This window comes from Boleophthalmus pectinirostris, unplaced genomic scaffold (assembly GCF_026225935.1).
Source record: "Boleophthalmus pectinirostris isolate CB_2022bp ecotype Guang Dong unplaced genomic scaffold, ASM2622593v1 HiC_scaffold_11, whole genome shotgun sequence".
NCBI lineage: Eukaryota > Metazoa > Chordata > Actinopteri > Gobiiformes > Gobiidae > Boleophthalmus > Boleophthalmus pectinirostris.
This window is the reverse complement of record NW_026570994.1, coordinates 23,626,234-23,683,733: the sequence shown is the minus strand read 5'-3', so window position 1 is coordinate 23,683,733 and position 57,500 is coordinate 23,626,234. Positions and strand designations below refer to the sequence as shown.

The 57,500-nt window shown below is 44.3% G+C and overlaps 3 protein-coding genes across 10 annotated transcripts in view; all 3 read right to left on the bottom strand.

The window, feature by feature from the left end:
* Positions 1–7,249, bottom strand: part of LOC110168987 (mitogen-activated protein kinase kinase kinase kinase 4) — a 56,813-nt gene extending 49,564 nt beyond the window's left edge. For 4 of the 5 annotated variants that reach the window (XM_055166502.1, XM_055166500.1, XM_055166503.1 and 1 more), the window contains exons 1-4: positions 7,086–7,246; positions 2,217–2,327; positions 1,793–1,883; positions 1,355–1,485 (exon numbers count right to left, since the gene is read on the bottom strand). In XM_055166502.1, coding sequence (XP_055022477.1) covers positions 1,355–1,485; positions 1,793–1,883; positions 2,217–2,327; positions 7,086–7,178 — 426 coding nt within the window. In that variant the 5' untranslated portion in view covers positions 7,179–7,246. Of the gene's footprint in view, positions 1–1,354; positions 1,486–1,792; positions 1,884–2,216; positions 2,328–7,085 lie in introns of all 5 variants that reach the window. The other variant, XM_055166504.1, reaches the window with a different exon arrangement.
* Positions 7,250–24,947: 17,698 nt separating this feature from the next.
* On the bottom strand, positions 24,948–35,049 carry chst10 (carbohydrate sulfotransferase 10). 4 transcript variants are annotated; one of them, XR_008633684.1, is made up of 8 exons: positions 34,912–35,049; positions 32,174–32,229; positions 30,691–30,883; positions 29,919–30,028; positions 28,589–28,826; positions 28,026–28,131; positions 25,466–27,041; positions 24,948–25,433 (listed from the first exon to the last, which is right to left on the bottom strand). XR_008633684.1 is itself a non-coding variant. In XM_020938155.2 (8 exons), the coding sequence occupies exons 4-8, from the start codon at positions 30,782–30,784 to the stop codon at positions 26,477–26,479; spliced, it is 1,113 nt and encodes a 370-aa protein (XP_020793814.1). In that variant the 5' UTR covers positions 30,785–30,825; positions 30,862–30,883; positions 32,174–32,229; positions 34,912–35,049; the 3' UTR covers positions 24,948–26,476. The 4 variants fall into 4 exon arrangements, 1 of the variants encoding a protein (XP_020793814.1); XR_008633686.1 differs by having other exon boundaries at positions 24,948–25,425; XR_008633685.1 differs by having other exon boundaries at positions 24,948–25,417.
* A 5,389-nt stretch (positions 35,050–40,438) lies between these two features.
* Positions 40,439–54,676, bottom strand: LOC110172309 (radixin). The gene is given in 14 exon segments (XM_055163049.1): positions 40,439–40,796; positions 40,798–40,935; positions 41,204–41,428; positions 42,397–42,489; positions 43,518–43,678; positions 45,254–45,384; positions 45,960–46,123; positions 46,916–47,012; positions 50,278–50,424; positions 51,659–51,742; positions 51,884–52,035; positions 52,214–52,336; positions 52,460–52,555; positions 54,527–54,676. Coding segments are annotated over 14 exon segments (1,773 nt in total). The 5' UTR covers positions 54,662–54,676; the 3' UTR covers positions 40,439–40,769.
* Between the last annotated feature and the right edge of the window lie 2,824 nt (positions 54,677–57,500).

Sequence of the window (57,500 nt, the reverse complement as noted above, 5' to 3'; positions counted from 1 at the left end):
TGACAGAACCGGGGTTTGGATCATAACCGGGTTATTGATCTGCATGTGACGCACTCAATGTTATAAAACAAATATCCTCCAGTGTCCTGGCTCCTCCTCCTGCTGCTGGGACATGAACACCTCCTGAGGGACACGTCCAGGAGACATCAGGACAGACGTCCTCCCCTCAGACGCTCCTCTCCACGTGGAGGAGCAGCGGCTCTACTCCGAGCTCCGACCTCCGTCTCTGAGGAGGAAACTCATTTGTGTCGCTCGTGTCGTGGATCTGCTCCTTCAGGTCATGACCAGAGGTGAGGAGGAACATCAGCTCCTCTTCACCACAACGATCTGATACAGCGACCGCATCACTGCCCACGCTGCACCTGCCCACCTGTCAATCTGCCCACGCTGCACCTGTCCACCTGTCAATCTGCCCACGCTGCACCTGTCCACCTGTCAATCTGCCCACGCTGCACCTGCACCTGTCCTGACCACGCTGCACCTGTCCACCTGTCAATCTGCCCACGCTGCACCTGCCCACCTGTCAATCTGACCACGCTGCACCTGTCCACCTGTCAATCTGCCCACGCTGCACCTCCACCTGTCAATCTGCCCACGCTGCACCTGCCACCTGTCAATCTGACCACGCTGCACCTGTCCACCTGTCAATCTGCCCACGCTGCACCTGTCCACCTGTCAATCTGCCCACGCTGCACCTGTCCACCTGTCAATCTGACCACGCTGCACCTGTCCACCTGTCAATCTGACCACGCTGCACCTGCCCACCTGTCAATCTGACCACGCTGCACCTGTCCACCTGTCAATCTGCCCACGCTGCACCTGTCCACCTGTCAATCTGCCCACGCTGCACCTGTCCACCTGTCAATCTGCCCACGCTGCACCTGTCCACCTGTCAATCTGACCACGCTGCACCTGTCCACCTGTCAATCTGACCACGCTGCACCTGTCCACCTGTCAGTCTCACACTCTGTCCCTGACTCCAAACCTCGACAGACTTGAACTCGTCCACTTGGGGCAGAATCTCCACCCGCCTGAAGACGACAAGACGACTTTTTCTGGTCCAGAACCTCAACCTCAGGTTTCACCACAGAATATTTCACAGATCATAAAGACGGAGCCAAAATTGTGTCAATAAAATAATTTTTAAAAATGAGAAGATCGTATCGGGAATTGTAAATACACACACATTTTATATTGGGATCCAAAAACCTGAATCTGGACCAGAGCAGGACTTAAATCTGGCCCAGACCAGGCCCAGACCAGGCCCAGACCAGGCCCAGACCAGGTCCAGACCAGGTCCAGACCAGGCCCAGACCAGGTCCAGACCAGGTCCAGACCAGGTCCTCAGACTCACCCTGTAGTCGTAGGTGGCGTCCGGGTTTTCGTCGCAGGCGATCACCTCCGGCGCCATCCAGTACGGCGTCCCGATGAACGTGTTCCTCCGACCCACGGTCCGATCCAACTGAGCCGAGACCCCGAAGTCCACTGAGAACAAGAACCAGGACTGAACCGGGACTAAACCGGGACTGAACCGGGACTGAACCGGGACTAAAAAAGGGACTAAACCAGGACTAAAACCAGGACTGAACACAGAGAGATTAAACAAGGACTAAACCAGGTTTAACCCAAGATTAAACCAGAATTGAACCAGGTCTAAACCGGGTCTAAACCAGGTCTAAACCGGGTCTAAACCGGGTCTAAACCAGGTCTAAACCGGGTCTAAACCGGGTCTAAACCGGGTCTAAACCGGGTCTAAACCGGGTCTAAACCGGGTCTAGTGAAAGTTCCGTACCCAGTTTGACTTCTGCGTTCTCCGTCAGTAGAACGTTCTGTCCTTTTATGTCTCGGTGGATGACGTGGTGAGCGTGAAGATGAGCCAGACCCTGAAACACACACACATGTAAACAACACACACACACACACACACACACGTAAACACACACACAACTGAGACAGGAGCAGACAGGAGCTGAAGAGGAGCAGACAGGAGCAGGCAGGAGCAGGCAGGAGCAGACAGGAGCAGACAGGAGCAGACAGGAGCAGGCAGGAGCAGACAGGAGCAGACAGGAGCAGACAGGAGCAGACAGGAGCAGAGGAGCAGGCAGGAGCAGACAGGAGCAGACAGGAGCAGACAGGAGCAGACAGGAGCAGACAGGAGCAGACAGGAGCAGACAGGAGCAGACAGGAGCAGACAGGAGCAGACAGGAGCGTCTCACCCGGAGGATTTCTCGGGAGATGTAGGCGATCCAATCTTCCTTCAGTTGGTTTCCTTTGGTGTTTTTGACCAGATCCGTGATGGAACCAGCGCCACAGAACTCCATCACCAACTGAAACACACACACACACACACACACGTCAACGACTGAAACACACACACACACACACACACACGTCAACAACTGAAACACACACACGTCAACAACTGAAAACACACACACACGTCAACAACTGAACACACACACACACACACACACACACACACGTCAACAACTGAAACACACACACACACACACACACACGTCAACGACTGAAACACACACACACACACACACACGTCAACAACTGAAACACACACACACACACACACACGTCAACAACTGAAACACACACACACACGTCAACAACTGAAACACACACACACACATCGTCAATAGAAAACAAACCCATTTTATTTCTACAGCTGATTTTATAAACCAAAGAGCTGCACAAATCAACAAAAGGTGTTAAAAAAAACTACAGAGGAAATAGAAATTAGAGCCCGACCGATATGGATTTTGTTGTGGCCGATATGAAACCGATATAATGGGAGTTGGCGCTGCCGATATAATCGCCGATATATTTAGTGATGTAAAAATTCACTGTAAATCTTGAATTGATTAAAAAACTTAGGTTTGGCTCTAGTGGATTCTAAATTGGGTTTATTTAGGCAACATTTATTGTTATTTTGACTCTTTAAATCATATTTACAGACAGTAGTTTGGCCTAATGGCATTTTTGCATCACATTCTAGCTACTAGTGATGGGTATTCCAGTTTTGTTTTTTTGTTTTTTTGGAGAACCGGCTCTTTTGGCTCGGCTCACTAAAGCAACTGGCTCTTTCGGCTCCCAAGCGACTCTTGAGATTGTTTTGTTGCAAGCAGGACTAAACCAGAACTGAACCAGGACTGAAAAAGGACTAAACCAGGACTAAAACAGATTTAAACCATGTGTGAAACAGGACTAAACCAGAACTGAACCAGGACTGAGTGTCTGGACTCGGTTTCTATCTCTCTCCTTCACTCGAGCCCAAGTTTAGTCCTGGTTTATTCATTTTATGCTGAACTGCAGCCAAATATGCACTTTTATTTTTTTTATCCTATGCACACGCAGATTTCTGAAAGTTTCGTTTTCAGCCGCTGCTGCTGTTAAACTACAGGTCGACATGCGACATGAAGAGAAAAAGTGAGAAAAAGAGAAAACACGGCTCCCAATAAGAAACATGCTCCTGTTGTTCGCTTCAAAGAGCCGAATCTAAGAGCCGCTTCGATCGCGACCGAAACATAACTCCTGCTAGTAAATAAACTACCGCTATTAGCCTTTAGCCGTAAAAACGTGCGCGCCGCGGTAATTAATTATATGCATAAATGTGGATCATTCACACGTCTATTCACAGCTCATTTACATCAATACTGGTCCAGTAACAAATATACGGACAATATAATCACTTTACAATAGACCAATAGAAAACAGTCTGTTTATGTGCGGAGCTACAGCAGCTAACCGCTAACAAAACCTAAACTAGCTTCAAAGTCGATGTATTTCCAACACTCACCGCTCACACAGGCTCCTCCCACATCACACAGGCTCCTCCCACATCACAAATCTGCACTAATAAATGTCCTTTTAATCCAGACTCAAACCGATTGTCCGTAAAAAGAAAATAATCTCAGTGTTGCGCACGGCTGCAGGTGTAAACAAACACACGTGAGTGAAGTGACGTGACTCTGTGGTGTGTTCAGGGACAGTACGGACACAGACAAATTACACCGCAGATAAATACTGATGTGGAGCCACATATTAGGACATTTATCTGTCTGTAAATTGGATTAAATGAACAGAATGTAGAGAGTCTAAGCTTTATAACGAGGTATAACATGTCCACGTGAAATATCGGCCCATATCAGCGAGCATATCGGCCGATAGCCGATATGTCTCCAGGTGCCCATATTGGCTGATAATATCGGCCAGCCGATATATCGGTCGGGCTCTAGCGTGTATAGTGTGTATAGTGTGTGTGTGTGTATAGTGTGTGTGTGTGTGTGTATAGTGTGTGTGTGTGTATGTGTATAGTGTGTGTGTGTATGTATAGTGTGTGTGTGTGTGTGTGTATAGTGTGTGTGTGTATAGTGTGTGTATAGTGTGTGTGTGTATAGTGTGTGTATAGTGTGTGTGTGTGTGTATAGTGTGTATAGTGTGTGTATAGTGTGTATAGTGTGTGTATAGTGTGTGTGTGTGTATAGTGTGTGTGTGTGTATAGTGTGTGTGTGTGTATAGTGTGTGTGTGTGTATAGTGTGTGTATAGTGTGTGTATAGTGTGTATAGTGTGTGTATAGTGTGTATAGTGTGTGTGTGTGTGTAGTGTGTGTGTGTGTGTATAGTGTGTGTGTGTATAGTGTGTGTATAGTGTGTGTGTGTGTGTATAGTGTGTGTATAGTGTGTGTGTGTATAGTGTGTGTGTGTGTGTGTATAGTGTGTGTATAGTGTGTGTATAGTGTGTGTGTGTGTATAGTGTGTGTGTGTGTGTGTGTATAGTGTGTGTGTGTGTGTGTGTGTATAGTGTGTGTGTATAGTGTGTGTGTGTGTGTGTGTGTGTGTGTGTATAGTGTGTGTGTGTGTGTGTGTGTGTGTGTGTGTATAGTGTGTGTGTGTGTGTATAGTGTGTGTGTGTGTATAGTGTGTGTGTATAGTGTGTGTGTATAGTGTGTGTTGTACATGTGTGTGTGTGTGTGTATAGTGTGTGTGTGTGTGTATAGTGTGTATAGTGTGTATAGTGTGTATAGTGTGTGTGTGTGTGTATAGTGTGTGTATAGTGTGTGTGTGTGTGTATAGTGTGTGTGTACAGTGTGTGTGTGTGTGTGTATAGTGTGTGTGTGTGTATAGTGTGTGTGTATAGTGTGTGTGTATATAGTGTGTGTGTATAGTGTGTGTATAGTGTGTGTGTGTATAGTGTGTGTGTGTGTGTGTGTATAGTGTGTGTGTGTATAGTGTGTGTGTGTGTGTGTGTGTGTGTGTGTATAGTGTGTATAGTGTGTGTGTGATAGTGTGTGTGTGTGTGTGTATAGTGTGTGTGTGTGTGTATAGTGTGTGTGTGTGTGTGTATAGTGTGTGTGTGTATAGTGTGTGTGTGTGTGTATAGTGTGTGTGTGTGTGTGTGTGTGTGTGTATAGTGTGTGTGTGTGATAGTGTGTATAGTGTGTGTGTGTGTGTGTGTGTGTGTATAGTGTGTATAGTGTGTGTGTGTGTGTGTATAGTGTGTGTGTATGTGTGTATAGTGTGTGTATAGTGTGTATAGTGTGTATAGTGTGTATAGTGTGTGTGTGTATAGTGTGTATAGTGTGTGTGTATAGTGTGTGTGTGTGTGTGTATAGTGTGTATAGTGTGTATAGTGTGTGTGTGTGTATAGTGTGTGTGTGTGTGTGTGTGTGTGTGTATAGTGTGTGTATAGTGTGTATAGTGTGTATAGTGTGTGTGTGTATAGTGTGTGTGTGATATAGTGTGTGTGTATAGTGTGTGTGTGTGTGTGTGTGTGTGTATAGTGTGTGTGTATAGTGTGTGTGTGTGTGTGTGTGTGTATAGTGTGTGTGTGTGTGTATAGTGTGTGTGTGTATAGTGTGTGTGTGTATAGTGTGTGTGTGTGTGTATAGTGTGTGTATAGTGTGTGTGTGTGTGTATAGTGTGTGTGTGTATAGTGTGTGTGTATAGTGTGTGTGTATAGTGTGTGTGATAGTGTGTGTGTATAGTGTGTGTGTGTGTGTGTGTATAGTGTGTGTGTGTGTGTATAGTGTGTGTGTGTGTATAGTGTGTATAGTGTGTGTGTGTATAGTGTGTGTGTGTATAGTGTGTGTGTATAGTGTGTGTATAGTGTGTGTGTGTGTGTGTGTGTGTGTGTATAGTGTGTGTGTGTATAGTGTGTGTATAGTGTGTGTGTGTATAGTGTGTGTGTGTATAGTGTGTGTGTGTGTATAGTGTGTATAGTGTGTGTGTATAGTGTGTATAGTGTGTGTGTGTATAGTGTATAGTGTGTGTGTGTGTGTGTGTGTGTGTATAGTGTGTGTGTGTGTGTGTGTGTGTATAGTGTGTATAGTGTGTATAGTGTGTATAGTGTGTATAGTGTGTATAGTGTGTGTGTGTGTGTATAGTGTGTATAGTGTGTGTGTATAGTGTGTATAGTGTGTATAGTGTGTATAGTGTGTGTGTGTGTGTATGTGTGTGTATAGTGTGTGTGTGTGTGTGTGTGTATAGTGCGTGTGTGTGTGTATAGTGCGTGTGTGTGTGTGTATAGTGTGTGTATAGTGTGTATAGTGTGTATAGTGTGTGTGTGTATAGTGTGTCTGTGTGTGTGTATAGTGTGTGTGTGTGTGTGTATAGTGTGTCTGTGTGTGTGTATAGTGTGTCTGTGTGTGTGTATAGTGTGTATAGTGTGTGTGTGTGTGTGTGATAGTGTGTGTGTGTGTGTATAGTGTGTGTGTGTGTACAGTGTGTCTGTGTGTGTGTGTATAGTGTGTGTATAGTGTGTATAGTGTGTGTATAGTGTGTGTGTGTGTATGTGTGTGTGTGTATAGTGTGTGTGTATAGTGTGTATAGTGTGTGTGTATAGTGTGTGTGTGTATAGTGTGTGTGTGTGTGTGTGTGTATAGTGTGTGTAGTGTGTGTGTGTGTATAGTGTGTGTGTGTGTGTGTGTGTGTGTGTGTGTGTATAGTGTTGTGTGTGTGTGTGTGTGTGTATAGTGTGTGTGTGTACAGTGTGTGTGTGTGTGTGTGTGTGTGTGTGTGTGTGTGTGTGTGTGTGTGTATAGTGTGTGTGTGTGTGTGTGTGTGTGTTGTACCCAGAGTTGGTCGTCGTGTCCTGGGGGACTCTTCTTGATAAAAGCTCCGTAGTAGGTGGCGATGTTTCTGTGGTGAGAATATTTCTTCAACATGTTGATCTCCAACTTGATCTCCTCCTCCTCGTCCTGAAACGACAACAGACAGAGACACAGACACAGACAGAGACACAGACAGAGAGAGACAGAGACACAGACAGAGACACAGACACAGACAGAGACACAGACACAGACACAGACAGAGAGAGAGACACAGACACAGACAGAGACAGAGACACAGACACAGACACAGACACAGACAGAGAGAGAGACAGAGACACAGACAGAGACACAGAGACAGAGACACAGACAGAGACACAGAGACAGAGACACACAGACAGAGACACAGACAGAGACACAGACAGAGACACAGACAGAGAGAGAGACAGAGACAGAGACACAGACACAGACAGAGACACAGACAGAGAGAGAGACAGAGACACAGACACAGACACAGACAGAGACACAGACAGAGAGAGACAGAGACACAGACACAGACAGAGACACAGACAGAGACACAGACAGAGACACAGACAGAGACACAGACACAGACAGAGACACAGACAGAGACACAGACACAGACACAGACAGACACAGAGACAGACACAGAGACAGAGACACAGACAGAGACACAGACACAGACAGAGACACAGACAGAGACACAGAGACAGACACAGAGACAGACACAGACAGAGACACAGACAGAGACACAGACAGAGACACAGACAGAGACACAGACACAGACAGAGACACAGACAGAGACACAGACAGAGACACAGACACAACAGAGACACAGACAGAGACACAGACAGAGACACAGACAGAGACACAGACACAGACAGAGACACAGACAGAGACAGACAGACAGAGACAGAGACAGAGACAGAGACAGAGACACAGACAGAGACACAGAGACAGAGACAGACAGAGACACAGACAGAGACACAGACAGAAACACAGACAGACACAGACAGAAACACAGACAGAGACACAGACAGAGACACAGACAGAGACAGAGAGACAGAGACACAGACAGAGACACAGACAGAGACACAGACAGAGACACAGACAGAGACAGACACAGACAGAGACAGAGACAGACAGAGACACAGACAGAGACACAGACAGAGACACAGACAGAGACACAGACAGAGACACAGACAGAAACACAGACAGAGACACAGAGACAGACACAGAGACACAGACAGAGACACAGACAGAGACACAGACAGAGACACAGACAGAGACACAGACACAGAGACACAGACAGAGACACAGACAGAGACACAGACAGACAGACACAGAGACAGAGACAGACAGAGACACAGACACAGACAGAGACAGACAGACAGAGACACAGACAGAGACACAGAGACAGAGACACAGACACAGACAGACACAGACACAGAGACAGAGACAGAGACAGACACAGACAGACAGAGACACAGACAGAGAGAGAGAGAGACAGAGTTACACCAGACGACAGGATCATCTGCTCCATCTGTGCTTCTTCTCCTCCTCCTCAGCTTTTTGTTTTAATCATGTGATCATCAGTTCATTTGTATCATTTCAATATAAAACCTGTATTTTTTTTATCCATGATTTAAACTTTTTGTTGTGAGGCGTTTAGGTTCCTGTAAATCTGAGCTCTAGTCCAGCCGAGCTCCGGTCCGACCCGAGACCCGAGCTCTAATCTGACCCGAGACCCGAGCTCCGGTCTGACCTGAGTCTGACCCGAGTCTGAACCAAACACAAACTCACGAGTCACAAACGTTGACTCAGAAAAACATGAATCACACACGACACAAAAACCTGACTCAGAACCATGACGTAAGAGACGGGCGAGTCCAGACCGAAACCAGGACTAAACCAGGACTAAACCAGGACTGAACCAGGACTGAACCAGAGACTAAACCAGGACTAAACCAGGACTGAAACCAGGACTAAACCAGGACTAAACCAGGACTGAACCAGGACTGAACCAGAGACTGAACCAGGACTGAACCAGGACTAAACCAGGACTGAACCTGAGACTAAACCAGGACTGAACCAGGACTGAACCAGGACTGAACCAGGACTAAAACCAGACTAAACTAAACCAGGACTAAACCAGGACTAAACCAGAGACTAAACCAGAGACTAAACCAGAGACTAAACCAGAGACTAAACCAGGACTGAACCAGGACTGAACCAGGACTGAACCAGGACTAAACCAGGACTGAACCAGGACTGAACCAGAGACTAAACCAGAGACTAAACCAGGAGACTAAACCAGAGACTAAACCAGGACTAAACCAGAGACTAAACCAGAGACTAAACCAGGACTAAACCAGAGACTAAACCAGAGACTAAACCAGAGGACTAAACCAGAGACTAAACCAGGACTAAACCAGGACTAAACCAGAGACTAAACCAGGACTAAACCAGAGACTAAACCAGAGACTAAACCAGGACTAAACCAGAGACTAAACCAGGACTAAACCAGAGACTAAACCAGAGACTAAACCAGGACTAAACCAAGACTAAACCAGGACTAAACCAGGACTAAACCAGAGACTAAACCAGGACTAAACCAGGACTAAACCAGGACTAAACCAGGACTAAACCAGGACTAAACCAGAGACTAAACCAGAGACTAAACCAGGACTAAACCAGGACTGAACAAGAGACTAAACCAGACTAAACCAGACTGAAACCAGAGACTAAACCAGGACTAAACCAGAGACTAAACCAGGACTAAACCAGAGACTAAACCAGGACTAAACCAGAGACTAAACCAGGACTGAACAACAGACTAAACCAGGACTAAACCAGAGACTAAAACGGGTTTAAACTAGGACTAAACAAAGAACTAAACCAAGACTAAACCAGGACTAAACAAAATCCTCCTCTGTCTGTTTTATGAATAAAATGTGAGGCTTTTTTTTCTATTTTCATCCATAATTTTTCATTTAAACAAGACAAATCTTCACATTTTCTTCTTCATCTCAGTAAATCAACTCCAGAGAGACACTGGTGCACTTCATGTTTGTGCCTGATGCCCTCCCACTCCCCCCCGACCCCCCGAGTCCACACAAAGACCCGCAGCCCCGCAGCCCCGCAGCCACAGGGCCAGGCTCTGTCCTCCAGTCTGAGGCTCTTCTGTCTCCGGCTGCAGTTCGATCTGAATAATCACCGACCCACAGCTGCTTCTGCTCCACTAAACCACTGTGAATGTACTCGAGTAAAAGTACTGAGATTTCTACATATCAACAAAAGTCTAAAGTCCAAAAGTAGAAAAGTGTTTAGGGAAAATACGACTGAAATAAATCCCCAAATTTGGAGTTTTTAGTGTTTCAAAGAGACAAAAAAATGATTGAGAGAAACTAAAAATATTTGAAAAATCTACTAAGACATAAAAGAAAGACTAAACCAGGACTAAACCAGGACTAAACCAGGACTAAACCAGGATTAAACCAGGACTAAACCAGGACTAAACCAGGACTAAACCAGGACTAAACAGGACTAAACCAGGACTAAAACCAGACTAAACCAGGATAAACCAGGATTAAACCAGGATTAAACCAGGACTAAACCAGGACTAAACCAGGACCAGGACTTAAACCAGGACTAAACCAGGATTAAACCAGGACTAAACCAGGACTAAACCAGGACTAAACCAGGACTTAAACCAGGACTAAAACCAGGATTAAACCAGGACTAAACCAGGACTAAACCAGGACTAAACCAGGATTAAACCAGGACTAAACCAGAACTAAACCAGGACTAAACCAGGACTAAACCAGGACTAAACCAGGAACTAAACCAGGACTAAACCAGGACTAAACCAGGACTAAACCAGGATTAAAACAGGGACTAAACTAGGACTAAAACCAGGACTGAAACAGGACTAAACCAGGACTAAACCGGGTCTAAACCGGGTCTAAACCAGGACTAAGTCAGGACTAAAACAGAACTAAACAAGGGATTAAACCAGGACTGAATCAGGGACTAAACTCCTCCTAAATGTGCTCAAGTTAAACTAAATTATATCTCAAAAATCTGCAAGAAACACAAATGTTGTACAGAGTTGACAGCTTTTACACACGGGGAGGGCACCTGACACACGGGGAGGGCACCTGACGGACGGGGAGGGCATCTGACGCACGGGGAGGGCATCTGACGCACGGGGAGGGGCACACTGACACACGGGGAGGGCACCTGACACACGGGAGGGCACCTGACACACGGGGAGGGCATCTGGCACCTGACACACTGACACACGGGGGAGGGCACCTGACGACACGGGGAGGGCACCTGACACGGGGAGGGCACCTGACACACGGGGAGGGCATCTGACACACGGAGGGCATCTGACACGCACACGGGGGGGCACCTGACACACGGGCCAGGGCACCTGACACACGGGGAGGGCACCTGACGCACGGGGAGGGCAAGACCACGGGGAAGGGCAAACGTGATAAAAACACAAAAACAAACCCGAGGATCAAACCGGTCGAACTGTTGGACACAGACTTTATCTTTTTCGACTATTTTGAAATGAAACGTATTTTATTTTTCCAAGACATTTTTCCAGACTTTAAAAGAGCTGGAGTTTAAAAGTGTGTGTGTTTTATTTGATGAAGTCGTCCACTAAAATTCATTCACGTAAAATAAATGTTGCTTTTGGGGTGAATATTGTTACAAGATTCATTGAGGTTAATTAACTACAAAGTCTGTCATTAATTGGATTTTTTATTTTATTTTTTTTATCAAAAGGCCCTGGAGAAAGATCTGAGAAGAACAGCTCTGATTAAAAGTCTAAAATATGTTCTGGTTTTGCAGATGTCAGAAAGTGGAGTGTAACTCGAGTAAACACAATGTCGAGTCTCAGGTTTAACGATCGGCACAAACTGAAACATGATCCACTTTTTTATGATGTGACGAGCTGAAGTTACAGATCTGAACCCAACCGGATCTGAACCAGGAAACACGGCCACAAACGTGTGAAAAACCCGACGCTGATCGAGACTAAAACTCATATCGAAACTGACTCCTGTTCAAAGTGTTTTTCTGTGACGTGTCGTGGATCGTTTTTATTTATTTACCCTCTGATAATCAAAGAGAAAACAGACAAAACTCTCCACACGTCTTCAGATTCTTCTTCTTTTTGTCTGGAACAGTGATGTAACAATAACTCAACATTTCTGATGCAGCAAAAGCTAAAAGAACAAACAGAAAACTACATAGACCATGATGCTTTGCTCCGTTTCAGCGCAGACATGAAGAAAAACTGTTCTAAACACTTTTTAATCTTAGTGTCTTGTATGAAGCTGAGATTTTAAATTTTATTACTTTTTTTTTTTTTTATTTTGACGACGCTGATGTTACAGTGAAATGTGACATAAAAAATTAGTTTTGACATAAAAAATATAAAACATAAAATTAATTTAAAGAGGGAATGTGCAAACATGTTTAAGTTTTATCCAATTTTGAAGAGTTTTAATCTTTTTATGAAAAAAAATAAAATAAAAAAATAAAATTAGGCACCAGAGTTGAAAGTTTATGCCGTATTTTGGCAAATTGCAAAATTCTTAAAAAAATAAAATAAAATAAATGATGGCCTACAGTTTATTTGTTGATTTTGTAGATCTCAGTTTCAGTTTGTGTTTTTATCATTTTAAATAATACAAGTTATTTTAAATATAATTCAAATTTTAACAATATGTATGTCGCACCCAATGACATTTTTAAGATGTTTTGGGCTTTAAATGTAGACAAATGTTTTTGTTTTTTATCAAAGTTTTTGTCAAGAAGCATTTACGAAATCATAAAATAGAAAATCTACACATTTTGCTGTTGTTATATTTTCATTTTTTGAGCGTTTGAAAACTGAAAAACATCACTGACCCACATTTACTTTTATATAATCATGTCTTATTTTATTTGTCTGTTGCTCGTTTTTTTGTTTTTTTTGCTTCTTATTTATAATTTATTATCACCGTTTGTATCTTTTTCTCTTTGTTATTATATTTTATTGTGATTTGTGACTCATGTGTCCAAAACATTTCCCTGTGGATCGATAAAGTTTAAATCTGAGGTGTTTTAAGAGAAAAAAGAAAAGTATTGACAGTTTTTGAGCGTCCACAAAATATCAAAATAAATATAAAAACCAAGAGAATTACATCGTGAAAATATCGTATCGAGACGTTTGGAGATCGTTAATTATATTATAATAATTAGTTTAAACGTAAATCAGCAGAATCAGGAATATAATCATAATTTTCTTGTTTTATTAAGGAGTTTAAATGATATTAAAGCTCCAGAACAAAGTAAAAAACAACAAAACTGAAGCTAAACTCTGAAGCTCCAGGAGAAAATATCACGTTTATTTTTGTATTTATTTTGTATTATTTATTTAGAATTATATATTTTTTATACTGCAACAAACCTCTAGAGTGTTTTTATTCTTATATTTACTTGTTTTCTGTGAGTTTTTATAAGTTTATGTTGAAATAAAAATGAAAAAAAAAAAAAAAAAAAAAAAGCTGCTTCTTGATGCTAACGCTAATGCTAATGCTAGCGCAGCACACTGACCCACTTCTCACACGGACCGGAAACTGACGAGCAGCGGCGCCCGGACTTTCAAAATAAAACGTGGACATTGTTTTTTTTTTTTTTTTTTTTTTCCCCCTCGTCACGACTGAAAACAACGAGTCACTCCTCTGTCCTTCATCTGCCTCCACTCATCCCTCTCTCCTCCCTCACTCCTCCCTCACTCATCCCTCTCTCCTGCCGCTCTTCCTCATCTCCTCCTTCTCTTCTTTCTCCTCCTCTTCTCTACTTCTCATGTTCCTCCTCCTCCTCTTCTTCTCCTCCGTCTCTCACCTCCTCTGCTTCATTCTTTTCCTCCTTCCCCTCTTCCTCATCTTCCCTTCTTTACAGTTCCTGTTCTCTCTTCTCTACCTCCGCCCCTCCTCCTCCTTCTCTCCTCCTTTCCTCTAGCTCTTCCGTCCATCTTTTCTCTTCTCTACCTCCGCCCCTCCTCCTCTTCTTTCTCCCGCTATCCCCTCTTTCTCCTCTCTTCTCTCTACCTCCACCTTTCCTCCTTCTCCCTCTCCTCTCTCTACATCCACCTTTCCTCCTTCTCTTCTCCTCTTCTCTCTCTTCCTCTGCCCCTCCTCCTCCTTTCTCTTCTTCTCTAACTCTTCCGTCCATCTTTTCTCTCTTTACCTCCACCCCTCCTCCTATCCCCTCTTTCTCCTGTTCTTCTCCTTCATTATCCTTCTCTTCTCTTTTCCTCCTCCTCTCCTCTAGTTCCTCCATCCATTTCTCTTCTCTCTTTACCTCCACCCCTCCTCCTCTTTCTCCTTTTCTCACCTCTTTCTTTCTCCTCTTCTCCTCCTCTCCTCTAGCTCCTCCATCCTTCCCTTCTCTTCTCTTTACCTCCACCCCTCCTCCAGTCTTCATCTCCTCTGTCCATCTCTTCTCTACCTCCGCCCCTCCTTCCTGTTCTCCTTCTATTCCCTCTTTCTTTCTCTCCTCTCCTCCTCTTCTTCTTCTTCATCCCTCCGTTCTGACTCTTGCGTCGCTTTAACCGGAGTTTTTCAAAATAAAACGTTTATGGAGGAAAACGTCAGAATAAAAGCGTTTCCTGTTTTAAAGCTGCACTCGGGCACTTTTCTGCTCGTCTCCACGGAGATGTTGATGTCGTTGCTTCGTCTGGAATGTTTCAGAGTGCAGCATTAAAGTCATCGGCTCTGTGGAGAGGCGAGCCTCACACACAAATATTCAGGATTTTTGAGTTGTTGTTTTTTTTTTTTCAGCCATAAAAAAATAAATAAATAAAATAAAAAATCTGCAGGTGAATAAAAAAAAAACTCTCATGTTTAAAGTCAAACTGTGGAACATTTCAAAGCAACGACGTCTCCATGGAAACAAGCAGAAGAAAGACACGACTCCTCAACACAAACAGGACTAAACCAGGACTAAACCAGGACTAAACCAAAACCAGGACTAAACCAGGTCTAAACCAGGACTAAACCAGGACTAAACCAGGACTAAACCAGGACTAAACCAGGTCTAAACCAGGTCTAAAACAGGACTAAAACCAGGACTAAACCAGGACTAAAACCAGGACTAAACCAGGACTAAACCAGGTCTAAAACCAGGTCTAAACCAGGACTAAACCAGGTCTAAACCAGGACTAAACAGGACTAAACCAGGACTAAACCAGGACTAAACCAGGACTAAACCAGGTAAACCAAAACCAGGTCTAAAACCAGGACTAAACCAGGACTAAACCAGGTCTAAACCAGGTCTAAACCAGGACTAAACCAGGACTAAACCAGGTCTAAACCAGGTCTAAACCAGGACTAAACCAGGTCTAAAACCAGGACTAAACCAGGTCTAAAACCAGGTCTAAACCAGGTCTAAACCAGGACTAAACCAGGACTAAACCAGGTCTAAACCAGGTCTAAACCAGGTCTAAACCAGGACTAAACCAGGTCTAAACCAGGTCTAAACCGGTCTAAACCAGGACTAAACCAGGTCTAAAACCAGGACTAAACCGGGTCTAAACCAGGACTAAAACCAGGACTAAACTGAGACTAAAACAGGACCAAGTCAGGACTAAAACATCATCTAAACCAGGACTAAAACTGGACTAAAACAGAACTAAATCAGGCCCAAAACCAGGTCCAAAACCAGGTCCAAACGAGGACTAAAACAGAACTAAACCAGGACCAAAACTAGGCCTAAACTAGGATCAAACCAGCGCCAAACCAGGACTAAACCAGGTCAAGTCTAAACCACAAAAACGTTTCAGGATTTTGGTTCATTTTTCGTTTGTTCCTGAAATAAAAGTTGTTCACGTTCGAACTAAATCGTGACATTTTGTTGTTTGTTCAGTTTTTTTCATCAGAAAAAAAAACAAAAAAAACTTCTTCTTTAATTAAATGTTTGATTCTTTCAGAGACGCAAACCTGGTCTAAATGTGGGTCTAAATCTGGACCCAGACCCTCTGCCTCATCAAACAATCCATCACAACCAGACCCTCCAACGATCTGGTTATGATCCCGGTCTGGACCCTCCAACGATCTGGTTATGATCCCGGTCTGGACCCTCCAACGATCTGGTTATGATCCCGGTCTGGACTCTACCACGATCTGGTTATGATCCCGGTCTGGACCCTCCAACGATCTGGTTATGATCCCGGTCTGGACCCTCTGGACCCTCCAACGATCTGGTTATGATCCCGGTCTGACCCTGATCTGGTTATGATCCCGGTCTGGACCCTCCAACGATCTGGTTATGATCCCGGTCTGGACCCTCCAACGATCTGGTTATGATCCCGATCTGGTTATGATCCCGGTCTGGACCCTCCAACGATCTGGTTATGATCCCGTCTGGACCCTCCCGATCCGGTCTGGACTCTCCAACGATCTGGTTATGATCCCGGTCTGGACCCTCCAACGATCTGGTTATGATCCCGGTCTGGACCCTCCAACGATCTGGTTATGATCCCGGTCTGGACTCTACCACGATCTGGTTATGATCCTGGAGGTTTCAGTCCGGGAATCGAACCCGGGACCATCAGGCCTCAAAACATCCCACAAGAAAAACAAGACGAAAACCAGAGCAAGACTGGACTAAACCTGGACTAAACCAGGACTAAACCAGGACTAAACCAAAACCAAACCAGGTCCAAAGCAGGACCAATCCATGGACTAAACCAGGTTAAAGAAACAGACCTAAACCAGGACTAAACCAGTACTGAACCAGGACCACACCAGGTTTAAGACCAGGACTAAACCAGGACTAAACCAAGACTAAACCAGGACTAAACCAGGAACTAAACCAGGACTAAACCAGGAACTAAACCAGGACTAAACCAGGACTAAAACAGAAATAAGCCAGGACCAAAACTAGGCCTAAACTAGGATCAAACCAGCTCTAAATCAGGACTAAAATAGAATTAAACCAGGTCCAAAACCAGGACTAAACCAGAACTAAACGTGGACTGAACCGGGTTTAAACCAGGACTAAACCAGGTCTGGATTCTGTCCCGTCACTTTTCTAAATCCAAATATTTCTCATCACAAAAATGAAAACAGAAACAGGACCAAACAAGATCCAAAACCTGATCCAAAACCTGGTCCAAACCCTGGACTAGAACCTGATCTGGACCAGCAGGACTGAGACCGAGACCGAGACCGAGACCGAGACCGAGACCGGATCTGAAAACTAAACCGCCGCCGCTGCCGCTGATTGTGATTGTGATTGTGATTCTGATCTCTCCAAATCTAAACAAAATGAAAATGGGACCAAAATACTCATTAGAGTCCGGGCGGAGTCCAGACCAAGACTCAGACTCAGGATCTGGACTAAAAAAACTTGACTTTAAAACGAACTGAAATAAATCACAGTTTAATCCTCGAGACGAAATGAAAAATGTTTCAGCCACAGAAAAAAAAACACAAATGTTCAGAGGATTGAAATAGATGATTCTTAGACCTGGTTTAGTCCTGGTTTAGTCCTGGTTCAGTCCTGGTTCAGTCCTGGTTTAGTCCTGGTTTAGTCCTGGTTCAGTCCTGGTTCAGTCCTGGTTTCAGTCCTGGTTCAGTCCTGGTTTAGTCCTGGTTTGGGCCTGGTTTGGGCCTGGTTTAGACCTGGTCTTAAACCTGGTCTTAAACCTGGTGTGGTCCTGGTTCAGTACTGGTTTAGTCCTGGATTAGGACTGGTTTTTAACCTGGTTTAGTCCTGGTTCTGGGCCTGAGTTTAGTCCTCGCTTTAGTCCCGGGTTCAATTCTGGTTTAGTCCAGGTTTAGTCCTGGTTTAGTCCAGTTTTAGTCCAGGTTTAGTCCAGGTTCAGTCTCTCTTAAACTCGTTGTTTTCACTCAGGTTTTTATGTAAATTTTGTTTTTCATCTTAAAGCGCCGCGCTGCGTCTCAGGTCCGTCTCAGATCCGTCTCAGGTCCGTCTCAGGTCCGTCTCAGGTCCGTGCACTGTCATGGTGGGACAGACCAGTCCATCCCGACACGCGCCCGAAACGCATCTGACACGCTCCTGACACGCTCCCGAGACGCTCCCGAGACGCTCCAGCCCATCCCGGATCCCTGCCCTTTTTCTGTCGCGTTTCGGCCGCGCATCGGGAGCGTGGCGGCCGCGCGTGTTTATTGTTCCGCGGCTCGAGCGGCGACGAAAACACGCGGCGTGGACCGAGCCACGCACGCGCCCGGAGCACGCGCCCGGAGCGGCACCCACCTTGTACACTTGTCCGTACGTTCCATTTCCGACCACCTCCACGAGCTCGAAGATCCCCGCCGGGTCCTGGAAACACAAACACGCACAAAGACACGCACACACACACGGACACACACACACACACACACACACACACACACACACGGACACACGTTAGCGGGGCTGTTACGGGAATCGGCTCTCGCGGTATCGGCTCCGGAGCGCGCAGGGGCCGGGCTGGACCAGCTGTTGCGCCGCGCTCGCTCCGAATCCGATGCGCTTCGAACAAAGAAAATGAGACACAGGCAACACCTCGCGTGGCTCTGCGCCCCTTTCCGGCACTTTTACGCACCAAATACGCGCAGAGCCGAGCCGTGCCGGGCCAACACGAGCCCGAGGAGGGTTTACCGTGTCAGATTAACGGGAGATTGTTTGTAAAAGTGCGTTATTGTGGCTGTGTCGCTCACCCGCAGTGAAGCGAGGTCTATGTCCACCAGACTTTTGGCCGGGGAGTCGTTGGCCATGTTTCCGCGCGTCGTGGGGCCGCGGGGCGCGCGCGCTGAGGCGGGGGCAGAGCGGCTCCGGTCCGGGGACGAGGCTCGGGCCGCGGGTCCGGTGCTCCGGGGTTCGGGTCCGGGTCCTGGGCTCAGATTTGGGTCCGTGCGGGCTCCATGTTGAGGTGGCAGCGCTGTTCTGGAGGAGGCGAGGGCACCGGAAACGCGAGCGACCGACGCGGACTTTCACAATAAAACACCAAAATAACACAACAGGCTTCTGCTCTTTATGTGTGAGTCAGACTTAAAGATTTATTACGGGATGTTCACTTTTATTTATCACACATGACGCATCCTGGTCTAGACCTGGTTTAGTCCTGCTTAAAATTTGATTTAATCCTAGTTTAGTCCTGTTTTAGTCCTTGTTAAATCCTGGTTCAGTCCTGGTTTAGTCCTGGTTTAGTCCTTGTTAAGTCCTGGTTTAGTCCTGTTTTAGTCCTTGTTAAGTCCTGGTTTAGTCCTGGTTTAAGTCCTGGTTCAGTTCCTGGTTTAGTCCTGGTTTAGTTCTCGTTGAACCTGGATCATCTCTTGTTGTTTGCTGAAGGAGGTTTTCACATTTTTCTCGTTGGTTCAGTAAAAACTCGACTTTTCTGAGTGAAAAATAAAACGACTTTTTAAATCCGTAAAGTTTGTCAGAATTTTACACAAAAGAATCTGAGTTTTGTTGGAGCTTTTTCCTCCGTCTGTTTTTATGTTTATGTTTTTAGTTTTACGCTCGACGGATCAGAAACAGAAACAGAAACAGGTTTAATGTGGGACTAAACCTGGACTGGACTCAGGTCTGGACTCAGGTCTGGACTCTGGTCTGGACTCAGGTCTGGACTCAGGTCTGGACTCTGGTCTGGATCAGGTCTGGACTCTGGTCTGGATCAGGTCTGGACTCTGGTCTGGACTCTGGTCTGGACTCAGGTCTGGACTCTGGTCTGGACGGTCTGACTCAGGTCTGGACTCAGGTCTGGACTCTGGTCTGGACTCTGGTCTCTGGACTCTGGACTCTGGTCTGGACTCTGGTCTGGACTCAGGTCTGGACTCTGGTCTGGACTCAGGTCTGGACTCAGGTCTGGACTCAGGTCTGGACTCTGGTCTGGACTCAGGTCTGGACTCAGGTCATGAGGTGAGGATCTGGTCTCTTGTGGGTTTGGTTCACAGAACAACTTCTTACAGAAACTATTTTAAAAACTTTTGAAACAGTTTTTGAATAAATCAATTCTGTGATTTAAAAACGTGTTTCATCTGTTTGTCGTTATTTAAATATGAGTTTAATTCAACCAAACCAGAAAAATAAAAATACTGTAAATGTAAAAACTAAACCAGGACTGGAGCAGGTCTGGGAGGAGCTCGGACTAGAGCCGCTGCTCCTCCACGTGGAGGAGGACGAAGACCAGGACCCACTGGAGGGACCAGGTCTCTGGACTGGACCAGGACCAACTCAGGTCCCACTGGAGGAAGTGTCTGGGGTGAAGGAAGTCTGTGAGTCTCTGTTCAGACTGAAGCCCCCGAGACCCGAGAAGAACATGGACTAAACCAGGACTAAACCAGGACTAAACCAGGTCTAAACCAGGTCTAAACCAGGACTAAACCAGGACTAAACCAGGACTAAACCAGGACTAAACCAGGACTAAACCAGGACTAAACCAGGACTAAACCAGGACTAAACCAGGACTAAACCAGGACTAAACCAGGACTAAACCAGGACTAAACCAGGACTAAACCAGGACTAAACCAGGTAAACCAGGACTAAACCAGGACTAAACTAAACCAGGACTAAACCAGGACTAAACCAGGACTAAACCAGGACTCTAAACAGGACTAAAACCAGGACTAAACCAGGACTAAACCAGGTCTAAACCAGGACTAAACCAGGACTAAAACAGGACTAAACCAGGACTAAACCAGGTCTAAGGCCAAGGCCAAGATTTTTAAACTTCTGCAGGTTTTTCGTGTTGTTTTCAGATTTATTTTCTTCTTGTTCTGAGATGTTTCGTTCTTGTCGTTTATTTTAAAATAAACTTGTTAAAATAAAATGATTTTCTGCACAGACAAAACATTTCTCCATTTCAACTCATTTTCTGACACATTTAAATGTTCACATCTTTATGCCTAAGATTTATTTAGCAGTGAATGAGTCTAAACCAGAACTGAATCTGGACTAACCCTGTCCAGGTCTAGACCAGGTCTAGACCAGGTCTAACCCGGGTCTGACTCATGTTTAACGTGTGACTAAACCAAAACTAATAAAACCTTGAACCAGGACCGGATCAGGTCCGACCAGAGACCGTGGACCTGGAGTTTATGGTCTAACGCAGGACTAAACAAAAACTAAACCAGGTCTAAACCAGGTCTATGTCTGGTCTAAACCACAAACCAGGACTAGACCCGGTCGTACTTGGAGAATAATCCCGTCTTTGAGAGGTAAAGCTGCGGTTGCCGTGGAGACGTGGTCAGACCAGTTTGTCCAGTTTGTGTTTGAATAATGTCACAGTTTGTTTAAATAAAACTCACCGGAGTCTGACCCACAACTGCACAAACCCAAAAATATATCAACACTTTATAAGAAAATTAAATTAAATAAAATAATAAAAACATGATTCAGGTGAAAACATCTGCACAAACTCAAAAATACCCCAAAAATATATCACCACTTTATAATAAAATAAAATAAAATTAAAAATAAATAAATAAATAAATGATAAATACAATAAATAAAATAAAAATAAATAAATAAAAATCAAATAAAATAAATACATAAATAAAATAAAATAAATAAATAAATAAATAAATACATAAATAAAAAAAAATACAAAAACAAAAATAAAAACAAAAAACTCGATTCAGGGGAAAACAGGGACAGTTCTGTGGGTTTAAATAATACTTTTTTTTTTTTTTCATTTGAATTCTCCTAAAAACAAATAGTGTTTTTCAGTAGTTTGTGTCCTGCAGGTTCTAAAAGTTTCAGTTTATGTGACTGACAGAAAAGACACAAGATTTGTCCTAAAATGGAGAATTTCAGTGTTGCAACACAAAGTACAACCATAAGAACAGTCAAAAATCAAAAAATGTGACGTCATTTCACAGGTCGATAATTTTGTCAATTCTTGTTGAAATAAACTCAAATTTTCACAGAATGTTCAGAAACAGATGAAGATTTTATACGTAATGTTTTATTTTTATTTAATTGATTATTTATTTAATTCCAGATGATTATTTGAGACAGTTTTATTTTCTCGACGCTCTGCTGCCCCCTGCTGACGCTCACGTGTATCTCAACAGCTCCACACGTTTAAAGCTGCACTCAGTCACTTTCCTGCTCGTCTCCACGGGGACGGTGGTGTTTTTCCTCGAATGTTCCGTAGTGGCATTAAACTTTATTGAACTCTCTTGAACAATTTATTCAATGCTCCATGTTACTGTTAAATGGACTCGCCGCTCCACAGAGTTTACCCGCTCGTTTCTATGGAGACGGAGAAATTTAAGAGTCTCCACAAAGACCTGAGTTAGACCTGGTTTAGATTCGAGTTAGACCAGATTTAGACCAGATTTAGACAAGGTTTAGACCAGATTTAGACCAGGTTTAGACCAGATTTAGACCAGGTTTAGACCAGGTTTAGACCAGATTTAGACCAGGTTTAGACCAGATTTAGACCAGGTTTAGACCAGGTTTAGACCAGGTTTAGACCAGATTTAGACCAGACCAGGTTTAGACCAGGTTTAGACCAGATTTAGACCAGGTTTAGACCAGATTTAGACCAGATTTAGACCAGATTTAGACCAGGTTTAGACCAGAGACCAGGTTTAGACCAGATTTTAGACCAGGTTTAGACCAGGTTTAGACCAGGTTTATTTAGACCAGGTTTAGACCAGACCAGAGACCAGATTTTAGACCAGATTTAGACCAGGTTTAGACCAGATTTAGACCAGGTTTAGACCAGATTTAGACCAGGATTTAGACCAGATTTAGACCAGGTTTAGACCAGATTTAGACCAGAGGTTTAGACCAGGTTTAGACCAGATTTAGACCAGGTTTAGACCAGATTTAGACCAGGTTTAGACCAGGTTTAGACCAGGTTTAGACCAGGTTTAGACCAGGTTTAGACCAGGTTTAGTCCTTGTTTTTCTGTAACATTTTAGACAAAGCGATGATGTTTCCATAGCGTCAACAGACAGAAAAGTTCCGTCGTGTTTCTTTAAACACACAAACACAAACAGAAAAAGTCGAGTCGTGGTTTTCAGACGTGACTTTATTTCTCCTGCTCAGTTTGTCCAAAAACAGAAGAATATTCAAATTAATCTTTATATAAATAAATATGTAACAGACAAATGTTTAAATATTTGAATCCAGTGAAGTTACTCGTTAAATAAAGTTAAAAAGTCCAAATATTTCCCCAAAACCCAAAACTTCAAATCCTACAAATCCTAAAAACTACAACTACACATTTTCAAATGTTTCTCAAATCTCCACAAAATAAAAAAACTTTTAATTTTAATTAAACACAACAAACGATTTCCTACAAGATGTGATTCAGAGAAGCAGAAAGACCTGGTTTAGTCCTGGTTTAGTCCTATTTTAGACCTGGTTTAGTCCTGGTTTAGTCCTGGTTTAGACCTGGTTTACCTGGTTTAGACCTGGTTTAGACCTGGGTTAGACCTGGTTTAGTCCTGGTTTAGTCCTATTTTAGACCTGGTTTAGTCCTGGTTTAGTCCTGGTTTAGACCTGGTTTAGTCCTGGTTTAGACCTGGTTTAGTCCTGGTTTAGTCCTGGTTTAGTCCTGGTTTTAGTCCTGGTTTAGACCTGGTTTAGACCTGGTTTAGTCCTGGTTTAGTCCTGGTTTAGACCTGGTTTAGACCTGGTTTAGTCCTGGTTTAGTCCTGGTTTTAGACCTGGTTTAGACCTGGTTTTAGTCCTGGTTTAGTCCTGGTTTAGTCCTGGTTTAGACCTGGTTTAGTCCTGGTTTAGTCCTGGTTTAGACCTGGTTTAGACCTGGTTTAGTCCTGGTTTAGTCCTATTTTAGACCTGGTTTAGACCTGGTTTAGACCTGGTTTAGACCTGGTTTAGACCTGGTTTAGTCCTGGTTTAGACCTGGTTTAGACCTGGTTTAGACCTGGTTTAGACCTGGTTTAGACCTGGTTTAGTCCTGGTTTAGACCTGGTTTAGACCTGGTTTAGACCTGGTTTAGTCCTGGTTTAGACCTGGTTTAGACCTGGTTTAGACCTGGTTTAGACCTGGTTTAGTCCTGGTTTAGTCCTATTTTAGACCTGGTTTAGTCCTATTTTAGACCTGGTTTAGTCCTGGTTTAGTCCTGGTTTAGACCTGGTTTAGACCTGGTTTAGTCCTGGTTTAGTCCTGGTTTAGTCCTGTTTAGACCTGGTTTAGTCCTGGTTTAGACCTGGTTTAGACCTGGTTTAGTCCTGGTTTAGTCCTGGTTTAGTCCTGGTTTAGACCTGGTTTAGTCCTGGTTTAGACCTGGTTTAGACCTGGTTTAGTCCTGGTTTAGTCCTGGTTTAGTCCTGGTTTAGTCCTGGTTTAGACCTGGTTTAGTCCTGGTTTAGTCCTGGTTTAGACCTGGTTTAGACCTGGTTTAGTCCTGGTTTAGACCTGTTTTAGACCTGGTTTAGTCCTATTTTAGACCTGTTTTAGACCTGGTTTAGACCTGATTTAGTCCTGGTTTAGACCTGTTTTAGACCTGGTTTAGACCTGGTTTAGACCTGATTTAGTCCTGGTTTAGACCTGGTTTAGACCTGGTTTAGTCCTATTTTAGACCTGGTTTAGACCTGGTTTAGACCTGATTTAGTCCTGGTTTAGACCTGGTTTAGACCTGGTTTAGACCTGATTTAGTCCTGTTTTAGTCCTGTTTAGTCCTGGTTTTAGACCTGGTTTAGTCCTATTTTAGACCTGTTTTAGACCTGGTTTAGACCTAATTTAGTCGTGGTTTAGACCTGGTTTAGACCTGGTTTTAGACCTGGTTTAGACCTGGTTTAGACTGATTTAGACTGGTTTAGACCTGGTTTAGTCCTGGTTTAGACCTGGTTTAGACCTGGTTTAGACCTGGTTTAGTCCTGGTTTAGTCCTGGTTTAGTCCTGGTTTAGACCTGGTTTAGACCTGGTTTAGACATGGTTTAGTCCTGGTTTAGACCTGATTTAGACCTGGTTTAGACCTGGTTTAGTCCTGGTTTAGACATGGTTTAGTCCTGGTTTAGACCTGGTTTAGACCTGGTTTAGACCTGGTTTAGTCCTGGTTTAGACCTGATTTAGACCTGGTTTAGACCTGGTTTAGTCCTGGTTTAGTCCTGGTTTAGATCTGTTCTGCTTCTCTGAATCGTTCCTTTTCTTTGTTAAATTATTGAGTTAATTTTGTAAATCATAAAAACAAAAATTCTTCTTTTTCCTTCAGTTTCGTTTTAGCACAAACTAAATGTAAATAAAGCACTTTTTAAAACTCTAAACCCGACCGGACTCTCCTCAGGACTGGAGTCTGGAGTCTGGAGTCTGAGCGGGACCTCAGGACCTCAGGACCTCAGGACCTCAGGACCTCAGGACCTCAGGACCTCAGGACCTCAGGACCTCAGGACCTCAGGGTCGAGTCTGTGACCGAGATTTATCCTCCGAGAATCAGTGTCGACATGAAAAATGTAAAATAAGTGTTGAGTTTTTCTGTCGTAGTGTCAAGAAAAATGTGCAAAACTAAAATATGATGATGTGCAAAGTCCTGAATGAACCAACTTTAGTCCTGGTTTAGTCTCGGTCTAGTCTCTGGTGTAGTCCTGGTGTAGTCCTGGTGTAGTCCTGGTGTAGTCCTGGTTTAGTCCTGGTTTAGTTCTGGTTTAGTCCTGTAACAGTAGTTTTGTGTAACATTGTAGAAAATTTAATACTTTGACTTTTTATGAGATTTTTTCCCCAGTTTCTCTCGTGGTTTTTAAAGGAGCCGTGTGGAAATGTTCTAAAGATCATTTATTTATTCTTCACAAAAACACGACGTTCTGTTTATTTCTGTTCTTTTTAATTTAGGTGTTTTGTTTTTTTATCCAATCAGAGCACAGGAAGAGCGTCACATGACTCTGTTGTTTGTCTGTGTGACCTGTAGGGGGCAGAACACACACCACTCCTTTAAAGAAGAGTTTAGTTCTTCACTTGTTCTAAACTGGACCCGACTGGACCAGACTGGACCGACTGGACCCGACTGGACCCGACTGGACCTGACTGGACCAGACTGGACATAAACAGTGTTGATCCTTTAGTCGAGTTTAAACCTGAACAGTCTGAAGTTTACAGCTGATGTCACCAGTGTGTGTGTGTGTGTGTGTGTGTGTGTGTGTGTGTGTGTGTGTGTGTGTGTGTGTGTGTGTGACGCTAACAGGAGGCACTGCTCCGTCTCAGTCTCTGTGACTGGAGTCAGACTTGAATCTGAGTTTGATTTGAACACAGTCTGACCTGAAGGAAGTGCTTTCAGACAGAGCAGTGCGTACAGTTAGCGTGGCGTCCTCAGCGTGGCGTCCTCAGCGTGGCGTCCTCAGCGTGGCGTCCTCAGCGTGGCGTCCTCAGCGTGGCGTCCTCAGCGTGGCGTCCTCAGCGTGGCGTCGCGTTCAGTCGAGGACGAATCCCGGGCGCTCGTACCCGAACAGGGTGAAGTCTCCCTGGTATCGGGCGAAGAGTCTGCGGGCGTCTCGTTTGCCGATGCCGCTGAAGTAGCTCTGGACTTTGGTGCGGTTGTACCTGGTGATGCCCGGGGGGATGTGCGGGTACGTGACCAGCCCGTCGATGCCCGCCGCCCGCAGGATGTGCGCGGCGTCTCGCTCCAGCGTCTCGTGGTGCCCGATGACGTCGTAGTCGATGTCGCAGGGCGCGCACAGCTCCACGTAGCTCAGCCAGTGGATGATGTGGGCGCCGAACTGACGGTCCAGGCGGTGGCGTCCCTCCGCGTCGCCAAGGTAACGCACGAAGTCCTCGAAGCGGAGCCCCGCCCCCCGCTCGTCCTCCGCCGCGCCGTGGTCGCCGTGGAAGCGGCGGTACTTGCGGATGATGGCGGGGGCGATGTCCAGTTTGTACCACGGCTCAAAACGAGGATTTAAAACGAATTTGTCTTTAAACGCGGAAATGAGACGTTCAAACGGATCTCGAACGATCAGGAACTTAAAGTACGAGTCCAGCCTGGAACATAAACACAAACATAAACATAAACATAAACACAAACATAAACAAACACAAACATAAACAAACATAAACATAAACATAAACACAAACATAAACACAAACAACACAAACATAAACAAACATAAACATAAACACAAACAAACACAAACATAACAAACAAAACAAACACAAACATAAACACAAACATAAACACAAACATAAACACAAACATAACACAAACATAAACATAAACAAACACAAACATAAACACAAAACACAAACATAAACACAAACACAAACATAAACACAAACACAAACATAAACACAAACACAAACACAAAACACAAACAAACACAAACATAAACAAACACAAACATAAACACAAACAAACACAAACATAAACACAAACATAAACACAAACATAACACAAACATAAACAAACACAAACATAAACACAAACAAACACAAACATAAACAAAACACAAACATAAACACAAACAAACACAAACATAAACACAAACATAAACACAAACAAAACATAAACACAAACAAACACAAACATAAACAAAACACACAAACATAAACACAAACATAAACACAAACACAAACAAACATAAACACAAACATAAACATAAACACAAACACAATAACGTCCTTTACTCGTCACAAAAGAGTAAAGAGTAAAGAGTAAATCTTTATTATGAGTCTGTCTACATGTACAAAGCTCCAAACGCTCTGTTCCACCTTGTGATGTCATGACGTGGAACAGTGGAACAGTCTCCCATCGACAATCACAGAAAGTTTATCTGTTTCAATGTTCAACCTGAACCTTAAACTGTGGATGAAGGAACATTTAATCTGGTCTTTAACTGATCTGTGTCTCTGTCAAACACTTTTATATTTTGTGTTGTTCTGTGTCGTCTGTCCAAACCAAATAAATGAATAAATTAAAACTAAAATAAAACAGAGGTTTGAGAGTTTGTTGTAGTAAAGGTGCAGTACCTGTGTGTGATCTCCGGGGGGCGGTACGACGACAGTCGCGGGAGTCCGTTTTTCTCGTGATTATGAACGATGTTTTCAGGAATCTCCTCCACATTTGGAAACGCTCCTGAAACAAAACATCAGGTCAGATCATCTTTAGTCCTGGTTTAGTCCTGGTTTAGTCCTAGTTTAGTCCTGGTTTAGTCCTGGTTTAGTCCTGGTTTAGTCCTGGTTTAGTCCTGGTTTAGTCCTGGTTTACTCCTGGTCCCTGTTCAGTCCTGGTCCTGGTTTAGTCCCAGTCTAGTCCTGGTCCTGGTCTAGTTCTGGTCTAGTTCTGGTCCTGGTCTAGTTCTGGTCTAGTCCTGGTCCTGGTCATGGTCGTGGTCCTGGTTTAGTCCTAGTCCTGGTCCTGGTCATGGTCCTGATCCCGGTCGTGGTCCCGATCCTGGTCGTGGTCCCGGTCGTGGTCCCAGTTGTGGTCCTGGTCCCGGTCCCGTGGTCCCGGTCGTGGTCCCGGTCGTGGTCCCGGTCGTGGTCCCGGTCGTGGTCGTGGTCCCGGTCTAGTCCCGGTCCCGGTCCAGTACCGTTGAGGACGATCAGGACTTTCTTCCACTGTGTGTTTCCGACTTTGGGCGTTTGGCAGAAGAGGATTTTGTGGGCGTCGCTCACGAAGATCCGGTCCAGGACGAACTTGGAGACCGGGTTGTGGGTGAGATTCCGGAGGGCGGGGTCTTTGCACACGGCCCTGAGGAGGCGGTTCCTCTGGTCGATCACAGACTGCCACGACGATGACGCCGCCGCGCTGGAGGGGGCGCTAGACGACTGAACGATGAACACAAACATAAACAAAGACATAAAGACGGGAAGAAACAGGATTATTACGTCTTTTCCTCGAGGTTTCACCCTGACAAACTCAAACTGGTCTTAAAAGCTCCATTTTTCAATGATTTAACCCACACACACCACCGCTCTCCACACAGGAAGTGAACACGGACATGACTCGGCTCCATGGACTCTGGCTCCAGTTCAGTTTGTGTGTAAAAGTGTGACCCTCACTGACCTGAGAATGTGAAAGAAACTAGGACTAAACCAGGACTAAACCAGGACTAAACCAGGACTAAACCAGGACTAAACCAGGACTAAACCAGGTCTAAACCAGGACTAAACCAGGACTAAACTAAACCAGGACTGGAACCAGGACTAAACCAGGACTAAACCAGGACTAAACCAGGACTAAACAGGACTAAACCAGGACTAAACCAGAACTAAACCAGGACTGAAACCAGGACTGAACCAGGACTGAAAACCAGGACTAAACCAGGACTAAACCAGGACTAAACCAGGACTGAAACCAGGACTGAACCAGGACTAAACCAGGACTAAACCAGGACTAAACCAGGACTAAACCAGGACTAAACCAGGACTCTAAACCAGGACTAAACCAGGAACTAAACCAGGAACTAAACCAGGTAACTAAACCAGGACTAAACCAGGACTAAACCAGGACTAAACCAGGACTAAACCAGGACTAAACCAGGACTAAACCAGGGACTAAACCAGGTCTAAAACAGGACTAAACCAGGACTAAACCAGGACTAAACCAGGTCTAAACCAGGTCTAAACTAGGACTAAAAAAGGACTGAACCAGGACTAAACCAGCCGTACTTTCAGACACAAACTGAACTGGAGCCAGAGTCCATGGAGCCGAGTCATGTCCGTGTTCACTTCCTGTTTGGAGGTGGTGTGTGTGGGTTAAATGTGTCCACAGATACAGTAAGTACATAAATAAATGATTATTCGATCACTGAAATATTTGACAAACATTTGAATCGATGAATTGATTATGTGGAGGTGGAGTTGGTGGCAGCTGCAGACGTCCACAGACACTCCCCCGCGCCCCCTGCAGGCTGATACCTGTGCTGCAGGTCTGGAGCTGCTCTTGGTCTTGGTCTCTAGACTCTGGACTTTGATGGTCCTGGTCCCAGACTCGGTCCAGTTCTGAGACACCACTCTCTCTCCGTACCCTGAAACATCAAACATCATCCACAGCGTCTGAGCCGCAGCAGCGTCACACAGGAAAACGACAAACGCAGATCTTTAGTTTTTGTATAAAATTCACTGAGCTCAGTTTGTGTTTGTGTAAAAGTTTTGCTCTGGAACAAACGGTTTCTGTTTCCAAAAATATTTAACTTATGAGCTGAGTGTCGAGTCAAAGACACAGGAGGACAAATGTACAGGAAGTACTAGTAGTACTTTTTCACAGTACTAGTAGTAGTAGTAGTAGTAGTAGTAGTAGTAGTAGTAGTAGTAGTAGTAGTAGTAGTAGTAGTAGTAGTAGTAGTAGTAGTAGTAGTAGTAGTAGTAGTAGTACAGTAGTAGTAGTAGTAGTAGTAGTAGTAGTAGTAGTAGTAGTAGTAGTAGTAGTAGTAGTAGTAGTAGTAGTAGTAGTAGTAGTAGTAGTAGTAGTAGTAGCAGTAGTAGTAGTAGTAGTAGTAGTAGTAGTAGTAGTAGTAGTAGTAGTAGTAGTAGTAGTAGTAGTAGTAGTAGTACAGTAGTAGTAGTAGTACAGTAGTAGTAGTAGTAGTAGTAGTAGTAGTAGTAGTAGTACAGTAGTAGTAGTAGTAGTAGTAACAGTAGTAGTAGTAGTAGTAGTAGTAGTAGTAGTAGTAGTAGTAGTAGTACTGACCGTCTGTGGCTCTGAAGTTGATGTACTTGGTGACGAACATGAGGATGAGCAGGACCCACCCACAGGCTCCCAGCAGCAGCCAGTGGTGCCTCATGTCCAGGGAATCAAACCCACAACCTCCTCGACCTCCTCGACCTCCTCGACCTCCTCGACCTCCTCGACCTCCTCGACCTCCTCAACCTCCTCAACCCATCTGAAACACACACAGAGAGAGTCAGAGAAACACACACACGGGGATGTCACATACTCACAACACACTAACACATACTCACACTACTAATACTAATACTAATACTAATACTACTAATACTACTAGAAGTCTAAGTTCAGTCTGCAGGTTTAACGCTCAATAGATTTTTTGGTGAAATCTGATGTTTTTTCGAGCTCGTTCACATTTCCAGTTAAATGTGACTTGTATGTGACTCCAGTGTGAACATTAAACATGTCCAAAAGTGTCCCACATGTGACACTGGAGACACGACGACGTCAACCGCAGCGAGCGTCTCTGTGTTTACACCTGGAGATTTTAAAGTTCCTCTCGTACCGGAGCCACAACATGAACAACTGACTTGTTTTAAGGAGGAGATTGAGAAGGAGAAGGAGCAGGTTTTTGGTGGTGGTGTTTTGTGGTGAGTGGAGATGTGCTTCACTTCAGTCACATGGATCATGAACAGTTTTCTCTACTTCAGTGCAGAATAGTGACGTTTGTGTCTTGTTGATGACGTGTAGGTGGATGAATGTGACCTGACTGTTCACACTCAAGTCACATGTTAAAGATCAGATATGGATCAGTTTCAGGAGCACAGATCCAAGTGTCCTGGTCACATGTGAAAACATCACATCTGTGTGGTTCAGACATTAAAAGATCAGATACAGAACATAGAGACAAAAAATCAGATTTGGGTCACTTCAGGTTCAGTCTGAACGCAGCCGTTAGTGTTGAGGAAAATAACCCTGTTCCTCATGTGTTCGTTAGTTTCTGCTTAGACAAAAAATGACACTAGGAACAGAAATAAATTCCAGATAAAACTGACACAGACTGAATATTTACACCTATACAATGATTTTTAGACACAAAGTCCAGTGGGAGGCGACCGTGCTTCAGACTTGGTGCGTCTTCGTTGGTCTCAGGTGATCCTGGCTCTCAGCACGACGCACAATCTGATCCGACTGTGACGAGGTTCTCCTGGATTCATCTCCCTCCTCTCAGGGGAGAGTCTCTCTGCTCTGATCAGGGTGATGAGTCGTGAGTCAGTTTGTCCCTGTCCATAAGTCCTGGTCCTGTTTAGTTCATTGGTTAAACATGTAGATAGAAACAGAAGATCTGGTACATGAACTGAACCTGTGTCTGTGTCCTTCAGCTGGGATCTAGTCCCTGTTTTATGAGTCACTGTTTAGTGATTTATAATAGTTCAATAATCAAATACAGCAGCACATCAATAACATCACTGTTAGAAGTACTTTTGAGTACTGGAGTACTTACGGTGAGCAGACAGACCGGTCCAGAGCTCAGATCTCGTCCGGACTTCGTCGAAGGACCTGGACACAACGAACCGTTAAACACCAACCCAAACTCTGGGATTCTATTGGTCCAGAGGGAAAAGGGGCGGGGCCACGTGTCAATAAACTGTTTATTTAACGATTTCACTTCATTTCTCTTAATTGAACGAGGAGGGAGCGAGTTTATACTGACAAACTAACAAACCCGGGTGAGTCCAAGGACCAAATGAGGATTTTTAACGAAGCTGAGGTCATTTCATTTCATCTTTAAAAGTTATTTTCTGTGAACATCGAGTGACCAAAATCTGAAGCAACGAGACAAAAATAAAACTGAAAAACGAGTTACTGTAACCTTTTAAAATCATTCTCAAAAATAAAAGAATCCACAGAGACCGACCCAAGTCCAGTTCAAGACTCTTCACTGGGACACAGTCTGCAGTCTGTAGTCTCCTAAATCCTGGTTTTAGTCCTGGTTTAGATCCTGGTTTAGACCTGGTTTAGACCTCTTTTAGACCTGTTTTAGACCTGTTTTAGATCCTGTTTTAGTCCTGGTTTAGACCCTGTTTTAGACCTGGGTTAGACCTGGTTTAGTCCTGTCTTTAGATCTCTTTTTAGACCTCTTTTAGACCTGTTTAAGACCTGTTTTAGACCCAGTTAGGCCCAATTTAGACCCTGTTTTAGTCCCGGTTTAAGACCTGCTTTTAGTCCTGGTTTTAGACCTGGTTGTAGACGTGTTTTAGACCTGGCTTAGACCCTGTTTTTAGACTGGTTTTAAACCTGGCTTAGACCTGTTTCAGTCCTGTTTTTAGACCTGTTTTAGATCCGTTTCAGACCTAGTTTAGACCTGGTTTTAGTCCTGGTTTTAGACGTGTTTTAGACCTATTTTAGTCCTGGTTTAGACCTTGTTTAGACCTGGTTTAGATCTTGTTTAATAATAGTATTTGAAGTAACAGTATTTTTACTTCAAATCAGATCAGAATACTTTAGTAATAATTGTATTATTAAAGTTTATTATCCAATTCTTCTTTATTTATCTGGAAAAGTGTTTTGTGTTGGGATAAAGTCTGGACTCTTTGGGATTTTAAACTTAGATTTTATTTTTATCTGAGTCCAAATTAAAACAGAATTATTGTGAGTTTTCTGTTGAGTTTTGGGGCAGTTTCTCATTCATAAATAAAAGCTCTTTTCTTGTAGTTTTCAGATGTTAGTTCCTCCTCCTCGTCCTCGTCCGTGTGAGTCACTGCTCCACCCGACACTTGTTCATATTTTTCAGGATCAGCTCATGGAAAATACTCCCTACATTTGTAAATATGAGGTTTAATTTTGCTCTGGAACTAAACAGTGACACATTATTCACATTATTCACACACTTTTTATTTCACAACAGATTTTCCTGGACGATTCATTGACCAAGAAATGATGATTGTGATAAACGAGAAAATCTTTGACATTTTGAGACATTTTCAACCAATATAATGACAAAGGAATAAAAAAACAAAACAAAAAAACAAATAAACCTTTTCAAAGATCAAAAAACTTGACTTTCTAAAGCGAAGATCCCCAAACCCCCGGACCGAGGACTGGAACCGGACCGCGGGTCATTTGGCACCGAGCAGACCCAAACCAGGTCTGAAACCAGGTCTAAAAACAGGACTAAAAACAGGACTAAAAACAGGTCTAAAATAGGACTAAACCAGGTCTAAACAAGGTCTAAACGAGGGTCTAAACCAGCTCTAAATCAGGTCTAAACAGGACTAAAAAACAGGACTAAAAAACAGGTCTAAAAACAGGACTAAACCAGGTCTAAACAAGGTCTAAACGAGGGTCTAAACCAGCTCTAAATCAGGTCTAAACAGGACTAAAAAACAGGTCTAAAAACAGGTCTAAACTAGGTCTGAAATGGATCTAAAACAGGTCTAAAAACAGGACTGAAACAGGTCTAAGCCAGGTCAAAACCAGGACTAAACCAGGTCTAAACAAGGGACTAAACCAGGACTAAACAAGGGACTAAACCAAGACTGAACCAGGACTAAACTAGGACTAAAAACAGGGTCTAAACCAGGTCTGAAAAACAGGTCTGAAACAGGTCTAAAAACAGGACTAAACCAGGTCTAAACCAGGACTAAACCAGGACTAAACCAGGTCTGAAGTAAAAATACTGTTACTTCAAAATACTATGACTAAAAAACTGTAACACAAGTAAAAATACAGTAAAACTCCTCTCAGAAAAACAATCACAATGTACATTTATTTGTTTTTTTTCACTAAACAAATGTATATTCTCTTTAAATTTAAAACTAGTCAATGTTATTATTACTATATTATTACTCACTATAAAATGAGGCTTAAAATAAACGAATTTAATGAATGTAAATGTTTATAAGTTTCTTAAAATGAGCGAATTTAGTGGATTTATCTGTATACTTTATGTTTCTTTTGTTAATTTAACTATTCTGTATTGACAAAAACATGGATTTAAGGTCATATATGTTTGAATATTTAGGTATTTTGTGTTTTTATCTTTGTAACATGATAAATCCGGATGTTTTGGTGTTAAAAAGTGAAAATAGTGAGTAAAGTGTTTGTGTTTGTGTGAGTTTAGCCGGAGCATCTCTAGCATCACATCAGCCTCCGGGCGCAGAAGCCTCACTTTACCGCTTTCCAACGCCTTATTTTGCGCATTTTTCGTTGTTGTGGCGCGGTGCGAGGAGCGGGTCTCACCTGCTGAAGCCGCCGCGTCTCCGGAGACACAAACAGAAACAAAAAACCGGGACAAACGCGAAGGAAAAAGAGGAAAATGTCGCAGAAAACAGAAAACGTCCCAGAAATGTCTCCGCAGAACGTGCCCACAGCGTCGGGCCGCGGTCTTCCGCTGCGCGATGACGTCACGGCGCACACGGGGGGGGCGCAGAGGGGGAGTACGTCATTACGCACAGTTTGTTTTGATTTGATTTGATCGTGAAATAAAAATGATAAAATAAAGAGTTTTGAAAAAGAACTGTAACTAAATAGGCCAAAAAAATACTTGTAAATAAAAGAATAAAATAAATAAATAAAAATAAACAAACAAACACAAAAATAAAAAATACAATAAATAAATAAATAATAATAATAAAAATAATAATGAGAGACGTCCTGTAGTCCCAACAGATTTATCCAAAACCACTGATTTGTCCCAGTTTTATACAAGAAATGTCCCAAGTGTATTTTTGACAAAACTGATCCTGCCAACAGTAAAAAGACACAGAAACTGTAATTTATTTAAGTAAAATACAGAAAATCTGTTGAAAAATGACCAAAACACAAAGAAAATGTGACTAAACTGACTCACATTAGTAGAGCTGAGTGCAGAACAGTTTTTAATTAATGACACACTTGTTTTACACTTTTATTTTTACCAACCAGCACAAACTGGAGATTTCCCTTTTTTTTAATTTTGAGAATCTGGTCAGGCTAGACCAGGAGTGTCCAAACTTTTTTCATCAAGGGTCACATTTCTAAACACAGATGAAGCAGATCAAGGGCCGTAAACTGATGCTCAGTACAGTGAATAATTGAAATATGTGCAGGTTTAACACGTTAGAATGATCCATCAGACTTTATTCACACTAAGATCCTTAAAACCACTAAACACTAAATATTAAATATTCGCTTGATTCAGGTAGATTTAAAAAAAAAACTTACAGTATTTTTTTTTTTAAATTGATGCAAGGTAATTTGGGCCAATTCACCTGGAGGTCTGAGGGCCAAGAAAAATGTGTCTGAGGGCCGCATTTGGCCCCCGGGCCATAGTTTGGACATGTCTGATCTAGACCATGTGGATAAATAACCATAAAACTACACGATTCAGTTTCATGGATGTGTTGTGATTTAGATTGACCCTTAAAGATCTTATATCTGACGCTCCATCCAGTGTGAGATGGACAGGTGGACAGGTGCAGCGTGGGCAGATTGACAGGTGGACAGGTGCAGCGTGGGCAGATTGACAGGTGGACAGGTGCAGCGTGGGCAGATTGACAGGTGGACAGGTGCAGCGTGGGCAGATTGACAGGTGGACAGGTGCAGCGTGGGCAGATTGACAGGGCAGGTGGACAGGTGCAGCGTGGGCAGATGGTGACAGGTGCAGCGTGGGCAGATTGACAGGTGGACAGGTGCAGCGTGGCAGCAGGTGGCAGGTGCAGCGTGGGCAGATTGACAGGTGGACAGGTGCAGCGTGGGCGGATTGACAGGTGGACAGGTGCAGCGTGGGCAGTGTTGCGGTCCCTGTTGCTGTGTCAGATCGTTGTGGTGAAGAGGAGCTGATGTTCCTCCTCACCTCAACTCTGGTCACGACCCGAAGGACCAGATCCACGACACGAACGACACGAATGAGTTTCCTCCGCTCCCTTAGAGACAGAGTGCGGAGCTCGGAGTAGAGACGCTGCTCCTCCACGTGGCTGGAGGAAGTGTCTGGGGTGAGGGAGTCTGGGAGTCTCTGCTCAGACTGATGCCCCCGAGACTCGACCCCAGAGAAGAAGAAGAACATGGACAGACGGACGTTTACACTGAGTCTGAAGTGAAACTGTAAACACAAACTTTTCAAACTTTCTTGGAATTCTGTCCTTGATTAATCGGATTTGGTGTTAAACTTTTTACTTCAGCCTAAACTTTTTTTGGTCCTGATCCAGAGGGTTGAAGTCTGTGTTGTTTTATTTTGTAGTACAACAAACACTGTAAACACTGAACATGTGCCATTCAACTATAACTATGTGCAATTATTTTTAAGTCTATTTTAAAATTATTTTTAAGACAATATTTATTTAATTTAATTTTATTTAGTTGCAACACTGGAATTTCCCCACCGTGGGACTAATAAAGGCATATCTTATTTTATCTCTTAAAAAATGACTGAATAAACTACAACTAAATGACTAAAAAACTGTGCATAATTCAATTTCACAGATTTATTTTGATTTCTACTGAATATTAAACATCTTCTATCACACAAAACTGACTTTTGTGAGTTTTAATCTATGTTCTGATGTTGTTTCCTCCTTAAAATCAGAGCTGCAGTTGTGTTTGTCACAGTGAGTCATGAGTGAAATTGTAAACACAAACTTTCTGTTCAGACGTTGTTTCTTTCTTGAAATTCTGTCGTTGTTTAATCAGGTTTGGTGTTAGAAAAACTTTTTACTTCAGCCTAAACTGTTTCAGTCATGATCCAAGGGGCTGGAGACTTTGTTTTGGTTTATTTTGCTCCAAAATGACAAACTACGACTAAACGACCTGTTCCACCTTGTGATGTCATGAAGCTGTAATTTTCAAGCTCCTCAATCCAAGTCATTTCTTTCCTTGATAAATAAAGTTAAACCCAGTAACATAAACATAAAAAAAATAATAATGAAAGAGTCTGAAACGAATCCAAAATGTAAAACGTTTTTATTGAGACAAATGAACAGAACCGACCGAAGGACTCGGTCTTTGTTAAAATAAAATGGCGGAAACTACATTCGTACATCAGCTCCAGATCTGTGTAATACATCTCTTTAAACATTTCTTTATTTTACAACAAGCGTAACAGCGTTTTGAACTTTTGTGAACGACAAACGGGTCAAACGAAGCTCTTAAAGTAACAGACTGAATCTTTGTATTTTCATTCATGTTGGATTTTAGTCTCGGGTTCGACTGCGCTGAGGTAGAGTCACTTTCAGGACAGAAGCGGAACTCAAAAATTTGAAAATATTTGTTTAAAAATTACATGAAAATTACATTCACAGTCACTTTTTGTTCATGTGGTTTAGTCCTGGTTTAGCCCTCGAGAATAAAGATAAAAGACCTGGTTTAGTTCCGTTTTAGGGATTTTCTACACCTTGGCAAGTCCAGGTTTGGACCCAGTTTAAACCTGGTCCTAAGTCCTGGTTTGAGACCTTTTTAGACCTACTTTAGTCCTCATTTAGTCCTGGTCAAGTCCTGTTTTAGGGCAATAAACCTGGATGAAACCAAGTGTAAACAACGCATGTGAACATGGTTTTAGTCCTGGTTTAGTCCCTGGTTTAGTCCTGGTCTCATCCAGGTTTAGAGACCTTTCTGGACCTTGTTTAAACCTGGTCCTAGTCCTAGTTTAGTCCTGTTTTAGGGCCCTAAACCTGGACTAAACCAAGTGTAAACCATGTGAACATGTTTTTAATTCTGGTCCAGTCCCCGGTCCAGCCCCAGGTCCAGTCCCCGGTCCAGTCCCCGGTCCAGGCCCCGGTCCAGGCCCCGGTCCAGTCCCCGGTCCAGGCCCCGGTCCAGGCCCCGGTCCAGTCTAAGATTAGGTAGTTTAGGTATTTGAGACCTGGTTTAATTTATTTATATTGTAGTTCTGGTTTAGTCCTGGTCCTAGTCCTGGTTTAGAGACCTTTTTTAGTCCAGGTTGAATCCCGTATTGGGGCACAAAACCTGGACTAAACCAAGTCTAAACTGTGTGGTAAACTGGTCCTAGTCTCTGGTCTAGTTCTAGTTTTAGTCTTAGTTTAGTCTCTGGTTTAGACCTGGTTTAGTCCTAGTTTTAGTCCTAGTTTTAGCCCTGATTTAGTCCTGGTTTAGTCTTAGTTTAGTCCTGGTTTTAGTCCATGATGAGAGACTAGAGTCCAACACAGATTTTGTGAAATGTACTTTTAAATTTTAGCTTATTTTGACTTTTCACAAGCTTCCCGCCGACCGACCGACACCGTCCCTTTTGACCTTTGCTACATTCAGTCATCACTAGGTGGCGCTATCCCCACAATAATCCAGTTTGCTCACAATAAGAAAAACTTTCTCAGACCTCAGACTGATTTCAACTCTAAAAATACTGATTTCTTTCATAGATAATAATTCTAAATTTCAAAAAAGCTGAACAGAAACTTTGTGATATTTCGAAAAGGAAAATTTGACGTAAATCACAACTTAAAAATCGTTAAAAGAACCTAGAACGAGGACAGACACGGACGAAGCGGAAGTCTGAAGCAAAAATAGAGAATTCATATTTAGAATCATTTCATAATAATAATAATAATAATAATAATATAATATGGCAATTTGTTCAACGTAAAAAATCCAATTAAACTCTGCGGTTTGATCGAAGTGGCATCAGGCGCTTTGGCGAGGACGAAGGACGAGGACGAAGATGAGGAGGACGACGAGGAGAAGGATGAGGACGAAAAGGAAAAGGATGAGGACGAAAAGAAAAGGATGAGGACGAAAAGGAGGACAAGGAGGAGGAGGACAAGAAGAAGGATGAGGACGAGGAGAAGGAGGACGAGGAGAGGAAAGAGGAGGAGAGGAGAGGAGGAAGAGGAGGAGGAGGACGAGGACAAGGAGGATGATGAGGATGAGGAGGACGAGGAGAAGGACAAGGACGAGGAGGGAGGGACCGGACGGAGAAGAGGCCCAGGAGCGGTGAGGGGAGGCTGGGGTGGGGCGGTGAGGGACCTGGGGGGTTCCTGGACGTCTGTTGATACTTTGCAGCTGACGTCATCAACGTTCTCTGGAGGTGTGACGCTAACTGGAGGCACTGCTCTGTCTGAACCTCTGTCACTCAAATGAAAGTCTGATAGAACTTAGTCTCCGTTCAGTGGAGGGAAAGTGACGTTACCGATTTTATTTGTATTTGGGGGATCGATGTTTTCAGGACAAACTGGTTTGTGAAATGTCCGAGCGCGGCTACAGACGTCCTGGCTCCAACATCAACCAAAAATAAAGATCCTGCGACACAAACACGAGGAGGATAAAGACTCAAACAAACGAAGCGACCGTGGACGTGTGACCTGAACATTTTACCGACGACTGGACCAGATTTTGGGAGACGAGCCCAGAGTTTAGGCGACTTCTGTGCGCGTGTGTCATGTGGGACACTTTTGGGACATTTAAAGTTCACACTGGAGTCACATTTAACTGGAAATGTGAACGAGCTCGCAAAAAAAAACCCAAATTGAGCTTTAAACCTGCAGACTGAACGGAGCTTTAATGTGACCACAAAGAACCTGATTTATCTCAACTCTGAACGGAATTTTCAAACAATCTTAAATCTTTCTTGTCTGTCTGTGTTTGTCACGGTAACTGCTGAACATTTCACTATAGACGTGGACGTAGAACACCCCCAGCATGACGTCACTGCAAAGTATCAACAGTCCCTGGGTCTAGATCCTGGAGATAGAGAGGGGGGGCAGAAAAGTGAACCCAGGAACAGTGAGGGGAGGCTGGGCTAAGACGAGAGAAAGGCTGGAGGTCTGGGTCCAGTCCCCGCCCCCTCGGGTCCGGTCCCCCTCCCCCTCCGGGTCCGGTCCCCCTCCCCCTCGGGTCCGGTCCCCGTTAAACGTTTTAGGGTCTTGGGTGAGTTTTGGAGAGTTACAAAATGGCGGCATTTGGGGCGTGTCCAAAATGGCGGCGCTCTTTGTCTGCGTGCTGCTGCCTGATCCGTGTCGCGCGGTTTCTTCCTCGCGCTGCTCGGTGTTGCCTGATCCGTGTCTCTTGTGTCTCTTATTTTCTTCTATGCGCTGCTGCTGCTGCTGCTGCTGCCTGATCCGTATCTCTTATATTCTTCTATGCGACGCTAGCTGTTGCCCGCCTGATCCGTCTCACATGGATTCAAACTCGTCGATGCGCTTGTTTGGTGTTGCCCTGCCTGATCTGTTTCAGCGTTTTATATTTGTCGCGTCCCGCTTTCACGTTCTCCGCGTGGAGGACGTCGTTTTGAGTTTTCTTCGTTTCGTCTCGAGCTTCGGCCAATTCTGAGCTCAGCGTCTGGAAAAGAAAAACAAATACAAGAGAATAAAGATTGGATATTTACAGAAAAAAGACACTAAATGAGTTTATTATTTAGATAAATAAGATGATTGTGGTCAAATCTAAACCCTGTGACTTTAGTTTTAGTCCCTGATTAATATTATTGTAAATATTTGACCTGCAGTTGTTTCTTGACCCTCTTAGTCCCGGCTCTTAGTCCCGGCTCTAGTCCCGCCTCTAGTCCCAGTTATAGTTTTATATTTTTATATTTGTATATATTTTTTACCTGCAGTTGTTTCTTGACCCTCTCGTTCTTCTGAGCCTCCGTCACTCTCGCCTCTTCGCTCCTCAGGTCCACGTGGCTGACTCCTTCGTTGGACAGCTCGGCGCTCGCCTCCGCGTGGTTTTCATCCTGTTCGTCGTGTTCCGTCTCGGTGTGAGCAGGTACGACGGCCACGGCCGTCTTCAGCTCCTCCTTCGTCTTCTCCAGGTCCTCCTGCGCTGACAGGGCCTGCAGGGGGCAGCACACAGCACTTACACAGGGTAACTCTACAGACTCTAACCCCGCTTATGTCACCGTCACAAACAAGCAGGACGTTTGGAAAGATGCAATTACAACTTCCCACGCCCAGTTTTCTTCATGTCCATGTCGTTGTACCGTTCTGTTATGTTCGACTAATCAACAATTACAACCACACCTCAGTTTTAATCATTCCCCCACTGACGCTGGTTTGTGACGTAAGAGTGAATAGAGACTATTTCATCCTCCCTGACCACCGGGGGGCATGAAGTTTCTATAGTAACTGTAGTCTGGACAAACCTCATGTTTGAGATTCGTTAAATCAAACTGTCTCTTGGAAAAAATTGAAATCAGAGATGTAACAATAATTAAATATTGTGATACTGTATCGTCAAAAGTCTCAAAATAATATCATAGGGCATCACAATTAATCAAATCACAAGTTTCTTTGCTTAAATTCATGGTTTTATAGAAGAAACAGTTTATAAACATGAGGAACTACATTTCCCATGATTCATTTCAGCGCAGACAACATGAAGAAATATGTTTTTACTTGAATTGTTGGGATTATGGGGATTAGTCTCCTATCTACAGTTCTATTAGTTTCTCCAAAATATCACAATAAATATCGTACAGTCAGATTTGGAAATCATTACAGCCCTAGTTGAAATGTCATCCAGGATTCATAGAACCATAGTTACACACGTAACCTTAGCCTGAGTGTTTTCAGTTTTCAGTTTGGTGCCGTTTGGAGAGTTACTCTGGTGTATGTGGAGACAGAAAAGCTAATATAATAATTGTGTTTTAGTACTTTGTGTTGGTTATTGGTTCAGCTGGTTGTGCGTTTGTTGGTTTGGTGCTGGTTTCTTTGGTTTGTACCTTTTTAATCTGTTTTATCTGGTTTATATCTTGTGTTGTTGGTTGTTCTAGTTTGATCTGGTTGTAGTTTTTTTTTGTACCTTGTGTTGCCATTCCGTGGCCTCGTCCTCTTTCTTCTTCTTGGCATCTTCGAGCAGCGCGATCTTTGCTGTAAACTCTGCCAGCTCCGCCGCCTGCAACAAAACACAGCCAAGATCAGCCAATCACAGCGCAGAGAAACAACTGAACTGACCAATCGTGAAGTGACCTCAGTCTGACACTACAAACACAACACTCCAATATACTACAAACACTACAGTACACTACAGTACACAGTACACACTACACTATACTCCACTGTACTACAAACACTACAGTACACTACAGTACACAGTACACACTACACTATACTCCACTGTACTACAAACACAACAGTACACTACAGTACACAGTACACACTACACTATACTCCACTGTACTACAAACACTACAGTACACTACAGTACACAGTACACAGTACACTATACTCCACTGTACTACAAACACAACAGTACTACAGTACACAGTACACTATACTCCACTGTACTACAAACACTACAGTACTACAGTACACACTACACTATACTCCACTGTACTACAAACACTACAGTACACAGTACACACTACACTATACTCCACTGTACTACAAACACTACAGTACACAGTACACACTACACTATACTCCACTGTACTACAAACACTACAGTACACTACAGTACACAGTACACACTACACTATACTCCACTGTACTACAAACACTACAGTACACAGTACACACTACACTATACTCCACTGTACTACAAACACTACAGTACACTACAGTACACAGTACACTATACTCCACTGTACTACAAACACTACAGTACACTACAGTACACAGTACACACTACACTATACTCCACTGTACTACAAACACTACAGTACACTACAGTACACAGTACACAGTACACTAGTACAAACACAAACAGTACACTACAGTACACAGTACACAGTACACACTACACTATACTCCACTGTACTACAAACACTACAGGGATAAGAGCTGGAAAAATACTTTTATCACATGGATATTTCTGAAAGTGGAGAGATTTGGTATTTTAAGTATTTATCAACGTCTCCTGGTTCTTCTGTTGTAGTAGTAGTAGTAGTAGTAGTAGTAGTAGTAGTTAGTAGTAGTACTCACCAGAGTCTCCTGGTTCTTCTGTTGGTCGGCCGCCTGTTTGGCGAGTTCGGCTTTGGCTTCTTCGGCCGCTCTTCTTTCTCTCTCCAGACGCTCGGCCTCTTCTCTCGCTCTCCTCCGCTCCTGCTCCAGCTCCAGAGCTTTACGAGTCTGCTCCTCCAACTCTGCAACGACAAACACCATTTAAACCAGATGCCCTCCCACTCCTCCTGCTCCAGAGCTTTACGAGTCTGCTCCTCCAACTCTGCAACGACAAACACCACTTAAACCAGATGCCCTCCCACTCCTCCTGCTCCAGAGCTTTACGAGTCTGCTCCTCCAACTCTGCAACGACAAACACCACTTAAACCAGATGCCCTCCCACTCCTCCTGCTCCAGAGCTTTACGAGTCTGCTCCTCCAACTCTGCAACACCACACAGGGTTTACAGAACAGGCATTTGGGCCCAGGGTTTGAATAGGGCCCAGGAGAGATCACTAGATTACTCAGACATGCATGGACGACTCTTAAACCTTTTCAGACAGGTTTGATGAGGAACAACGTTAGAATCAAGCACGAGTATCAGACCTGAGTGAAGTCTCCTCCATCAAACTCAAACCTGCACAAAACTCTGTCCATCGTTTGTGCTGCAAAAAGTTTGGTTTGTGTGATTCTGGTTCTTAAGATCTGAACAGTTTTATTTTGGGCCGATGACGTCGTCCAGCCCCTCAAAATATGAAACAACCTCAGGACCAAACCAGGGACCAGACCAGGGACCAAACCAGGACTAAACTAGAACTAAAACAGGGACACCAAACCTAAACATTAGTATTTCGTTTGCGCTGGGGCTGTAGAAAAGTCTGTGTTATTATTATATAAAATATCAATCAAAAGCAAATGACTAAAGACTGAAACAGAGACTTTTCCACAGACTCAGGTCGCTTCTCTTCACTGGTTTTGTGGAGTTTTGTTAAAGTCGCTGTCGTCAGCTGAGTGGAAAAGACCTCATATCATTTATGCAACAAAACACAAGCGTTTGGTTTAATTTTCTGCTGTTTTAGTCATCGACCCAAAATAAAACTGTTCATATTTTAAGAACTAGAATCACACAAACCAAACTTTCTGCAGCACAAACAAAACACAAACGATTGACTCCATTTTGTGTCGTTGTATTTCATTTTAAATTTTCCCGGAGGCTGCTGACCCCAGTTTGACCTTTAAAATTCTCAGATGCCCTCCCTCCCGTGTGCGTCAGATGCCCTCCCTCCCGTGTGTGTCAGATGCCCTCCCTCCCGTGTGTGCGTCAGATGCCCTCCCTCCCGTGTGTGTCAGATGCCCTCCCTCCCGTGTGTGTCAGATGCCCTCCCTCCCGTGTGTGTGTCAGATGCCCTCCCTCCCGTGTGTGCGTCAGATGCCCTCCCTCCCGTGTGCGTCAGATGCCCTCCCTCCCGTGTGCGTCAGATGCCCTCCCTCCCGTGTGCGTCAGATGCCCTCCCTCCCGTGTGCGTCAGATGCCCTCCCTCCCGTGTGTGTGTGTCCTCCAGATGCCCTCCCTCCCGTGTGTGCGTCAGATGCCCTCCCTCCCGTGTGTGTCAGATGCCCTCCCTCCCGTGTGTGCGTCAGATGCCCTCCCTCCCGTGTGTGCGTCAGATGCCCTCCCTCCCGTGTGCGTCAGATGCCCTCCCTCCCAGATGCAGATGCCCTCCCTCCCGTGTGCGTCAGATGCCCTCCCTCCTGTGTGCGTCAGATGCCCTCCCGTACCTTTCTGGGCCTTCATGGTTTGCTCTTCGATCTGTTTCAGTCGTTCCATCAGTTCTTCTTTCTCTCTTTCGATTCGCTCCTTTTCTTTCTCGGCCAGTTCACGTTTCTTCTTCTCGTTCTCCAGCTGAGCCCTGAGAAACAAAACAACAAGTAAAACCAGGACTAGACCAGGACTAGACCAGGACTAGACCAGGACTAGACCAGGACTAGACTTGAAATAAATTTGGACTAAATCAGGACTAGACCACAGCTAAACCAGGGACTAAATGAGGACCAACCAGGACTAAAAACAAGACTAAACCAAGACCAGACCAGGACTACACCGGGACCTAAACTGGGACCAAACCAGGGCTTAAACTAGGGCCTAAACCAGGACTAAACCAAGACTAAACCAGATACATTTTTATCTTTTTTGTTTGAGGACAAATTATTAGCCCGATTTAAGCCTATAGACCTTCTTTAGTCCTGGTATATATTGTGTAAGAATCAGGAAGTGCACTGTTAGAATGCTAGTTGTTGAGTACTCTGGTCTGTGAGTGTGAGGAGCTCTTAAAAACGGCTCTGGATGCAGAAGGTCAGAGAGGAAGAACTTTGGGAAACTGTGGACTGTTCTGATCTGTTCTGTTTTTCCGATGTTTAGACCCGGTGCAGCTCAGGTCGGTCCAGGTCGGTCCAGGTCGGTCCAGGTGGGTCCAGGTCTCCTCACCTCTCCATCTGCTTGTGGTGCTTCTCCTCTCGGGCCTGGGCCTTCATCTGCTGCACCTCGATGGTGTCTGGTTTCCTCCTCCTCATGTAGAGCTCGTGGTTCCCCATGCACAGGGACAGGATCCGTTTGTTGATGCGCAGACGAGGAGCGTAGAACACGAAGTCCTGCGTGAAAAAACACAAACGTGAGACCTCGTGAGACCTCCTGAGACCCACTGAGACCTCCTGAGACCTCCCGAGACCCACTGAGACCTCCCGAGACCCACTGAGACCTCCCGAGACCTCCCGAGACCCACTGAGACCTCCCGAGACCCACTGAGACCTCCCGAGACCCACTGAGACCTCCCGAGACCCACTGAGACCTCCCGAGACCCACTGAGACCTCCCGAGACCTCCCGAGACCCACTGAGACCTCCCGAGACCCACTGAGACCTCCCGAGACCCACTGACCTCCGAGACCCACTCCTCCCGAGACCTCCTCCCGAGACCCACTAAGACCTCCCGAGACCTCCTGAGACCCACTGAGACCCAGACCTCCCCACTGAGACCTCCCGAGACCTCCCGAGACTGAGACCTCCCGAGACCCAGACTCCCCGAGACCAGACCTCCCGAGACCCACTGAGACCTCCCGAGGACCCACTGAGACCTCCCGAGACCTCCCGAGACCCACTGAGACCTCCCGAGACCCACTGAGACCCACTGAGACCCACTGAGACCCACTGAGACCTCCCAAGACTCCCGAGACCCACTGAGACCTCCCACCTCCCGAGACCCACTGAGACCTCTCCCACTGACTCACCGAGACCCACTGAGACCTCCCAAAACCTCCTGAGACCCACTGAGACCTCCTGAAATCTCCTGAGACCAGAGACTACAACCAGAGACTAAACCAGGACTAAACCAAGACTAAAACCAGGGACTAAAACCAGGTCTAAACCAGGTTTTAAAGCTTCATACCGGGGCTTTCTTGTCGATGGGTTTGATGGTGAACTTTTTGTCGTTAAATGAAATGTTTCTGATCTCGCTCCAGGGGAAACCGATCTTTGGCGTCAACCTGAACAAACACAACAAGAAGAAGAAATGATAGAACATTTTATTAAAGTATTTGTAGTAAAAGTATTTGTAGTAAAAGTATTTCAAGAGGTTCTGAGTCATTAGAGCGAGCTGCACCGTGACGACCACACGAGGGCGCCACACTCCAACACCTGAGTCTGGTCTTTATGACGATTCAGGGATTTTTCTAGAATATTTTAAAGATGCACTGCGGAACTTTTGTGGAACATTCCATTAAACACACAAACATGTCGTAAAACAGAGCATCTTTAAACTTTAAACTTAAAATAAAAATATAGTTTGAGGTGTTTAAGAAACTATGGATAAACCCGTTTCATTTTCACTTTAAACATTTTAAACCTTCGTCTGACTAAATAAACCCATGTTCTTTTATCTGTCTGAGTCTGATGTTTGTTTGTTTGTTTACAGTTTGGTTGTCGTGGTAACAGTGTTGGAGTTACCCCTGCGTGTGTCACACCTGCAGCTGCTCCAAACAGGAAGTGATTTTATGAATTTCACCAGAAATTTAAAAAACAAAACTAAAAACTAAACACTTCACTGTTTTGTGGTGAAATGAGACGTTTAATCGCTCACACGAACTAAACACTGAACACGAAAGATTATTACACTTTACTTTCTCTCCACCTCCTTCTCTCCATCTCTCTCTCTCCTTCTCTCCATCTCTCTCCACCTCCTTCTCTCCATCTCTCTCTCCACCTCCTCTCTCTCCATCTCTCCATCCATCTCTCTCCACCTCCTTCTCTCCATCTCTCTCCACCTCCTTCTCTCCATCTCTCTCTCCACCTCCTTCTCTCCATCTCTCTCTCCACCTCCTTCTCTCCATCTCTCTCTCTCACCTCTCTCTCTCCACCTCCTTCTCTCCATCTCTCTCCACCTCCTTCTCTCCATCTCTCTCCACCTCCTTCTCTCCATCTCTCTCCACCTCCTTCTCTCCATCTCTCTCTCTCACCTCCTTCTCTCCATCTCTCTCTCCACCTCCTTCTCTCCATCTCTCTCTCACCTCCTTCTCTCCATCTCTCTCTCCACCTCCTTCTCTCTACCTCCCTCTCTCTCCACCTCCTTCTCTCCATCTCTCTCTCCACCTCCTTCTCTCCATCTCTCTCCACCTCCTCTCTCTCTCACCTCCTTCTCTCTCTCTCTCACCTCTCTCTCTCTCCTCTCTCCATCTCTCTCACCTCCTTCTCTCCATCTCTCTCTCCACCTCCTTCTCTCCTTCTCTCTCTCTCTCTCCTTCCTCCTTCTCTCCATCTCTCTCCATCTCTCTCCATCCTCCTCTCTCTCCATCTCTCTCTCCACCTCCTTCTCTCCATCTCTCTCCACCTCCTCTCTCTCTCTCTCTCCACCTCCTTCTCTCCATCTCTCTCTCCACCTCCTTCTCTCCATCTCTCTCTCACCTCCTTCTCTCACTCTCTCCCTTCACCTCCTTCTCATCTTTTCAGATTGTTCAGATTCTCCTCCTTCTCTTCACCTCCTCCTTCTACTCTTTATCTCCTCATCTTCTCTCCTCCTCCTCTCTCCATCTCTCTTCCTTTCTACCTCCTTTCTCCTCCCCCTTTCCATCTCCTCCTCCTCTCCTCTCTCATTCTCTCCATCTCCTCCTCCTCTCTCCATCTCTATCTCCTCTCTCTCTCCATCTCTCCCCTCTCTTCCTTTTTACCTCCTTTCTCCACTTCCTCCTCCTCTCCACTTCGTTCTTCTCTCCATCTCCTCCTCTTCCTCCTCTCTCCTTCTCTCTCCATCTCATCTTCTTTCTCCTTCTATCGATCTCTCCTCAATCTCTTCTCCTCTCTCCTCCTTTCTCCACTTCCTCCTCTTCACCTTTCCATCTCCTCCTTCTCTCCATCTCCTCCTCCTTCTCTCTCCTTTCTCAACTTCCTCCTTTTCACCTCCCCCTTTCCATCTCCTCCTTCTCTTTCTCCCTCCTCCTCTCTCCTGTCCTTCTCCTCCTTCTCTCCTTTTAACTGTAGACGTTTTGTGCAGAGGTTTTTATTTTTCTTCTGAGGATTCTTCTTCTTCTTCTTCTTCTGCTGCTGGAAAACTCATCTAGAACCTGGCAACGCGGCGCCATTTTACAAACATGTTATTATTATTCTGTCTCACGAGGCTGAGGGAAAAGTGGCACCAACACTTCAGGTCCAGTCCTGGTCCAGTCCCAGTCCAGTCCCAGTCCAGGTCCAGTCCTTGAGTTCAAAAGTCTCATCTCGGTTCTTTAGAGTCGTTTCATCGTCTCCAGGTGAAGGTTTTGTTTTGTAGCAACAGCTGTAAACAGGAAGTGTCTCGGAGCTCGACTGGTTTCAGACTCATGAGGAAATCTCTCTCAGATCTTAATTCTCGGGATTATGACGTAACGAGTCTCACCAACGTCTCGTCGACGTGTTGAAAGCAAAACAAATCAAAACAAAACAGGAACCTGCACTTCTGTTCTGATCGGACGTCTCTTTGTGCTCAGGTGTTTAGTTCCCCAGTCCAGTCCTGGTCCTAGTCCCGGTCCTAACTTGGCTTGTGTTTGTATATGTAGAGTCCTGGTCAAGTCCTGGTCAAGTCCTGGTCAAGTCCTGGTCAAGTCCTGGTCAAGTCCTGGTCAAGTCCAGTCCCGGTCTAGTCCTCACTTGTCTTTGTGTTCGTAGATGTTTAGTCCTGGTTTAGTCCTGGTCTAGTCCTGGTCTAGTCCTGGTCTAGTCCTGGTCTAGTCCTGGTCTAGTCAGTCCTGGTCTAGTCTTCTGTCCTTGTCTCGTCTGTGTCTAGTCCTCTAGTCCCGTCTAGTCCCGTCTAGTCCCGGTCTAGTTCCCGGTCTAGTCCCCCCGGTCTAGTCAGTCCTGGTCTAGTCCCGGTCTAGTCCCGTCCAGGTCCCGGTCCAGTCCCGGTCCAGTCCAGTCCCGGTCCAGTCCCGGTCTAGTCCCGGTCCAGTCCTCACTTGTCTTCGTGTTCGTAGATGTTTAGTCCTGGTCTAGTCCCGGTCTAGTCCTGGTCCAGTCCCGGTCCAGTCCCGGTCCAGTCCCGGTCCAGTCCCGGTCCAGTCCCGGTCCAGTCCCGGTCTAGTCCCGGTCTAGTCCCGGTCCAGTCCTGGTCCAGTCCTCACTTGTCCTCGTGTTCGTAGATGTTTAGTCCTGGTCTAGTCCTGGTCTAGTCCTGGTCCAGTCCTCACTTGTCTTCGTGTTCGTAGATGTTTAGTCCCGGTCTAGTCCCGGTCTAGTCCTGGTCTAGTCCCGGTCCTAGTCCTGGTCTAGTCCTGGTCCAGTCCTCACTTGTCTTCGTGTTCGTAGATGTTTAGTCCGAGCGCGTCGACTCCGAGCCAGAGTTGAGTTCCTTTCTTGTTCTTGATCTCGAAGTAGTTGACTCCGTACATCTCCAGGTCCTGAGCGATCTTCAGATACTCCATCATCGAGTCCTCTCTGCAAACACGACACACACGACACACACGACACACACACAACTTCACATGAGTCTAAGTCGCTCCCCCTTCAGAGCACCATCCCAAAACCCTCAGTGTGTGTCCCACTAATCAAACTCCTCACATCACGTCAGCTTTGTGTCATGTTTTTGTGTCATGTTTTTGTGTCATGTTTTTGTGTCATGTTTTTGTGTGTATTTATAGAGAGTTGTCGTGTGGGGGACGGAGGCTTGTGGGCGGAGCCTCGTACAGGCCTGTGCAGCTCAGGGAGGGGATTCTGGAGGTTCTGAGCTTCACCTGAGGCCTGAACATAAACTGAGAATGAGAAGAAGACGATCTCTGTCTGGTCAAAATCAGACTCAGGGTTTGACCTCGGTGTAAACGCCTCCAACTCCAGGAGGAAAGGACATGTTTAGATTTAAGTTATGTTTACACTGAAACGAATCATCGTATCAGAAATGATTTGTGTCCAGACACGTCGTTTCTGTGTTCACACTTAAAGTCTTCCCTCCACACAGTAACTCCAAACCACCTGAAACGCTCGTCACATGACTCGGCTCTTGTCACAATGTCATGTGGGTAAAAACAAGGATGTGGTGCACCGTGTCTGAAGCTGCAGCAGCTGGTTCTGAGCTGAGGAAGATGGGGAGTGTGAAAGTCGTCAGTATTTGTATCTCGGCTGTTTCTCATTTGTCTCTGGTTTGTCTAAAGTGTTTTCCACAACAGCGTCACATGACGACGTCACAAACCCAGAGAATCAGAAGGAGCGAGTCACAGTGACACAGAGTCCAGTCAGGACAAGACTCCAGCTCCTACTTCAGAGGATCAGAGTTTTCAGGAGTCCCACAGTCCCCATCACATCTGGACCAACATGAACTCCACCAGATCGTTCAGACTCTGGAGACGTTTAACATCAGCTTAATGTGAACAAACACTGTACACACAACACCACCACCCACATACACACTAGTGTGAACGGGGCCTTAAAGTCTCTGAGTTTGATGCGTTCACACTGAGGTGAAACCTTAAGTCTGATTTAGAGTCAGACGTGACCAGACAGAGCTCGTCTGCGTGAGTGAAGGAAATTTACACTTAAATAAACATTCCACTGAGTTTGTGAACGACACGTTTACCTCCAGAACATCTCGTCTGTGGTTTGTGTGTAATAATCCTTTCAGATTCTGTTTAAATCAAGTGTGGATTTAAATACATATGAATAGTTGAGTGTTTTGTACCTGAGCATTCCTCTGTGTTCTTCGTGCCAGGTCTGTATCCGGTCCTCCCACTGCTCTTTGGTCAGTTTGTGCTGCTCCAGAACTCTGAAAAACAACAACTTATCAGCAAACTAAACATCAGAAACATAAAGTTAAACCAGGACTAAACCGGGTCTAAACATAGGACTGAACCAGGACTAAACACAGGACTAAACCAGGTCTAAACCGGGTCTGTGTGGGCCGTACCTCTGTGGGAGCAGGCGGTCGTGGGTCAGGTATCCGGGCTTGTGCACGTCTTTGCTGTAGTCTCCATATTTGGCCTGGACGGCGTAAGACGCCAACAGCACGGCCGTCTCCGGGGGGCAGTAGTTCTCATCGTTCAGAATCGCCTCCTTCACCTACAGACGAGAACGTTACACCAGATGCCCTCCCATCCTCCTGCACCCCAGTCTGTCAGGGTTTATACCAGAACTGAACCAGGTCTACACCAGGTCTAAACCAGGACTAGACCAGGACTAGACCAGGACTAGACCAGGACTAGACCAGGACTAGACCAGGACTGTCTGTGGTCTGTACCTGGAGGAAGAAGAGCCTCTGTGTGATTTCTTGGATGAGTTCTTCTGAAACGTCTTCGGGGAAAAACTTTGCTCTGAATTTGAACTGCAGAGGGTTTTCCTTCTTCACGTCCTGCTGCGTCACCTGGAAAACAAAACAAAAACACAACAAATATTAAAATAAACATGAGGTTAAGTGATATAATTTAGTCTAGAGCAGATCTGGATCAGGTCTGGATCAGGTCTGGATCAGAGTGAGGAGTGAGACCTTCTTGTTGAGCTTGAGCCAGGTGATGTATCCTTTACTGTCGACGTACTGCAGCCCGAAGAACCAGACCTCCCTGAGCCCGACCGTCTTCACCACCTGAAAACACAACACACTCAGTACGACCTTTGACCCCCGACCCTCAGACACGAGCCCAAATAATAAAACTAAACAGACTCTGTGAGCTTTAATTTTTTATTTTTATCTCCTCAAAAACAAACCCAACCAAAAACTGTTAAGTAAAGTAAAGCGTGACCCCAGCAGCGCTCCTCTCCTCCTGCTGCAGGTTTGGAGTCGTGGTTCATAAAGTGTTATATTTAGCTGCAGGGTGTGTACGTCCTTATGTGTACGTTAACTGCCTACGACAGGTGGGACTACACACTTTACCAAAATACAGTTAAGAAGAACAATAAATAAATAAATCAAACTGTCTTTCCTAGTTTGTTTAGGTTGATATATATTTTGTTCTGTTTAAATCCAGACTCTAAACGGTTCTGTTTAACTGCGTACGACTGAAAGGTTTTCATTCCACACTCTTCTCTTTAATTTATGCCTCTTTTAATTTGAATCTTTATGAGTATTTATGTTTTGATTTGTTTTTATTGTGATTTTAATGTATTTCTTATTCTGTAAAGTAGGGCTGGGTATGATACGATACGTCTCTCGATACAGCGCATCTTTGATTCGATACGATATATTTCAAATGAATTCGATACAGTTCAATAAAAAATAAAGACTAAGTCATGGCTGTGATACTAAAAGTCTTTGTGAAACTACTTTTTGTGCAAATTTAATATGAAACACAAACATTTTAATCATCAAAACAGTGAAAATGTCAAATGTGTCGCATAAATGAGTTTCCTTCCTCTGAACAAGTGACAAAACTGCAGCGCTGTAACAAAATAATTAAGTAAACCAAAAATTACGCTTGGCGATATATCGATACAGCAGCCCACGATATTGAAATTGTATCATCACATTAAACGATACGATATATCGATATTTTGATATTTTTGCACACCCCTACTGTAAAGCACTTTGAATTACTTTTGTACGAATTGTGCTGTACAAATGAACTTGCCTTTTGCCTTTTTGGATGAATAAACTCTTAGGTTTGTGCGTTGGGGCACAGGTTTATGGAGGTACAGGTGTAATTGTGTGCACAGGTGTAATATCTGGGTTTCACGTGACGTCAGCGCAAAATCAGATGGAGGGCAGGAAGTGAACCGACTGGAGGAAAATGCCGATGTGTTGTGTAGTTTATGACTGTGCCAATCGTTCTAACCGAGAGAAGGAAAAGCGATTTTTTTAGAGAACTGAACATAGTCGTCCACAAAGGTCAGAAATGGGAAAAGCCAACAGAACAACGCCGTAAAACGTGGATTACAAACCTGTTTGCGGTCGGGAGGAGCAGAATTCACTAATGCTCGTGTCTGCAGTGACACTTCAACAAAGGTTTGTTACAAAGATAAATTGTTTTTTGTGGTTTACCTAAACATAAACGAATCATTAACGACTAACGACGTTTGTTGACATTAAATAGTTCAGATAAATCGGTCACTGCCGATACACTGCAGTTTTACACATAACGTCTATACACATAAAATAAGAGAAACACTCACCCCGGCCAAGACCAAACCATCATCATCATTTAGTCGTTTTGCACCGAGGTTGAGGATCCATCCACTGACAAAAAAAGTTCTATTCCTCCAAACTTTTGTACTTTGCCTTCATCTGTTGTCTGGTGTAGAACGACGTCTGAAGAGCTAAATAGTTGGTGATCTCCTCTGCCTCGATTGTCGGCAAATCTTTTACTTTGGTCGAAAATTCTCTCATTTTCAATAAGATCAGGGTCACGTCCAATATATTTGTCGACTAACTGCTCGTACTTTTGCCTCGCTACTGGCTCTAAATCCTGACAATAAGAACTCTTCTCCATATCTGTGTTCTCCAGAGCCGTGTGTGTCGTGTTTGTCTTCACTTCCTGCCCTCCACCTGAAATTCGTGCATCGTTGTGACTGAAACCCTTCTATTGTGTGTACAGGTGTGTAGGAGGTTTTTGGTTCGTACCTGGTCAAAGAGCTGTTTGCCGGTGGTGTTTGGCTGAATGGCAAACTCCAGCTCTGCGTCCATGGTGGTGACGCGCACGTTTATCTGAAACACACACGAGCTCCGGTCACAAACACAAACACAAACAATCAACATTTAATTTAATACAAATAAAAACTCTCTGCGTTTGTTTGGGGGAATCACACTTAAAGTTCATGTTCACTGTAAACTTTTGTCACTCATACAAAGTTTTTTTTTTAGTTTTTTTAGTTTTGTTGGCAGATGAGCTCCACCCTGAGAGCGCCGAGGAGGAGGAAAGAGAAAAGCAGAAGAACAGACCGCGAACAGGAAGTGAGAGCGACGAGGGCGGCTTCACAGGAAGTCAGAAAGGTGCAAAAATATGAACCAAATGAGCTCCAGTTATGAAGAACGTGAAAAACTCCTCTCCTCCTCCTCCTCTCGTTTCACTCTCTCTCCTCTCCTCCATCTCAGTCCACATGTTCACACTCTGCTCCTCCCTACATCCCTCTTTTCATTCGTCCTCACTCGTTTCCCTCCATCCATCTGCCTCTCCCCTTTCTCTTTCCATCCCTGTCCTCCACCTTTTCTCTATCCCTCCTCCTCTCTCATCCCTCTCTTCTGTCAGTTTAATCCGTGTGCTGTGATAATCCTCACACATGAATAAAAGATGAAGTTTGAGCTCATCTCAACTCATCCATTTCACATGAGACTTTCCCTCATGTCCAGGAAACATGGACAAAAATAACGAATCAAACACGAAAACACGGACAAACCAAACCTCAAAACACGGACAAACCAAACCTCAAAACACGGACAAACCAAACCTCAAAACACGGACAAACCAAACCTCAAAACACGGACAAACCAAACCTCAAAACACGGACAAACCAAACCTCAAAACACGGACAACCAAACCTCAAACCGAAAACCAAACCTCAAAACACGACAAACCAAACCTCAAAACACGGACAAACCAAATCCGGAAACACAAAAACACCGACAAACCAACGACTCAAACCTGAAAACACCGACAAACCAACAAATCAAACCCAAAAACACCGACAAAACCAACAAATCAAACCAGAAACACCGACAAAACCAACAATCAAACCTGAAACACCGACAAAACCAACGAATCAAACCTGAAAACACCGACAAAACCAACAAATCAAACCCAAAAACACCGACAAAACCAATGAATCAAACCTGAAACACCGACAAAACCAACGAATCAAACCTGAAACGCAGACAAAACCAACGAATCAAACCTGAAACACCACAAAACCAACGAATCAAACCTGAAACGCAGACAAAACCAACAAATCAAACCTGAAACGAACCGACAAAACCAACGAATCAAACCTGAAACGTCGACAAAACCAACGAATCAAACCTGAAACACGAAAACACCGACAAAACCAACGAACCGAACCCGGAAACACCAACAAAACTAATGAATTAAACCCGGAAACACGATGAACCAATGAACCAAGCCTGAAAACATGAAAACCCGGACTCCAAAACACGGACAATCCAAACTCCAAAACGTGGACAATCCAAACACCAAAACACGAACAAACCGAAGAACCAAACCCCAAAACACAAAAACACCGACAAACTAACAAACCAAACCCTGAAAACACAACAAACCAAACTCGAAAACACAAAACTGAAGGCACGAGATTTCACCAAAAAACAACAAAAACACAACAGACAGAAGTGTGCAGACGTCATAATTCGACCCTTTATCGTTCGGCTCTGGTCTGTGCGAGTTAAAAGAGAGAAAAGCTCGTATAAACTCATCAGGGTGAATAATTCGGACGCTCTGAAACGCAGAAGGGAAGAGAGGACGAACTTTGGATCACTGTAAACTAGAGATGTAACAATAACTGAAATATTGTGATATCGGATCATCAAAAGTCTCACAATAATTTTCTTTGTTTAAATTCAAGTTTTATAGTAACAACAGTTTATAAAGATCAGAACTACATTTCCCATGATTCATTTCAGCACAAACAACATGAAGAAATATGTTTTTACTTGATTTTTTGGGATTATGACAGAAATAATTCACACCAAAATCTTGTCAAGGGATTTTAAAAACAAAAAAGTGTCTCATCTACCTCTACAATTATATTAGCCTCTGTAAAATATCACAATAAATATCAAACAGAGAGATTTGGATAGTTTTTAACGCAGTAAATATCAAACACAGACAGACTTTATGTTTGTGGTTTAACACGTAAATCCTCTGGTTCCATAAATGTGTCTTTAATTTGATTCTTTTTATTTAAATGTTGTATTCTGCTGCTTTTTATTGATAGTTTTTATTATTATTATTGTGACTATTGTCGACTCGTGTTAAAGTCCGTGTGTTAAACTCAGGTCGAGTTTCCTGAACCTGATCCGGGATTTTCTCTCGATTTTCCTTTGTTCAAAACTTCCTGATTCTATGATCCAGGTCAGAAACAGAAACACGACGAGAGGAGAGGAAACCCACACTCAAATACTAATACTAATACTGCTATTACAAATACTACTACTACTACTACTACTACTACTACAACTGCACGAAGCAACAGGAGACACACGGGGAGAGGGAGAGAAAGTACAAACTAAAACTACAACGACAACAGCAGAGAAACACGAGACGAGGATGTAAAACTACGACAAAAAGTAGAGCAACGGAAACTTCTGCACTACTTCAAATATACATGTACTAGAATAACTGTTTAGAATTACTGCATGGATATTATTTTATTTAGTTGTGTGTGTGTGTGTGTGTGTGTCGTCGTGTTGTCGTTCTCAGCAGTTGTGTTGTAATCTGTTTAGAGTCGTTCTAATCTCAGCAGCTGTCAGACAGATTAACCCACAAACTCAAGAGACGGGAAAAGACCGGGGCAAGAGACGGGAAAGAGACCGGGGCAAGAGACGGGAAAAGACCGGGGCAAGAGACGGGAAAGAGACCGGGGCA

Excerpts from the sequence above, each read along its gene's own strand:
- chst10 (XM_020938155.2), bottom strand. The coding sequence starts at position 30,784 with ATGAGGCACCACTGGCTGCTGCTGGGAGCCTGTGGGTGGGTCCTGCTC. Across the intron at positions 28,827-29,918 it reads GCTCCAGACCTGCAGCACAG|TCGTCTAGCGCCCCCTCCAG; the intron begins GTATCAGCCTGC and ends TTCATCGTTCAG. Across the intron at positions 28,132-28,588 it reads AGTCCTGATCGTCCTCAACG|GAGCGTTTCCAAATGTGGAG; the intron begins GTACTGGACCGG and ends GTTTTGTTTCAG.